This window comes from Triticum urartu, chromosome 5A, assembly GCF_056163025.1.
Source record: "Triticum urartu cultivar PI428250 chromosome 5A, HENAU_Tu73, whole genome shotgun sequence".
Lineage (NCBI taxonomy): Eukaryota > Viridiplantae > Streptophyta > Magnoliopsida > Poales > Poaceae > Triticum > Triticum urartu.
Window position 1 is genome coordinate 374,864,835 of NC_141877.1, and position 72,089 is coordinate 374,936,923.

The 72,089-nt window shown below is 46.0% G+C and overlaps 1 protein-coding gene and 1 long non-coding RNA gene across 2 annotated transcripts in view; both read right to left on the reverse strand.

Annotated features, from left to right (window-relative positions):
- Positions 1 to 44,957: 44,957 nt before the first annotated feature.
- On the reverse strand, positions 44,958 to 47,074 carry LOC147971444 (uncharacterized). The gene is made up of 3 exons (XR_015603314.1): positions 46,902 to 47,074; positions 45,502 to 45,598; positions 44,958 to 45,386 (listed from the first exon to the last, which is right to left on the reverse strand). It is a non-coding gene; the product is annotated as an uncharacterized LOC147971444 (long non-coding RNA).
- Positions 47,075 to 71,438: 24,364 nt separating this feature from the next.
- The window catches only part of LOC125556011 (uncharacterized), a 1,244-nt gene continuing 593 nt past the window's right edge, over positions 71,439 to 72,089 (reverse strand). The window contains exon 1 of the mRNA XM_048718814.2: positions 71,439 to 72,089. This exon is cut by the window's right edge and continues 593 nt beyond it. Coding sequence (XP_048574771.2) covers positions 71,786 to 72,089 — 304 coding nt within the window. The 3' untranslated portion in view covers positions 71,439 to 71,785.

Consider the following 72,089-nt stretch of genomic DNA (forward strand, 5'->3'; position numbering starts at 1 on the left):
ACGGAGGCTCCAACCTATATATACGTAGTGAGCAACCCTAGCAAGCAAGCAACCCCTATCTTCGTCAACTCGTACAAGACCGAGAAATTTGATTACTACAATGCCCTCTCCCTCGCGACTGAGCTCCGGTGCCTTAACTGCACCTACCTTTGGCTGCATGACAGGAGGGCCAACCACCTGTTGGGCCTACCTGTCATGGACGCAAAGGCAGGAGCAGTAAGTTGAAGCTTTCGCTATCCCTCCCGCACGAGGTGGACGGACATGCAGCAGTGTATTCGATACTGTAGAAGTAGGAGTAACATCATTATTGTTCGTATTCTCGAAGAGGCGAAGAGCCAAGCGCAACCCGAATGTGGCAGTTGCGAACGCTCGCGTGGTGCGGTTCCTTGGAGTACTAGCCAGGCTCTTGCATGAGAAAAAATTGCTATTGTTTATCAATTAAACTCCATTATCCATTGGTTGATACTCATTCTGCATAGATCCACGTGCTTAGCACCGTTTCCTCCCGGGGTCACCAATGTTTATTTGCTAATTAATAGCATTGCATGCAATGAACTAGCCATTGCAAGTCATTAAAAGCATGCACACCTCTCATCTCTTATTGGTTGATATGTCAAGAAACAAGAAACAAGGTAGAAGTTAATGCACCACGCCTAAGTGTTTTGGGACTATTTGGTTTTCGTAAGATGACTTACACACCTAGACGGAGGGAGTAGTATAGCCCTGTAAACCGGAAAGGAGTATTTGCCTTTCTAGAGATTTCAACAAGTGACTAGACTACACCGTGTGCAGTACTCCATCCCTTCCGGTTTATAGGGCTCAAATCTCAAATCTCATGAACCAAGGCATTTTGTGATTGGAGGAATGTATCTCATACTTTACAAAACTACCCTAATTAAACTCATGCATTAATTACGTAGTTCTCTCGTTTTCCTCTCCGCCTTGGTCGTGGTGCACAATATTGAGCACTCCTATAAGACTAGCCGCTCTATCTACATGCGGGACATTTCAAAGAATCCGGGCCCGCGTGCCATCCACCAAATCACAACGAGGTGCTACAGTCGAGACTCACCTGTAACCCCGGTGTGGCCGTCATGACCCGTCATATCACAAAACCCACACCTTTACCAGCAGTGGTAAGGTGGCCTCCAAGTTGGACTGGACGAAGCAACCATCATTTCACCGGAACACTCGTTCAAGCCATTTCTTCCATTTCTTGAAGAAAACCTCACTCCAGGCTACTCACTTCTGCCGTTTTTCTTCTGTACCGGCGAAGGAAAGGTGGGCGAATCAGTTATGCTGCTATATTTTCATTCCAAGAATCTTCTTTTTGCGAAGCACCGACCGATTCTCACATCCTATTCTTTTCCCGTTTTCATTGCGATTGTGGTTTCCTTTCGATTGCTTTTTGTTTGTCAGTTCATTGATGGCTCCTGGAGCACTAGGCAAAGAGTTGCCGGCGGACAACCCACTAGAGACAGCGATCTCCAGGAAGGGAGCACCGACCAACGAGTTGACCATGTTGGCGGGCCAACCCATGGAGACGAAGAACTCCAAGAAACAAGCATTGGCCAAAGAGTTGAGGACGTTGGCGGACGAACTCCTCAAAGGAAGTTGGAAGAACAGCAAGGGCCCCACCGTGCCTACCCTAGGAACTCTGATTGCGACGTATGTGAGGCTCAACACCGAGTTTGAGGAGATAGTCACCGTTGAGAAGCAGTATTCCCCTGGCAAGGTGATGGCCCCCATCGAGGACGAGGAGATGGCCCGCGGAGGGATGAGATCCCCCGGTGAGCTGCACAAGGTAAAAAATAATGGCTTATTACCATAGTTGTGGTTTTTGATTATTTGCAATGTGCTTGCTAATATGTTAGGGTTGTGCAGGTGCCCGTGGACATCCTTGATGATTCCGATGTCGTGGCCCGTCCTGTTGGCATCGCCCCGGAGATCAATTCCAATGTCGCTGTCCATCCTGTGGACATCGCCCCAGAGATCGATTCCGATGTCACGGTCAGTCCTACGGACATCGCCCTAGAAATCGATTCCCATGCCGCTGTCCGTGCTGTGGTCATTGCCCAAGAGATCGATGACAAGAAATAGTTGGTCGCGCTAATCCCTCAAGGTAGTTTGCATTTCCCTGTGTTTAATTACCAGAACGATGCGTGTTATCAAACCATCTTAGGGCTAGTGCACTACCTTGTGTGGGCGGATCTTGCTACTTTTGTTTGATAGTGAATCATGCGATGAATCATGCGAACCCTCTCTGAGTTATGGAAACAGATGTATCCTCACCAGCTTTTGATGTAATATATGGCATGATTAGATGTAAGTTTGAACTGTTTATCATATCAGCAGGGCTTGTTTGATGATTCTTGGTGTTAGTAGGCTAGCTACTGTGCGAGCTATAGTAGCTGCAAAACACTCACCGAAGAGAAACGTTGGGGCTGATGAGCTCGTGGTACGCTTATACTTATCCCTCGTCGATCGACCAATAGCCCTAGCTCCTAAAATTGTAGGTTTAGCGATCGATGACCTAGGCGGGCTAGTTTGGCCTAGTGGGTTTCAGTGATATGACGTGCACCACAAAATCATAGCAGTGCAGAGACGTACTCCCTCCGTTCCAAAATAGATGACCTAGGCGGGCTAGTTTGCCCTAGTGGGTTTCAGTGATATGACGTGGTACACTGCCGTCTAGTCTTTGCGTGTGGTAGCAGTATTGCGGGTACAGTAAGTTTTCTTGAGAAGTAGAATTCAACGAAGTCATGATGGTTCCTTCGTCCGAACAACTTATAATGGGAAAGGTTGGGCCTGCGATACGACCGGGGTAGACCAGGATAATTTTGTGCATGGAAGGTGGACCAGGATGGTCGACGTCCCACATGTCAGCGAATGAAAGTATTATTTCCGATATAGAGGACGAGCAACGAGTATTCATTGTTTATTTTTGATGAAAGCTATTGTCTCCACTATTACGACGGAGGAGTGTGAAACACGACAGCCCAGTGAACTTGGCATGTGCACCACTCCCTCCTTCCTCGTGTAATGCCCAGGTTACAGCTTTTTGTCACTTTCTCTCTATCTATTTCCTCTCAAATGTTTTTTACCTTTCTTTTTTAAGACACAATTGTTTTTATGCCTTTTTTAGAATTATTTTTTTATACCTAGGAGCACGTGTAGAGACGGGCTCTTGCAGAGCCCACTCCTTGACTTTGTCAATGCCTCTCTCTCCTCCACATAAGGAGTGCTACTTGCTATGCATGCATGCGGCGGGCAGCTGGCGTCTTGAGGGGCCAGGGCGGTGAGAGCGGGCTCCGAAAGCGGTCTGGACTCTAGCATAATTTTGGTTTTTATAGTATTTCTTTCTCCATTGACAGGTAGGCCCGCGTAGATAGATAAAGAACACGAGCTGATGAGGCGCATGCGGACTGTTTGACTAGTCAACCAGGCAAATACGGAGCTATACGCTGAGCTAGTGACCGTATAATCACCATATCTCATATACAATGATCAAAGTGAGCTATCAAGACAAGTTCGATGACCGCCAATGCATTTTACTCGGTAATAAATGACCAGGATTGAAGGGGAATCCAAATTTGCTTCATCTTCTATCCTTGAGCTCTTGACAAACCAATCCACTATACGGTTGTCCGGCCACTCCACCCCAGAGCTCTCACCAAGCGTCGTTAATGCCACCACGCCGCACACTAACCGGTAAGGCAGCGATGGCATCCCACCACACCGAGTTCCTCGCCGCCCACGACCGCACACAAAATGGTAGGGAAGCGATGGCATCCCGCCGTGCCGAGTTCATCGCCGCTCGTGACCTCACAACTATGTGGGAGGAATTTGAAGATGCCAAGGCTGAATGGGCGGTAGAGCAAGAGGCGGACAAAGCCGCACAGAGGGAGCAGAAAAGTTAGAAAGCACCCAAGAAAAGAGAGGCCCGCCGCCGCAAGAAAGAAAAGGACGCACGTGCTGCTGCGGAGAGGTCGGCGGAGATCCAAGCATGGTGGGGTGTCACCGACAAAGCCGGGAAGGAGAACGATGGCGTCTGGCCAGCATGTGAGCAGTAGTAGTACTAGTAGTTAGTGTGTGTGTGTGTGTGTCCGAGTACGAGCATGTACCAGTACTACTAGTTACTACTGTAGTTTTTAGAGCAAATTACCAGTACATTAGCCTAGACTAAATGGAAAAATTCCTATCCTAAGCATCAAATGGCATCTCTTTCTCTATAGGAATTGAGATGCATGTTATCTCACTTCCTATGATTTTCATATTCCTATCCTATGAACAAAAGGAGGCGTCTGTTGGAGTAACTACTGTAGCTAGCAGTCCTGCTGGTACAGTAGTTTTCTTCAAGAAGCGGAATTCAACGAAGTCGTGATGGTTCCTTTGTCCAAGCAACTTCAAAGTGGGAAGTGGGCCTGTGATTTGACGGCTCATTAGTCTTTGTTACTACGGCGTGACGACCTGGGTGACTCCCTTGGAGTTCTGCGTGCATGGCAAGTGGACCAGGATGGTCGATGTCCCACATGTTGGCGAACGGAAGTATTCTTTCCGATATCGAGGAGCAAGGAAACCGCGTGGTATAGTATCACTGCTGATTGGTTCGCAAAAAAATAGTATCACTGCCGATTTAGAATTATTTTTTATTTCTAATGAATGCTAGCGTTTCAACTCTTACGACGAAGGGTGCCAAACACGGCACGTGCTGGATGTCCGACACGTCAGCGAAAGGAGTGGGACATGAACAACGTGGTAGAGCCCAGTGTAAAAAAATAACGTGGTAGAGCGTCTCCACTTCTTCCACTTCTAGGTCGTAGACCACACGTAGTAGTACTTAGTGGTATGAACGATACAAAGTGCGACCTGGAGACAAAGACAGTCTAGTTGGAAGGTCTCGGGGCATACACGTAAACAAATATAAAAGTTAATATGTGCCTCCAACTAATATAGTAGTAGTACAGTACTTAGGCACGTACTCCATAACATCACCGTGCATTGCACGTACAACATTTAGTGGTAGTACGTAGTAAGAGACAAATGCCGCCCAAGAGTTCCCTTCTCGACCTACTTTTGGGTGTGTGGTAGAGTGTATGGAGGGTGCATGAGTCCACACTAGTTTAGCACAAATACACTAGAAGCATGCATGAAGAGAGCATGCATGAAGAGGGGTGTAGAGTTGAGCATGCATGAAGAGGGAACAACTATGCTGAGACGAGAACGCAACCAAACACACCCTATATGGCACGCATGTTCATACCATTTGTGCCTTTCTACTTCACTTACTGCGCTACATTACTCAGGTTCGTACGTCCACTCCTGGGTACATGTTCGTCTCGTAGTTCCAGTCCCACGTGTTCTTCATATAGATGGAACGATCCTTGCATAACACGTGCACCTTGATGCTAGATGTCTCGCGTGTTGGCAAAAGGATGAACAAAGCTCACGTAAAAAAATAGAGTGGAAGAACATAGATTCCGGACGACCGAGAAGGAGCAAGGAACCTCGTGGTGGAGCGTCTGCACTCATAATATTTAATATTATTCAGTGATATAAAATTAACCAATCATCTCCACAGTGGACTGGAAGAGTACGAAACACGGCAGCCCAGTGTAGTATCATACTAGTACATGGCTAACCCACGCTATCACCATATTTCTTGGCTTCCGTGCGACACCTATCTCTAGTAATCCAGCAGCCTGTATCGCTTCTCCCTCCTCGTCTCTATCAAAGTGTGGCGGGCTGGCGTTTCTGCTGTCTATTGAGGTCGGTTAACTATCACATGTTAGCGACATGCCAAGAGCATTCTAAAAAAATTCCTTTCACGTTCCGTTTTCAAAAAGAAAAAAATCCTTTCACGTACGAATTTGCCTGTATGCTTTGAGCAACTTGCATGTCCTATACTGCTCTTGTTTGATACTCTAACTTAGCTAGAGGTTAGACTAACTCATGACTAACCCTGAACTAACTGTAGCCAAAGAGGTGTTTGGGTGACAGGGTTAGATTGACAATAAATGCACTTCATGGAGAGAGAAAAGTGATTTTTCAGTGGTCCCAATGAGAACTATCTCCAGTTAGCACCTCTTGGGTGGGATAGTTTTTTTTGGTGGGTTCGGTGCAACTTGATCCAATTTAAACCCTCATGCTTGGATAGGTTAGGGCTATTTGAGCCCCAACTAGCTCAAACTAACTCTAACCCATGGATCCAAACAGGGCCTATGGCCAGCCTCGACGCGGAGCAGTCGCGTGCACCGGGAAGCGGCGCTCTCTCGGCTGTCGCGCCACTTCAAAGCCGGCGCCAGTGAGAGGTCGCCTCCGCTCTGGCGGGGTATTAATGCGGCACTGACTCTCCAGGGCGACGCTGGCCGTTTCATGCGGGAAGCGCGCGCTGGCAAGGGAGTATAGGTTTTGAACTATTTCAGGTGTAGTACTGGTAGTTTGCAAAACTACTCAATTATTGCACTCAGTTTCCTAAGAAATTGTGGTAAAAAACGTTACTCCACAGCCCGCTTCCCTTCTCCTTCCTCTTCCACCGCCCGCGCACGTCCGCGGGAAGCGACCGGTCAATCCTTATATAGGAGTGCTAGCATAAAAAGATGCATGCATGACCACTAAAATTTCCATATTAAAGCGTCGCTCCAGCGGGAGTATGGCATATGTTGTTACCTTCGGCCGGCCCATGGCTACCGGGCGACGACGACCAGAGAAGAGGCAGCGGGAGGGGAATGAATGCAGCTACTGTTTGGGTTTGCCTTCCGGCTTAAATAAATGCACAGCATCACGTGTACCTGCAGGTGCACAAATTGTAACATATGTGTCTGCTTAAGTGGGCGTCACGTAACTGGTGTGTGTGTGTGAGAGAGAGAGAGAGAGATTCTGAGAGACAGAGTGCGTGTGTGCGACTCTACTCTTCGGACATGTACTCAAACTTTTGCATCGGGATATAAGTATAATGGTATTTACTTTAGCTAGTGATTTACGTGGCCATGTTAACGTGGTTGTGTCAAAAAAATGTCACTTCCTGCTCGTGATTTGCGTTATATAATTACAAGCAAGATTCTCGTGCATTGCACGGAACATCAATATGCATTTTTTTACAGAACACCTATTGTGATTGACCCATGCAGGAGTAATCCCATGTGTAAAACCTAATGATATCTCAAGAATTTTATCAGAAAACTGGTATCTCGAGAATGTCATCGAAAAAATGAAAGATGAGAGATAAGGCGAGGAGGAGTGGAGCATGGAGGTGACTGGTGGTCGGAATGGGCGGAGGCATGGGGATGGACGGTGCCGGCAGGCGGCAGCGGCCACCATGCATGCTAGATTGTTCCAGAGAATTATTCCTTTTTTAATTGCTGAGCAATGAGGTTGCGGGAGATAATGACGTGGAGAGAGGTGCCACTATCTTTTTTAAAACTATCGTAGTTTGCTTTCTATCCTCAGATATAGATCATACGGTCTGTATTACAAGATGGCAGGCACACCATCACCACCAACTCGTTTTTTATAAGGGTACAGATGATAAGTTTGCTGACTACTAAAGTAAAGTGGAATTTGTCCATGTTATGCAAGTAAATAAAGGTGATTGTTTATCATACGGGTAAGGTTGGATGAAGGGTTGTAGGAACAAATGCTCCGCCTAGAGCATGTGTGTGTGAGATGGAGTCTTAGTGTGTGTGGGGTGTGTGTGTGTGAGAGAGATGGAGTCTTAGTTTGTGTGTGTGTGAGAGAGGGAGAGGGATGGAGTCTTAGTGTGTGTGTGGGGGGGTGCGTGCTTGCGTGTGTGTGTGTGTTTGTGTGTGTGTGACAGAGAGAGATGGAGTCTTAGTGTGTGTGTTGGGGGGTGCGTGCATGTGTGTGTGTGTCGCAGGGTTCTCTGTGGCGGATGTAATTTAAGTGTGCATGGATTTCATCATAGAGAGGTGATGTGTATGGCAGAGGCCACCAACGATGGGGTGCGAGAGAGAAAATGCCCGTAGAGAGGGAAGAGAAGGTGTGTGTGCGTGAGAGGAGTCGACTTCGAGAGAACGTGTTTGTTCGAGAGACACCGAAGAAGACTACTATATATCGATGGTGCATGTAGGCGGGAATTAAACTAAGGGATGGTCTTATTGGTTTCGGGGATATAGGGGAAGAGTGAGAGGCGCGGGGGGGGGGGGGGGGGGTAGCTAGAAGGAGATTGTTAAGTGTGAGTGTGTGTTTTACCCATCCAGGCGGAAGCTATGTGCACAAAAGAGGAGAACGATTCGATGTGGCGTTAGGATTGAGGGTAATTAACTACGTATGGAGACATAGAGACCTTGAACGTGCATGTGTGAGAGGTATACATGTATACGTGGGATGTCTGTGTGTGCACGCGCATGATCGAGATAAAAGAAAGAAGACATAAGTCATAAGATCAACGACATGGGAGAGACGGATCGGTATGACAATATGCATGCATGTGAGAATGCATGGAAGAAGTCCTGACAATTGAGCATGTGTTTTTGTCTTTAAGAGATAGTGGCGTGGGCTGGAGCATGCATCTATGGCGAGCAGAGGGAGTGAGGCGCAACGATTGTGCAAAAGAGACCAACCTATAAATGCATATGTATGGAGAGACATATATAGTGTGGGTGATAGGAAGCAAGACTCTGTGCGAGAAAGAAATGTTGACGGACAAACTACAGATAGATACAGAGATGGAGATGCTAGCTAGAGGGACATCCGCTAGTTTGGGTGTTGGAGATGACCGTCGGGTGGTTCAAAGGGTGAAGTTATATATGTGTGTGAGAGGGCACTTGACTGCATGTAGAGAGAAACATATGTAGTGTGCGTGATAGGAATCAAGAGTGAGGGCGAGAAAGAAGGTTGATGGAGAAACAGATAAATAGAAAGATAAAGATGCTAGCTAGTGTGCGTTAGAGATAGGAGTCGAGTGGATCAGAAGGCTGGGTTATGTGTGTGGGTGTGAGAGAGATAGAGAGAGGGTGCGTGTGAGTCACATACAAACAAATATCAGAGAGAAATGAGATCCAGAGAGACAGAGTTTTGTGTCTGCGAGAGAGAAAGATATTTCACAACGAGAGTGATAGCTAGAGAGACATACGAGGGAACGCAAGATATCTCTAGGGGGAGAGGGTGTGTGTGAGCGACATACAAGAGAACAATGGAGAAATATGAGACCCTGGGAGACAGAGTTTGTGTTTGTGTGTGAGAAAGAGATATTGAAGAGGAAGAGTCGTAGGTTCTCATATCTAAGGAGCGAAAGACATCTCTGTATGAGGGGTGTGCGAGTGGCACACATGGGAATAGTAGAGAGAAATGAGACCCCGGGAGACAAAGTTTTGTGGTTGTGTGAGAGAAAGAGATTCCACATGGAGAATCATAGTTAGAGACACATAGCAGGGAGCGAGATATACTTAGAGAGAGATAGAGTGATGAAGGTCGAGGGAGAGAGTACCGTCAGTGTGTTACGAAGATAAAAGATCATTGTCGACATACAGGTAGCACGAGAGATACCCGAGAGACGATGAACGCGTATAGGTCCAGAGAGATAGTCCTATATAAGCATGAGTGATAGCTATATGAGACGAATATATGGATTAAAGGGGATTCAAATATTTAAACTGGAGATCACGACATCGATAATATCATAACGCAAATTGGTGTATCAAACATGCATATTCATTTGAATTTGGGCACACGTGTAATGTTATATAGTTTATCAATATTGGTGATCCATAGATTCTTCACTTACAAACAATGCATGGTTTATATGCAATTAATGTCTAAACGGGATTACACTATATGTTGCGTGTGTGAAACACATTATACATGTTTGAGAAGTAAAAAAACCCCACATGAAACACACATTAATTGGAGACAGTTAGCGAGGAATGCATACATTGGATTTCAACATAAAGTGGTTTCAAATATTTGAAAATCCAAATTGATGGACACAACCTTATGAATCTGAGATCATGCCATTTGTAAACCATATTTATGTATAATGGTGTTGTGCTTTTGAAAGTATATATAAAAAAATGATGTATATAGAATGTAATTCCAATTGAAAATGGATCCTGCCCGAAAAAAATAGAATACAAACGGGATTCGAATTGAGTTGGCACGGCAAACGTGAACTCTGCAAAATTTGAACGAAGGGGGGAAAGTCGCAGTAACCGCCCGAAACCAAAATCTGCGAGATGGAAATCACTACAGCCTATCCCTGCCACACAAAGCCTATATGCTGGATTTCTATAGGTTTCGATAGGGGTAGGTTTGTAATTTCACCCAAACGTGACGTAACCGCCTCTCACCCGGATTCATACACGGTGGGCGCCAAAACATAGTGTGTCCTCAGCCAAAATCGACTCCCTCCCCAATTCATATTCATACACGGTGGGCGCCAAAACAAACTCTCGTCGGCAAATATTCGGTGTATGCGGGAGTACCGTCCTATCCCCAACCGACTAGTGTTGCTGTGATGTAGTAGAAATTTGAAACGGGGGCTAAGTTTGTAAATTTCCTCGCATTTGAGACAAGCGCGCCCTGAATACATGGTTCCCCCCATCCTCTCTACCTCCCTTTTCCCCATTCGTACTCCGTGGGCGCCAAAACACCCTCTCCACCCCACCCTCCTCCGTCCGCCGCCGTCCACCACCCCATCCACCACCGTCCTCCTCCACCATGCCGGAGCTGATACCCCAATGTCGCCGTCCATTACAAGAGATGGACCTCTCTCATCCACGGCTTCGGACCAGGGTCCTTGCATCCCGTCCTCTCGCTTCATCCCCGCCGTCGTCCACCTTGCCGGCGCCGCTCCTACGACCGTCTCGTCCACCGCGCCCCACAGCCACCGTCTATCCTCCTAGATCTGCTTCCATGCCACCGACAGCCATCGCTACCGCAGCACCGTCAAATTCTCAGCGGATGCGTACACGGCGCCGCACCAGAGACGGTACTCTTTCGTATCTGCTCAACTTATTTACCGCAGCAAGAAAATAGATCGCCACTGCTTTACTCTGATTTCTTGTCTTGGTTGCGAAGTTGCCTTTGTCCGGTTTGCACCTTCAGATCCGCCATGGCACGCTCAACACCATACTCGCAATGCTTATGGTTTTCCCATTTTATATTCCACACTAGTTAAATCACAGTAGACTAAATTTCAAAATTGGGTCAGTCGATTTTTCAAAGCTCGTCGGAGTTCGCCGGTGCTATTGAAGGGGCCCGGGTGGGGACGGTGGTTGTGGGGGGCGGTGGTGGGGCCTCGTCGAACGAAGAAAACTCGACACGGGTGGGGGCGGGGGTGGGGGTGGCGGAGGAACACAGGTGGTGGGGCCGGTGGTTCGGCCGGCGGCCCGTGCGGTGTTCTGTATGGGAAGTACAGTATGTTCCTTGTCAAGAAGGGGAGCAGGGACATCTGCAGTCAACAGCTGATAGAGCGGCAATACAACACCATAATTTCCAGCCAGTTCCACTTTCCCGATTTATATATCCTAGTTATGGTGTACCCCTGTTATGTACACTATAATCTGCCTAGTTGCTGTGTGCTCTTGTTATCATGGTTTGGCAATAAACTCTCTATACAGTATATTATGAACCTATCATCTGCCAGCTATCCTTACTTCTGGAGCCTATTTTTTTGTGTACTTGTGCCAGATTATATAAATGCACGCACCATATTACAGCACACATGAGCTCTCTCATCAGAATCCAGTGATAGCACACAATTGTTTACAGGGGCGCCCCTATATTAGAATATCATCTGCATTACAAAGATAATCTCACAACTATTTATGTTTTCATGGTTCTCAGATATTATACGCAATTACAGTGAATATCAGAATCCGCGCATCAGAATAATATTGTGGAACACTGCAATGACTTACAAAATTGGCAGCAAGGCATTGAGTGCCATTCTGGAAGTAATGAAACTCGTATGGTCCCCACCTGTTGATTCTTGTTCAGAATATCATCCTAATGACTATTCTAACCTCGAGGAGTCAAAGGCAGATGGCCTGTCCTGTTCACCCATCAAGGTGTCTGTTCTAATTTGGCAAGGTTTTATTGATTGCGCGTATCTTGCATATGTTGTCTTGCATTTCTTCTACTTTGTTGCACTGCCATCTGCTTAGTTTACTCATCATATATGTCGAGATGCCATGCCCATCCATTATCAATACATATTCCATCTATCATGATACCATGTTTTTCCACTCAAATGCTGTTCTTGTGCATCAGACATCAAAAAGGAAGAGGGTGATTGCCGAACCTGAAGGAGCACCAGCAAAGTCCTTGAAAAACATGGTGGTGCCGGAGAAATTAGACAGCACCCCACTTATATTGGCTGTACAACCAGTGACACAAAACGTAGGGCCGACTCCAGCAGACTGTACCCATACTTCACTGGCCACACCACTAGCCCCACCACACAGGACCTGCACTCTAGCAAAAGGTATACCGATTTCATTTGCCATAGAACCAGCTATACCACAGAAAAATCCCACTCCAGCAAAAATTACATCAAGTCCACCGGCCGAAGACCTATCCCAACTGTAGAGATGGCCAATTCCTGCAGAATGGAACCCCATTCCATTTATTCCCAATTTAAAAGACAATGCTTTCAATGTTGTTAGGGACTACATGCATATATTCCCATCATGGGAAGATTATTGTGAAGACAAACACCATTTTCACATCTTCCTATCCAACTTACGTGTAAGTGCTATTATTCATGGTTATTATTTTCATGTTTTCTGCTGATTGAACACATCAGTGATTTACATTACATTGTTGTAACTAGGCAGGATCAATCTGGATAGTCATGACGAGCAAAGCTTGCTTGTGCTTTTCAAGGAAGCATTGCAGCAGTATCGGTGTTACCTGAGGAAATCACACTTTGAAGGCAAGTCTATAAACGAATTTCCGGTGAAGTCTCCTGTGCTAAATTTAGAAGACATTGAATGAATAACCTTGTTATGCACTGGTCTCATTCCCAGGATGAGGTACTGTCTATGAAATCACATGACAATTTGAACTTCTACTTTTCCGCATGTGCCTTACGGATCTTTTTTGCAGGAAATATGCTCGAAGAAGAATTCTGGTTTGACAAGAACGACACGATATCACAAATATGCTGCCCGCTACTTTGCTCTTGTTAGTACCTGTTGTCCTGTATCACTATACTTGCATACATACCTGGTTCATTATTTGACAGCAATATGCATGATAGCTTGCTTATCAATTGTTCGCTCCAAATTATCTGATCTGTATGAATGGTTACATTAGTGTAGAATATATTCAATGCCAATGTTTTTTTAGCTCTGCATTGTTCTTGTAAGTACATGCTGTCCTTTATCAGTGTACTTATAATGACAGGTAGTTGTTCATGTACCATCACTCTGCAACTTATTTTCCTTTGCCCTCCATTTTCTACACATCAGATCTATATTTACTCTTACCATAAGGTTGGTACTGAAGAATTTTAGCTGTGCGTTGCTCTTGCCTGTACCTTTTGCCTGTATCGCTGCACTTACATTTATAGCTACTTGGTTATGTAGCATCACTCTTCATCTTATCTTAAATATTCTCCATTTTTCATATATTATCACATCTATATTTACTCTTAACAAAATGTAGAATAAAGGCAATGCTTTTGAAGAAGATACTGTGGTAAACTTCTTGAATTGCCCCCCCCCATCAGCATGGACAAGGCCTTTATAGAGCCTGTCTCCACCAATAATGTAAGTTTGTCCATCTCAAGCCTTCAAACTTTGTTGTATATATTTGGTTAGGCATGACTGCAATAGCTGTTTATTTTTGGTGTTTGCATCAAATTGCTTGTTTAAAGTTTTATATGTAGTTCATAAACAAAAGTTTGTCCTTTCTCAATTTAAGTTTTCAGTTGTACAACCAAGTTCCTTCTTCATACCATGTAAATTAAACTATACAGAGCAAGTGATCTTCTTTTGCACTGCATGTATGCTTCTGTTCTTCATCCGTAATCCAGTGGTGTGGTGAACCTACCCACTACAGCACAATGTCATATTCTGCAATGTCTTAACTATGAACAATGTCATATCATTCTACTATTATTTAAACCGTCTCTTTATTTGCCAATCTGAAATGGTATAAATTGACAGCACACTAACCATTGATACTTATGAGTTCTTGATCTGTAATCCAGTGGTGTCGTGAAGCTGCCAACTCCTTCACAATGTCACTTCATGCCATGTCTTGACCTGAACAATACCATATTGTGTTAATGCAAATTTAAAGTGTGTAACTTTATTCGTTAGTAAGAAATGTGATGAATTGTCAGCACTGATACTTTTATGTGCAAAACCTGTCATCTGTCTGCTTGTTTATCTTTCAGAGTGAGGAAGATATAAGTGTTGAACAAGTGCAGTCTCATCATCTTGCTCAGCTGCTTGCGCTGCAGCTCCCCAATAGGGCTAACCTTTCCTGAACTCTATTGAAGTGCTGTCAGTTTTGTATATTATTTTGTCGGCGTGTTTATTTGCACTGGTGGCGATCTTTGATGCCCAGTGTATGTAATCTGCTGTCTGCTTGTGCTTTATTATCATAGTGGTGAACTTTGATGCCCAGTGGATGTAATATGCCGTAATTCTTTATTGTATAGTCTAGGTTTTTTCTTATTCACGATGCTGCAGTTATTTTACTGTATATATATCCTGTCTTCGCAATAAACCGGCCAAACCGTAAAATTATGGTACATAATCGGGCTGTCATGCAATCACGATGTAGGTTGGGCCTGAAACGTGCCGAACAGCTCGCGGGCTGGCAGCAGCCCGAATGAACCCCGACCCATGATTGTGCGAATCAAATCACGGGCTTTTAACTGGCCAAAAAATTGTCTCGGTCCTTGTTTGGCCCAATCAGATATCGGCTGCGAGCAGGCCGGATGCAAACCGGGCCGTAGTTAGGCCCAACTATATGATGGGCTTTTAACAGGCTGAAATTAATATAGGGCCGAAATGTTAAACGGGCCCTTAACAGGGCAAAACTAATATTAGGCCGAATTACTAAGTGGGCCTTTAGCAAGTGGGCCCAAAAGCACAGTGTCCAGTTGACGGGCCGAATCTGATATGGGCCATAATTGAGCCCAAAGCCTCTTAAAGGGCCGGACCTGATCTGGGCCGTAATTTGGCCCAGAACGTGGTAGGCCTTTAACGGGCCGGATCTCATACGGGCCACTATTAGGCCTGGAGCGTGGCAGGCCAATAATGGACCGGATCAAATATGGGCCGGCATTTGGCCCAAAACATGGCAGGCAGTTAATGGGCCGGCCTACTAGGGTCCTCAAAATCTTGTGGGCCTATAGCTGGGCCGGCCCATTAATGTCGGGGAAATCTTGTGGGCCTTTAGCTGGGCCGGCCCATTATGATCCGCAAGAATCTTGTGGGCCTTTACCTGGGTCGGCCCATTACGGCACACAAAAATCTTGTGGGCCTTTACCTGGGCCGGCCCATTATGGCCTGCAAAATCTTGTGGGCCTTTAGCTGGGCCAGCCCATTATGGTCTGCAAAATCTCATGGGCCTTTAGCTGGGCCAGCCCATTATGGTCTGCAAAATCTCATGGGCCTTTAGCTGGGCCAGCCCATTATGGTCCGTAAAATCTTGTGGGCCTTTAGTTGGGCCGGCCCATTTAAACTTGTTGGGCCATGCCACGTGTCGACATATCATAGGCGCCTTCTATCCAGTGAGTTGATGACATCTGTCCCGACGAAGAGCCGAGACATGTTTCCTCTAGCCAATGATGATTTTACACATGGAAAATCCCCATTGGTCGGGGCTGTTAACAGGTTATCGGATCCAAAACCCGACCCGATAGCTTAACGGCGTTCCGTTACGGTGGATGCCACGTGTCGGTCACCCTTGACAAAAGCACTTCTGTGATGCACGATTTATTGTCATGGAATTGGACACTTCCGTGATGATAATTTTGGTAATGTCATGGAACACTTCTACGACAGCACAGGTATGACTATCTTGATTCTGTCATAAATTTGTCATGGATGTACATGCATGACAAAAAAGCGACCTACTGTGACAAACACGTATCATCACGGAAGCGTATTTTTTTTGTAGTGATTTCCATGCAACTTTCCACCGTTCCGTTTGTTATGACACGCTTCATCATTGTCATATTGCCACACATGATCATGTAGTTGACATCGTATTTGTGGCAACGCCACCGTTCATAATTTTTTTCATACATGTCACTCTTGATTCATTGCATATCCCGGTACACCGCCGGAGGCATCCACATAGAGTCATATTTTGTTCTAAGTATTGAGTTGTAATTCTTGAGTTGTAAGTAAAAAGAAGTGTGATGATCATCATTATTAGAGCATTGTCCCAGTGAGGAAAGGATGATGGAGACTATGATTCCCCCAAAAGTCGGGATGAGACTCCGGACGAAAAAAAGAGGCCATAAAAAAGAGAAGGCCCCCCAAAAACAAAAAAACAACAAAAAATGAGAGAAAAAGATAGAAGGGGCAATGCTACTATCCTTTTACCACACTTGTGCTTCAAAGTAGCACCATGATCTTCATGATAGAGAGTCTCCTATGTTGTCACTTTCATATACTAGTGGGAATCTTTCATTATAGAACTTGGCTTGTATATTCCAATGATGGGCTTCCTCAAATGCCCTAGGTCTTCGTGAGCAAGCGAGTTGGATGCACACCAACTTAGTTTCTTTGATGAGCGTTCATATATTTATAGCTCTAGTGCATCCGTTGCATGGCAATCCCTACTCCTTGCATTGACATCAATCGATGCGCATCTACATAGCCCGTTGATTAGCCGCGTCAATGTGAGACTTTCTCCCTTTTTGTCTTCTCACACAACCTCAATCATCATATTCTATTCCACCCATAGTGCTATGTCCATGGCTCGCGCTAATATATTGCATAAAAGTTGAAAGAGTTTGAAAACGCTAAGTATGAAACAATTGCTTGGCTTGTCATCGGGGTTATGCATGATGAGAGCATTTTTTGTGACGAAAATGAAGCATGGCCAAACTATATGACTTTGTAGGGATAAGTTTTCTTTGGCTATGATATTTTGATAAGACATAATTGCTTGATTAGCATACTTAGATTATTACTATTTTTATGTCAACAATAAACTTTTATCTTGAATCTTTCAGATCTAAACATTCATGCCACAATAGAGAAAAATACATTGAAGAATATTCTAGAAAGCATTCCACATCAAAAATTCTGTTTTTATCATTTACCTACTTGAGGACGAGTAGGAATTAAGCTTGGGGATGCTTGGTACGTCTCCAACATATCTATAATTTTTGATTGTTCCATGCTATTATATATTCTGTTTTGGATGTTTAATGGGCTTATTTATACACTTTTATATTATTTTTGGGACTAACCTATTAACCAGAGGCCCAGCCCAAATTGTTGTTTTTTTGCCTATTTCAGTGTTTTGCAGAAAAGGAATATCAAACAGAGTCCAAACGGAATGAAACCTTCAGGAGCGTGACTTTTGGAACAAACGTGATACAGAGGACTTGGAGTGGACGTCGAGCAACCAACAAGGAGGCCACGAGGCAGGGGGCGCGCCTACCCCCCTGGGCACGCCCTCCACCCTCATGGGCCCCTTGTGGCTCCACCGACCTACTTCTTCCTCCGATATATACCTACGTACCCTGAAAACATCCAGGAGCACCACGAAACCCTATTTCCACCGCCACAACCTTCTGTACCCAAGAGATCCCATCTTGGGGCCTTTTTCGGAGCTCCACCGGAGGGGGCATTGATCATGGAGGGCCTCTAAATCAACTCCATGGCCCCTTCGATGATGTGTGAGTAGTTTACCTCAGACCTTCGGGTCCATAGTTATTAGCTAGATGGCTTCTTCTCTCTCTTTGGATCTCAATATAAAGTTCTCCTCGATTCTCTTGGAGATCTATTCGATGTAATCTTCTTTTGTGGTGTGTTTGTCCCTCTACATCATGTCATCTTGCTTAAAGCATTACTCCATTCTTATGAACTTAATACTCTAGATGCATGCTGGATTGAGGTCGATGTGTGGAGTAATAGTAGTAGATGCAGGAAGGAGTCGGTCTACTTGTCACGGACGTGATGCCTATATACATGATCATACCTAGATATTATCATAACTATGCTCAATTCTATCAATTGCTCGACAGTAATTTGTTCACCCACCGTAATACTTATGCTATCTTGAGAGAAGCCACTAGTGAAACCTATGGCCCCCGGGTCTATTTTCCATCATACAAGTTTCCAATCTATTTTATTTTTCAATCTTTACTTTCAATTTATATCATAAAAATACCAAAAATATTTATCTTATTATTATTATCTCTATCAGATCTCACTCTTGCAAGTGGCCGTGAAGGGATTGACAACCCCTTTATCGCGTTGGTTGCGAGTTCTTATTTGCTTGTGTAGGTACGAGGTGACTCGCGTGTGGTCTCCTACTGGATTGATACCTTGGTTCTCAAAAACTGAGGGGAAATACTTACGCTGCTTTGCTGCATCATCCTTTCCTCTTCAAGGGAAAACCAATGCATGCTCAAGAGGTATCACGTTCTTTCGCATTAAGATTTTGTGCATCCAACCATAAAAGCACATGACAACCTCTGCTCCCCTCTACGAAGGGCCTATCTTTTATTATTGTCTATTACTTTATATAAGAGTCATGGTGATCTTCACCTTTCCTTTTTACATTTTATCCTTTGGCAAGCACAATGTGTTGGAAAGATCCAGATATATATAGCTAATTGGATGTGAGTTTTCATGAACTATTATTGTTGACATTACCCTTGAGGTAAAAGGTTGGGACGCAAAACTATAAGCCCCTATCTTTCTCTATGTCTGATTAAAACTTAATACCCATAAATATTGCGTGAGTGTCAGAAATTGTGAAAGACTAAATGATGGTTGAGCATGTGGACTTGCTGAAAAGCTCTTATATTGACTCTTTTCCTATGTTATGATAAATTGCAATTGCTTCAATGACTGAGATTATAGTTTGTTGGTTCTCAATTAAGTTTTTGATTCATACTTGAAATTGTGATCGAATTGTTACTTTAGCAAAAGAGATCATATGACAATATATATATATGTTGCTATTCTAATAATGATCATGATGCCCTCATGTCCGTATTTTATTTTATCGACACCTCTATCTCTAAACATGTGGACATAGTTTTCGATATCAGCTTTCGCTTGAGGAAAAGCAAGGTCTAAGCTTGGGGGAGTTGATACGTCCATTTTGCATCATTCTTCTATATCAATATTTATTGCACTATGGGCTGTTATTACACATTATGCCACAATACTTATGCCTATTCTCTATTATGTTACAAGGTTTACATGAAGAAGGGGAATGCCGGCAGCTAGAATTCTGGGCTGGAAAAGGAGAAAATATTAGAGACCTAGTCTGCACAACTCCAAAAGTCCTGAAACTTCTGGGAGCATGTTTCAGAATATATAAAAAATATTGGGCGAAAGAAGTACCAGAGGGGGGCCACCCACCGTCCATGAGGGTGGGGCGCGCCCTACCCCCCTAGGCGCGCCCCCTGGTGGCCCTTTGATGCCCATCTTTGGCTATATGGAGTCTTTCGTCAAGGGAAAACTCATAAGCAAGCTTTCGGGACGAAACTCTACCGCCACGAGGCGGAACCTTGGCGGAACCAATCTGGGCTTCGGCGGAGCTGTTCTGCCGGGGAAACTTCCCTCCGGGAGGGGAAAATCATCACCATCGTCATCACCAATGATCCTCTCATTGTGAGGGGGTCAATCTCCATCAACATCATCACCAGCACCATCTCATCTCAAACCCTAGTTCATCTCTTGTATCCAATCTATGTCCCAAAGCCTCAGATTGGTACCTGTGGGTTGCCAGTAGTGTTGATCACTCCTTGTAGTTGATGCTAGTTGGTTTATTTGGTGGAAGATCATATGTTTAGATCCATTATGCATATTAATACCCCTCTGATTATGAACATGAATATGATTTGTGAGTAGTTACGTTTGTTCCCGAGGACATGGGAGAAGTCTTGCTATAAGTAGTCATGTGAATTTGGTATTCCTTCGATATTTTGATGAGATGTATGTTGTCATCCCTCTAGTGGTGTCATGTGAACGTTGACTACATGACACTTCACCATTGTTTGGGCCTAGAGGGAGGCATTGGGAATTAATAAGTAGATGATGGGTTGCTAGAGTGACAGAAGCTTAAACCCTAGTTTATGCGTTGCTTCGTAAGGGGCTGATTTGGATCCATATGTTTCATGCTATGGTTAGGTTTACCTTAATACTTCTGTTGTAGTTGAGGATGCTTGCAATAGGGGTTAATCATAAGTGGGATGCTTGTCCAAGTAAGGACAGTACCCAAGCACCGGTCCACCCACATATCAAATTATCAAAGTACCAAACGCGAATCATATGAGCGTGATGAAAACTAGCTTGACGATGATTCCCATGTGTCCTCGGGAGCTCTTTCCTTTATATAAGAATTTGTCCACGCTTGTCCTTTTCTACAAAAAGGATTGGGCCATCTTTCTGCACCTTATTTACTTTTACTATTTGTTACCCGTTACAAATTACCTTATCACAAAACTATCTGTTACCGATAATTTCAGTGCTTGCAGAAAATACCTTGCTGAAAACCGCTTATCATTTCCTTCTTCTCCTCGTTGGGTTTGACACTCTTACTTATCGAAAAGGCTATGATAGATCCCCTACACTTCTGGGTCATCAATGTTCACCATTGAAAACTACTCCATCTCACATGATGATTGGACATGGTTTAGTTGATCTGGATCACGTGATCATTTAGATGACTAGAGGGATGTCTATCTAAGTGGGAGTTCTTAAGTAATTTGATTAATTGAACTTTAATTTATCATGAACTTAGTCCTGATAGTATTTGCATAACTATGTTGTAGATCAATAGCTCGTGATGTAGCTCCCCGTTTATTTTTGATATGTTCCTAGAGAAAAACTATGTTGAAAGATGATAGTAGCAATGATGCAGACTAGGTCCATGACCTGAGGATTATCCTCATTGCTGCACAGAAGAATTATGTCCTTGATGCACCGCTAGGTGACAGACCTATTGCAGGAGCAGATGCAGACGTTATGAATGTTTGACAAGCTCGGTATGATGACTACTTGATAGTTTAGTGCACCATGATTTACGGCTTAGAACCGGGACTTCAAAAATGTTTTGAACGCCACGGAGCATATATGATGTTCCAAGAGTTGAAATTGGTATCTCATACTCATGCCCGTATCAAGAGGTATGATACCTCTGACAGTACGTTGCCTATAAGATGGAGGAGAATAGCTCAACGAGTGAGCATGTGCTCAGAATGTCTAAGTACTACAATCAGTTGAATCAAGTGGGAGTTAATCTTCCCAATAAGATAGTGATTGACAGAATTCTCTAGCCACTATCACCAAGTTACTAGAACTTTGTGATGAACTCTAATATTCAAGGGATAACGGAAATGATTCCCAAAGCTCTTCGCAATGCTGAAATTGACGAAGGTAGAAATCAAGAAAAAGCATCAAGTGTTGATGGTTGACAAGACCACTAGTTTCAAGTAAAAGGGCAAGGGAAAGAAAGGGAACTTCAAGAAGTATGGCAAGCAAGTTGCCACTCCCATGAAGAAGCCCAAATCTAGACCCAAGCCTGAAACTGAGCGCTTCTACTGCAAAGGAAATGGTCAATGGAAGTGGAACTGCCCTAGATACTTGGCGAATAAGAAGGATGGCAAAGTGAACAAAAGTATATATTTGATATACATGTTATTGATGTGTACTTTACTAGTGTTTATCAAAAACCTCAGTATTTGATACTAGTTCAGTTACTAAGAGTAGTGACTCAAAACAAGAGTTGCAAAATAAACAGAGACTAGTTAAGGGCAAGGTGATGATGTGAGTTGGAAGTGATTCCAAGGTTGATAAGATCACCATCGGACACTCCCTTTACCTTCAGGATTAGTGTTGAACCTAAAATAAATGTTATTTGGTGTTTGCATAGAGCATAATATGATTGGATCATGTTTATTGCAATACGGTTATTCATTGAAGTCAAGGATAATTGTCATTCTTCTTACATGAATAAAACCTTCTGAGGTCATACACACAAGGTGAATGGTTTATTGAATTTCGATCATAGTAATACACATATTCATAATATTGAAGCCAAAAGATGCAAAGTTAATAATGATAGTGCAACTTATATGTGGCACTGCCGTTTAGGTCATATTGGTGTAAAGCGCATGAAGAAACTCCATGATGATGGGCTTTTCGAATCACTTGATTATGAATCATTTGATGCTTGTGAACCATGCCTCGTGGGAAAGATGACTAAAACTCCATTCTCTGGAACAATGGAGCAAGCAACTGACTTATTGGAAACAATACATACTGATGTATGCAATCCGATGAGTGTTGAGGCTCGCGGCGGGTATCGTTATTTTCTGATCTTCACATATGATTTGAGCAGATATGGGTATATCTACTTGATGAAACATAAGTCTAAAACATTTGAAATTTCAAAGAATTTCAGAGTGAAGTGGAAAATCATCGTAACAAGAAAATAAAGTTTCTATGATCTGATCGTGGAGGAGAATATCTAAGTTACGAGTTTGGTCTTCATTTGAAACAATGCGGAATAGTTTTGCAACTCACGCCACCTGGAACACCACAGCGTAATTGTGACACCCCGAGTCCGATGCACCAGGTGTCTTCCAGTTATTCGCTGTTGTTGTCTTGCCATTCGCTTGCGTGTTGCATCTTGCCATGTCATCATTGTTTGCATTGCATCGTGCCTATTGCCATTTTGCATTTCATCATATCACCATGTGTGTTGCATTCTTCATGATGTTGTATTGCTCTATTCTTGTACTTTATATCAACCCCTTCCCTTCTCTCTCAAATCTACCCATGTATCATCACCACCTTCTTCCTTCTTATTCCTTTCATTTTTGGATGTGCCATTTTCTATCGTCCATAAATGTTCATTCTTTTTCCTATAAACCATACACCTTTCCTTTAACCCCTCTGTCAAATTTCAGATCATTTGAAGTTGTTTTGGTTGGGTTAAAAAATGGTTCAAGTTTGAATTTTAATTCAAACATGAATTATTTTTTTGTCCTTAAAAATTCCCAAACCACTTTTATTAAATCGGGCATATTTCATGGTTTCCATAAATATTTCCCTCTCAGCTCACATCCATTCAAAACCCTCTGTACTTTATTTCTATTTCTGTTTATGCAATAAATAGAAAGGAGTAAAGGTAAATCAGAAAGGAGAGGAAGCCTAATCGGCTCCTTGGGAAGCCCAGTGAGGCCGGCCAATTTGCTCCAGGCCGGCCCAACCATCCCCTGGAGGCCATCCAACCTCCTCTAACCCTAGGCACCCGAACCCTCTCCCCGCTTGATCCTCCCCTTCCCCCTCTCGTACTCCTGCGCCGCCGCCACGCTCGCACGCACAGAGTCGTGCCTGATCCCCTCTCCCTCTCCTCGATTCCCTCCTCCCACACGCACGCACCAGAGAGAGGGATCCCGATCCCAATGGCCACGCTCCCCCGCGCCCGATTCCTCTGCCGGCGACCTCCTCCGCCTTGCCGCCTCTGCTTCTCCTTGCCGAGGACCCCTGCGCCTCGACCCGACCTCGCCTCCTCCGCACCGTTGCCTCGTAAGGACGCCGCGCCAGACCTCCCACGCCGCCTCTCCACTTGCTTCTCCTCGTCGCCGTATTCTGCATCCCGGCCGTCCCTCGCCGGAGCTTCTGCGAGCTGCCCAACGCCTCTTATCCGGTGATTCTCAGGAAGATATTAACGGAGCTTCAAGTTCACCATTCTTCGTTCTATTTCTTCTCCGGTGGTTTCAGCTCAAGCTTTGTCGATCATATCTTTTCCTCGTTTCAAATGCTTCTCATGCCGGTATACCTCTTAATCATTCACTTCTCGGTATTCATTTGTTCTAGAGTGCTCAAGATATCTCAGAAGGCTCGCTTTTTCATTCAAGATCCGTTCAACCTATTTCGAGGTTGTTATCTCATTCAAGCCATTTAATTCAACTGGCGCAATCTTCGTTTCAAGTAATCATTCAACGGTGTTTCTCTTGAGTAGGCCCTAACCCACAGGTCTTTCCCTAGGATCTTACCTGACTCTTCTAATTTTTTCAGAGTTATCCTCAAATTCATTTCAATGTTTGACGTAATAATGGTTTGTCATCAGTCAAATGTCTTTCTCCAAGATCTGTCAAATTCTTGTCATCGTTGGTTCAACCTTTTTAATTTTCATCCCGGAGTATCTCAACAATTCATGGTGGTCTTTTTCATCGTCATTCTCTGTATTTGAAGACCAAAGAAGAGTTTCTCTTCAATCTTATCCGTTCTCTCGAAGATTCGTGGTTCTAGCTTCATGATATCCTCTCATAATTGTATTCGATTGTGAGGATTCTTTTCACCCATCCGGAGCATTTCAGGAGTCTTTTTAGTTTGATTCTCCGAAGGCCATCAATTCAGGTTTATTCATTCTCAGCTTTCAACTATTGTTCTCCAAATCTTATCGGTGCATCATTCAAATATCCTCTAATCGGTTCATGATCTCTTCATTCTCATGTATCTAATTCCCTCAAGTATCATCGTTCATTTTCCAATTCTTCCCGGTAAATTGTGCCTCTGCTACTTTCATTTTCAATTCTTATGGCGGTTTGTTCAAGATTCTTCTTCCTTCGTTTTCATATCAATTTATTCGTTGTTTCAATCCTACTGGTGGTTCGTCGAAGACCTTCTCAAGTTTGCGCTATATCTTTCCTCAATCCTTTCCAATGAGAATGACTAGTATGCCAAATCCATGGTGTGTCATCAATTTAATTGATGAAGGATAAGCATAATGTAATTCTTATTCTTGTTTCATCGAGTATATTCAACTCGTTATTCCAGAGGTTCATCAAAATTCTCGGTTTCAATTGTTCATCTTTCTTTTCCCGGAGTTCCAAGATCTCTCAATTATATCACCACGAAGCTCCATCTAAATCATTGCAAGGCTTCACCTTGTGTTTTCAACTTCTCTTTTCTTTTTTTGATCATTTTTTGTTACCGGTGTTCTCATGAAGGCTAAACATGGTGGTTCTCCAAAGATTTAATTCATTCTCAAAGTGTTCTTCGAGATTTTCCTTGGAGGAGCTCAAGTATTCTTATTCTTGCATTCCAAAGGGCAATTCCTTCTACTTATCTTTTGAGATGGTGTTATGTCATATTTGACAATTTCCTTCATGTTTCATGATTCAAAAGTTGTCAGGAATGGGATAGTTAAACACATCAATTTCTTCGAGCATGAGCTCTTCTCAATCCATCAATCTCTTTGTTGGAGTGATATTGGGTTATATTTCACCTAAAGCTTTCCCTAAGGATTTTGCTATTTATGGTGCTCATAAATGACCCAGGTTCTTCATTTATCCTCCTGGTGGAATAAGTTTCTCGTCTCCTTGTTGATATCAATCCAATCTATTGTTTCCGTTAGTGGAAGAATTTCACCTCATAATTTTGAGAAGCTTTCCATAAGCCCACTACAAGCTGATTCGTTCATTGTTGGTTTCCAACAACTCCGTTATAACCTTCTTGGAAGGGTGTTTCCCAAGCTCATTTGTGGCAGAAGTTGTCATTTTCTTCTCAATTCTTTCCTTTCCAACGATCCAACTTCTATTCTTTTGTTCCGGAGGCATTGTGATGTTGCTTTATTCACCCATCATCCCATTTTTTGTCAAAGATCATGTTCTTTACTTTTTCTTATCCATTCAACCGGAGTGTCATGCCCTCTTTTCAAGTTCTTCCCATTTTGTCAAGTTTTGCCTCCCTTCTCAACCGGAGTGCTGTCTGAAATCTTTCTTACCCCTTGTGCCATTCTTTCAATAGTTCCGGAGGTAGTGTGTTGTTGATCTCAGCAAGTATCGTCTCATCTTGTCAAGTTCATGTTGAATTTTTTCCATTCAGTCGGACTGCTGCCCAAATTATATCATTCTTATTCCTTCTCTATCTGGTTTCAACCGGAGTGTTGTGGCTATCATTCTTCTTCTAACCGGAGTCTCATCCAAGTGCTTTCATTTTGCCAAGTTCATATTCTATGCCTTCCATTTCCAAGCGGAGTGTTGTCGTATTTGATCTTTATCGTTCCTTGTTCATCTCGTTTTAACCGGAGTGCTTGCATGTACTTGTCCATTGTAACCCTTTTCTTATGTCTTTCAACCTACAAGGTTCCCGTATTGTTCCTTGTTCCTCTTTTCTAACGGAGTGTTTTCAACTTTGTTCATCTCCGCTGTATTCTTTTCTCAATGTTGTTTAACCTCTCAAGGTTCATTGGTTTCACTCGTTTGTACAAGAAGCAACTTAGTTTTACCTCTTCTCTTCCTCTTCCGTTTTCCCTCTGGTGCCATCCTTAGATCTCGGGACGAGATCCTCTCGTAGTGGTGGAGTGTTGTGACGCCCCGAGTCCAATGCGCCAGGTGTCTTCCAGTTATTCGCTGTTGTTGCCTTGTCATTCGCTTGCGTGTTGCATCTTGCCATGTCATCATTGTTTGCATTGCATCGTGCCTCTTGCCATTTTGCATTTCATCATATCACCATGTGCATTGCATTCTTCATGATGTTGTCTTGCTCTATTCTTGTCGTTTATATCAACCCCTTCCCATCTCTCTCAAATCTACCCATGTATCATCACCGCCTTCTTCCTTCTTATTCCTTTCATTTTTGCAAGTGCCATTTTCCGTCGTCCATAAATCTTCATTCTTTTTCCTATAAACCATACACCTTTCCTTTAACCCCTCTGTCAAATTTCATATCATTTGAAGTTGTTTTGGTTGGGTTAAAAATGGTTCAAGTTTGAATTTTAATTCAAACTTGAATTATTTTTCTGTCCTTAAAAATTCCCAAACCACTTTTATTAAATCGGGCATATTTCATGGTTTCCATAAATATGTCCCTCCTGGCATCCTTTCCAAACCCTCTATACTTTATTTCTATTTCTATTTATGCAATAAATAGAAAAGAGTAAAGGTAAATCAAAAAGGGGAGGAAGCCCAGTCGGCTCCTTGGGAAGCCCAGTAAGGCCGGCCCATTTGCTCCAGGTCGGCCCAACCATCCCCTGGAGGCCATCCAACCTCCTCTAACCCTAGGCGCCCGAACCCTCTCCCCGCTTGATCCTCACCCTCTCCCTCTCGTACTCCTGCGCCGCCACCACGCTCGCACGCACAGAGTCGTGCCTGATCCCCTCGCCCTCTCCTCGATTCCCTCCTCCCGCAAGCACGCACCAGAGAGAGGGATCCCGATCCCAATGGCCATTCTCCCCCGCGCCCGATTCCTCTGTCGGCGACCTCCTCCGCCTTGCCGCCTCAGCTTCTCCTCGCCGAGGACCCCTGCGCCTTGACCCGACCTCGCCTCCTCCGCACCCTTGCCTCGCAAGGACGCCGCGCCGGACCTCCCGCGCCGCCTCTCCTCTTTCTTATCCTTGTTGCCATCTTCTGCACCCCGTCCTCCTCGTCATCGCTTCGCTCGTCCCCGACCACCGGTGCCCTCGCTGGAGCTTCTGCGAGCTGCCCCGCGCCCCTGCCGAACCCTCTCGGTGACCAACATCTCTTTCGGCGGCTCCGGCGCACCTGTGCCACCTTGCGAGGTATGGCCTCTTGGCTGCCTGCATGGACCTTCAGCTTCGACCCTGCCAAGGACGCCAGGGGCTCTCCGCCTCGCCCCGCTTGTCCGCTACCACCGGATGCTGTTGTCCCCAGCGCCTCCAGCCGCGCGCCCCTGCCTTCGTTGCCATTGACCCGAGCTCTGCTGTGACCTCAAGGCCAGGGGCGCCCTGCCTCCATGTCCACCGTGTGCTCCGTCGCCCACGGCCGAGCACCTCAAGCCCAAGCCCTTTTTTCCCATTGATGCGAACAGTTGCACGAACATGACCCAGATACGAAACGCAAGACGGTGCCTCCGTTGCACCCATCCCGAGCAGGAGTATTTTTGATTCGTCAAGTACGACTACATGGTGATGCGCTAAGTACCACTACCGCCGTCTTAGGAATCGCTAAGAATGACAAGTACCTTGACGCCTGATGCATAGAACAACTACCGTCGTCGATGACCCGGGTAGCATAAATGCCAAGTACCCCTTCGAGTTGACGAGACCGGCAAGTTCGAAGCCCCCAAGTACCTCTTCGAAACGACCGAGTACCACTACCGTCGACCCTCGAAGACCCCGTGGACGTCAAGTTCCGTGTCGTGACCCCGAACCTCTACGAAAACGTTGTACGACTACTTCCGTGGCCGAAGACCCGTATACAACTACCATCGCCGTGTACAACTACCTCCACTACGAACATCCCAAGAACGTCTACTTCCTCTACTTTGCACCGAACGAGAACCGTCCCGTTTGCACGCTTCAGAGGTATAACCCCGAGACGACCACCCGTGAACGAATGCATGTGTTGTATGAGATGCATGTTTGGATGTTGGATTCTCCCGTGAACGTTAGTTGTTTTCCCTCGCTTGGCACCGTCGTCGAACCGTGGGAACCCGGTATTCGGGACCACCCCACCATCCTTGCATGACACGCTCCCGTCACTTTTCCTTTTGCACCGGTATCTCCATGAGCTACCGGAACCAATATGTTGTCGTGGCATCATTTTCGGATTCGTTGTCGTGGCACCCCTTTCGTTTCCGCCACGATGACAAATGCTTCATAATATGCTCATGTCAACTTTTAATAAAAATTGCTTAAACTTGCACATGCCATCCGCATCATAATAACAACATCAAGAATGTTTAAATTTGTTGTTTGCATTAAATTGCTAAATGCATATGGGGATTTACCGGAATTGTTGTTTGATGTTTCCGGCCCCATTTAAATTTCTTAGATTGTGTAGTTTACTTTTGCTTCACCCCTTTCCAAGCTAACCAACATTTAATTTTGTTGAGTACTTAAACGGGAGAGAACTAAATAATTGTTGTGGTGTTTTGTCAATATGCAACTCATTGCATACTGAGCTCCACTTAACTTGTAGTTTTGTTTGTGCACTTTGCCTTGCCACATTAAACCGGACATGCATCATACTTGGTTGTGCATCATGCCATGTTTATGTGATGGTTGTTTACTATGTTGCTTGCTTCTTTCCGGGTTGCTTCTCTCGTTAGCTTCGGTTCCATTCCGGAGTTGTGAGGATGTGTTCGACTACGTCCGTTTGCCTTCTTCATGGACTCATTCTTCTTCCTTGCGGGATCTCAGGCAAGATGACCATACCCTCGAAATCACTTCTATCTTTGCTTGCTAGTTGTTCGCTCTATTGCTATGCCGCGATACCTACCACTTGCTATATCATGCCTCCCATATTACCATGTCAAGCCTCTAACCCTCCTTTCCTAGCAAACTGTTGTTTGGCTATGTCACTGCTTTGCTCAGCCCCTCTTATAGCGTTGCTAGTTTCAGGTGAAGATGAAGTTTGTTCCATGTTGGAACATGGATATGTTGGGATATCACAATATCTCTTATTTTAACTAATGCATCTATATACTTGGTAAAGGGTGGAAGGCTCGCCCTTATGCCTGGTGTTTTGTTCCACTCTTGCCGCCCTAGTTTCCATCATACCGGTGTTATATTCCTTGATTTTTGCGTTCCTTATGTGGTTGGGTGTTATGGGAACCCCTTGACAGTTCTCTTTGAATAAAACTCCTATAGCAAGGCTGAGGGGGTCCTGGATTAGGGGGTGCCCTGACAGCCGGACTATGTCCTTTGGCCGGACTATTGGACTATGAAGATACAAGATTGAAGACTTCGTCCCATGTCCGTATGGGACTCTCCTTGGCATGGAAGGCAAGCTTGGCAATACGGATATGTAGATCTCCTTCCTTGTAACCGACCCTGTGTAACCCTAGCCCCCTCCGGTGTCTATATAAACCGGAGGGTTTTAGTCCGTAGGACAACATACAATCATACCATAGGCTAGCTTCTAGGGTTTAGCCTCTCTATCTCGTGGTAGATCAACTCTTTTACTACTCATATTATCAAGAAGAATCAAGCAGGACGTAGCGTATTACCTCCATCAAGAGGGCCTGAACCTGGGTAAACATCGTGTCCCCTGCCTCCTGTTACCATCCGCCTAGAGGCACAGTTCGGGACCCCCTACCCGAGATCCGCCGGTTTTGACACCGACATTGGTGCTTTCATTCAAAGTTCCTCTGTGTCGTCATCGTTAGGCTTGATGGCTCCTTCAATCATCGATAGCGATGCAGTCCAGGGTGAGACTTTTCTCCCCGGACGGATCTTTGTATTCGGCGGCTTCGCACTGTGGGCCAACTCGCTTGGCCATCTGGAGCAGATCGAGAGCTACACCCCTGGCCATCAAGTCAGATTTGGAAACTTGAACTACACAACCGAAGTCCACGGAGACTTGATCTTTGATGGATTCGAGCCCTTGCCGAGTGCGTAGCATGGTCACGATGAGCATGATTTAGCTCTGCCATCGGACGGTGTTCGGGAGATTGCACCGGCGACCGCTCCGACCCTCAATTCGGAGCCAATTGCGCCCTCCGGGAACGGGTGGATAGACCCCGCCACGGAGGCCGCATTCCCATCGGCGATCGAGCCGAGTATCGACCTTACCCTTCACGAGAGCCGTGACGCCAAACTGCCGGATTCTTCCCCGGCCACAGACTCCGAACCGCCCGTGCATGTGCCTATCGAATCCGACTGAGCGCCGATCATGGAGTTCACCTCCGCATATATCTTTCAACACTCGCCCTTCAGCGACATACTGAACTCATTAAGGTCTCTCTCCCAGTCAGGAGAGTCCTGGCCGAACTATGTTCGGCAGGATTGGGATGCGGATGACGAAGAAATTCGCCGCCCACCCACCACCCCTTAGTAGCCACTGTCGACCAATTGACCGACATGCTCGACTTCGACTCCGAAGACATCGATGGTATGGACGACGATGCAGAAGACAAACAGGAACCACTGCCCACAGGGCACTGGACGCCCACTTCATCATATGATGTATACATGGTGGACACACCCATAGAAAATGACGACAAGGAAGGAAGGACGCAGTGAAGGGTTGTTCCCTCGAGAAGCAGTCAAAGCGGCGGCGTAAGCGCCGCTCCAAATCCCGCCTCGGCAGAAACAACGATCATATAGACCCAGCGATAGAGCAGGGTGAGCCAGCGGACGACAAACACGACATTGAACCATCGTCCGACCACGGCAACACGGAGAATCAAACCGAACAACCCGACTCCATCGAAGATAACAGTCCGGACGACATCACATCGGACAGGCACCCGGAGCAACAGAATAAACATAAAAGGCTTGTTGCCACTGCGAGGAGTCTGAAAAAGCGGAAGCAAAGGCTCAGGGCTGCACAAGACACACTCAGAATTAGATGGAGTGAAGTACTCAACAGTGCAGCAAAGTACGGCGGTAGTCACCACACAAAGAGCTACCCGAAGCGAAAGCTGCTACCTGAATTCGATGAGGAGGCCCTAGATCCCCCGCAATGAAAAAAAAAACAGCCATCCGGTCGGATAGACGACCTCGTGGCCAACATAGGGCGGCAAACGATGCCGCACACAAGCCAGTACGCGATCCACGTGAGGGCTCGCATCAAAAGGACGGCGCAACCAGATCCATCTACGGGCCACGCAAGCGCGCTCCAGCACGCAATGCAACACAACAAACATCCGAACACCACGGTACACCCAAATACAGGGGTGCCGCACACCCCCTATGTTTCACCGATGAGGTGTTGGACCATGAATTTCCAGAGGGATTCAAACCCGTAAACATAGAGGCGTACGACGGAACGACATACCCTGGGGTCTGGATTGAGGACTACATCCTCCATATCCACATGGCTCGAGGAGACGATCTCCATGCCATCAAGTACTTACTCCTCAAGCTCAAAGGGCCAGCTCGGCACTGGCTTAAAAGCCTCCCCGAATACTCCATTGGAAGCTGGGAAGAGCTCGAAGACGCTTTTCGGGCAAATTTTCAAGGGACCTATGTCCGACCACCGGATGTAGACGATTTAAGTCATATAACTCAACAGCCCGGAGAGTCAGCCCGAAAGCTTTGGAACAGGTCTCTCACTAAAAAGAACCAAATAGTCGACTGTCCGGACGCCGAAGCCTTAGCAGCTTTCAAGCACAGCGTTCGAGACGAATGGCTTGCCAGACACCTCGGCCAAGAAAAGCCGAGAACAATGGTAGAATTAACAAGCCTCATGACCTGCTTTTGCACGGGCGAGGACAGCTGGTTAGCCCGATGTAGCACCAGCGACCCAAGTACATCCGAAGTCAGGGACGGAAACGGGAAGCCATGACGTAGCAAAAACAAGTGCCGGAATAAAAGAAGACAGCCCAAAGAGCACGTCGGTAAACGCCGGATTCAGAAGCTCTTGGCCAGGTCAGCAAAAGTTGCCCTCCAAAGGCAACAGAGATGAACTGTCCAGCCTAAACAAGATTCTGGACAAAATATGTCAGATCCACAGCACCCCCGATAAACCTGCAAATCATACCCATAGAGAATGTTGGGTCTTCAAGCAGTCCGACAAGCTCAACGCCTAACACAAGGGGTAGGATACACCAAGCGAAGATGAGGACGAGCCTCGCAAGCAAAGCACTGGGGAACAGAAGAAATTTCCACCAGAAGTCAAAACAGTCAACGTGCTACACGTGATAAAGGGGAGAAACAAAGCGGCACTCCTGAAGACACATGCCCCAGGGCCTATCACCGCAGAGTTCGGCCACTGGTCGTCCCAACCGATCACCTTTGACCATCAGGATTACTCGGCAAGTATCCGGCATGCAGGATGGGCTGCCTTGGTGTTAGACCCGATAATTGACGGATACCACTTCACACGAGTCCTGATGGACGGCGGCAGTAGTTTAAACCTGATATATCAGGACACAGTCCGCAAAATAGGGATAGACCCAACAAAAATTATCCATAGCAATACTACCTTTAGAGGAGTAACGCCAGGCCCAGAAGCCCATTGCACGGGCTCCCTGCTACTAGAGGTTATATTCGGCTTTCCCGATAACTTCAGCAGCGAAAAGTTAACCTTCCACATTGCTCCATTCAAAAGTGGCTATCAAGCACTACTCGGATGTGAAGCTTTCGCTCGCTTTAACGCAATACCGCATTACGCTTCTCTCATGCTTAAGATGCCCGGTCCATGTGGCATCATTACAGTAAATGGAAATATTGAGTGCTCTGATACGTCCATTTTGCATCATGCTTTTATATTGATATTTATTGCATTATGGACTGTTATTTCACTTTATGTCACAATACTTATGGCTATTCTCTCTTATCTTACAAGGTTTACATAAAGAGGGAGAATGCCGGCAGCTGGAATTCTGGGCTGGAAAAGGAGCAAATATTAGAGGCCTATTCTGCGCAACTCCAAAAGTCCTGAAACTTCACGGGACATCTTAAAAGAAATAAAGAAAAATCCTCGCCAAAGATGAAGGCTAGGGGGCCCACACCCTTCTCACGAGGGTGGGGGGCGCGCCCCCCCTACGGCGCGCCCCCTACCTCGTGGGCCCCCTGGTGGCTCTCTGATACCCATCTTCCCCTATATGAGGTCTTTCGATGAGAAAAAAATAAGGAGGAACTTTCGGGATGAGACTCCGCTGCCACGAGGAGGAACCTTGGCGGATCCAATCTAGAGCTCCGGCGGAGCTGTTCTGCCGGGGATACTTCCCTCCCGGAGGGGGAAATCATCACCATCGTCATCACCAATGCTCCTCTCATCGGGAGAGGGCAATCTCCATCAACATCTTCACCAGCACCATCTCATCTCCAAACCCTAGTTCATCTCTTGTATCCAATTCTTGTCTCAAAGTCCGGGATTGGTGCTAGTAGGTTGCTAGTAGTGTTGATTACTCCTTGTAGTTGATGCTAGTTGGTTTAATTGGTGGAAGATCATATGTTCATATCCTATATGCATATTATTACCCCTCTGATTATGAACATGAATATGCTTTGTGAGTAATTACGTTCGTTCCTGAGGACAAGGGAGAAGTCTTGCTATGAGTAGTCATGTGAATTTGGTATTCGTTTGATATTTTGATAAGATGTATGTTGTCTAGCCTCTAGTGGTGTTATGTGAACGTCGACTACATAACACTTCACCATTATTTGGGCCTAGAGGAAGGCATTGGGAAGTAATAAGTAGATGATGGGTTGCTAGAGTGACAGAAGCTTAAACCCTAGTTTATGCGTTGCTTCGTAAGGGGCTGATTTGGATCCATATGTTTCAGGCTATGGTTAGGTTTACCTTAATACTTTTGTTGTAGTTGCGGATGCTTGCAATAGAGGTTAATCATAAGTGGGATGCTTGTTCAAGTAAGAACATCACCCAAGCACCGGTCCACCCACATATCAAATTATCAAAGTATCGAACGCGAATCATATGAACGTGATGAAAACTAGCTTGACGATATTCCCATGTGTCCTCGGGAGTGCTTTTCCTATTATAAGAGTTTGTTCCGGCTTGTCCTTTGCTACAAAAAAGATTGGGCCACCTTGCTTAACTTTATTTACTTTTGTTACTTGTTGCTCGTTACAATTTATCCTATCACAAAACTATCTGTTACCACTTATTTCAGTACTTGCAGAGAATACCTTGCTAAAAACCGCTTATCATTTCCTTCTGATCCTTGTTGGGTTCGACACTCTTACTTATCGAAAGGACTACGATAGATCCCCTATACTTGTGGGTCATCATGCTCCTTGCGCGCGGAAGACCATGCGGCCACCTTGGCAGCCGCACACTAGACGACCTCACCAACTAGAGCATCTGACAGGTCATTAAGACCACGGACACGGTTAGACGAGTCCGGTGTAGCTATATATAATTGATACAGATTTGATGGCTATACCCCTATAACAATACAAGGGGCTCAACGCGTGTAAACAAGTGACAATTAGGCTCAACTTTACTCATCTTGAACTGTACATGGTTTATTTAGTATAACCTACCTTTTTGCACGACAACTTCTCAACTAAGTTCCTCTCTTTTACAGATGACCATCGTGCTACACCCGTCCAGGATACGTCACAACAGAGACACAGGCACAGATGTGCAGCAGGGACCCGTTCCAAGGATTCTTTTTAGATTAAGACCCTGCGTAAACCTTTTTTACTGTCTCTTGTTGATACACATCCCCCGGATTCTCAGTACAATTGAGAAGGATGCTGACGTATTGGCATGTGGCCACGTCAGAATATTGCACGTACCTGGACACCAGGGGCTCATTACAAAGGGCACTGTTTAAGCCCGGTTTACATCATAAAGACCGAATACCTTAGGGAGTGTTCGGCGTCGCGAGTTTGGCCTTATATGCATCAGCTCTGAATCATGTCTTTGGTCAAATGTTGGGTTTGCCCGGCTCCTGTGTTTTGCTGCCTTATGTTCCGCTCTATCGGCTAAGGCGGCACCAGGAGAACTACTGCGATTGTGCCCTGGTTCATCCGGACGAGCACCTCAGTAGAGAAAGCCGAAAACTGACTGTCATGATATAGCGTGAGACTGGTCAACCACTCGATGACCTAGCGGAATCTTCGGGATTCCTCCGCCTTAACGAAGGGCCGTTTCCCGGCCAGGCATGTACGCGCCCCGAATTCGGATGAGCGCGGAGCCACCAGAGGCTATATAGTAGCCCCACTGTCAAACTCCTCTGGCTAAGTGAAAGTGTTAAAGCATTATAGTCCGATTGCCTAGTTCGCTGTGCTATCACCTCCTTAATGGACCAAGACGTTGGATCAAGTGTGAACATGCGTCTTCTGTGAACACCCCCGCATTATATGCATGGGGGCTGAAGCTGACGACTGCCATCTTTCAGGTTATATACATATATACATAAACGGCCGCACAGGAGGCATCATAGTACTTTCAGGCAAAAGTATAAATACAGCCTTGATAAACTCAATAAAACATTGTTTTTACAATGGGAATACATGTCACTTAAACATAATATTCTTCGAGCACTGAGCCTCTATCGAATGAGCGCCCTCAAGAACTTCTTCAAAGTAGTGCTCGGCAGTCACTCGGCCTATGGCCGAACCCTGTGTCGCAACAGTGGTGGCATCCATCTCCGCCCAGTATGTTTTGACACGGGCAAGGGCCATCCGTGAGCCTTCTATGCACGCCGACCTCTTTACAGCATCGATGCGTGGCACAGCACCAAGGAATTGTTGCACTAAGCTAAAGTAGCTATTCGGCCTTGGCCCTCCTGGCCACAGATGATCCACAACAGACCTCATGGCAAGTCCGGATAATCTATGGAGCTCGGCCCAACCGGTCAATCGCTCATTCAGCAACAGCGGACGGACTGGAGCGTGAAACTGTGGCCAGAACAACTTCTCCACTTTTGGACCTTTCTGATCCTTGAAGTACTCGGCCGCATCAGTAGCACTTGCAGCCAAATCCATGTACTCGTCCACAGAACTCCATAGCCGGTCCAGAGGAGCACATTTTGGATCTCCGAACTTAGTCTGCAACAAGAAGGGCTTCCCAGAAACGATATCCGCAGCTTGATTCAGCTCCTCCTTCGTCGCTCTAATTTTGGAGCGGGCTTCCTTGGCAGCCACCGGGCCTTTTCCAAGTCCGTCGCCTTCACCCGGTTTTCTTCTTCAAGAAGCTGGTAACGGTCAGCAGCATCTTTTAACTCTACAGCCATCTTGGCTATTTTTTCCTTGCTCTTGCAATGCGCGGCCTGTTCGGCCCTTAACTCCCCGGCCGCCTTTAAAGTGGCCGCATTGCTACTCCTTGCTTGCTCCTTGGCTCGGGCAAGCTCCGCCCGAAGGGTCTCCACGGTGGCAGCTCCATCTGCAGTCACAACATATTAAAGATACTGGCATCATGCTGCTCTTATTACATGACAATCACAAGAAAAATCACTTACCCTGTGCCTCATCAAGCCGCTTGTTGACAAGCACGATGTCGGCATCTACCGCATCTAGCTGACGCTTTAGTTCGGCAAACCCAACAGTCCGGCTAGCCACCGGAGCTTCAACCACCTACGCATACAGGCGGTCTGGTTATTACCTAGGACTATGATCCTCTGTTTGCCGCCGTTTTCGACGACAACCAGAGTCTAAGGGGCTACTATCTACACAGGGCACATCTAAAAATGTGCGGTACTGTCGAAAATGTACATCATTTCACGTACCTCAAAACCCGTCAGTAGACTCATAAATTCTTCATGCAACCCGCTTTCGGCGGACGAAATCCTTTCAATCACCGTACCCATCAACGGGCGGTGCTCTTCTGAGATAGCCGCTTGCTCCAGCAGATCCCTCAGTATGTCCGACCGCACACCAGACGGTGCCGGACTCTTTTGATTGCTCTCTTCGAGAGCCGGATACTGAGGACTTCGGGTGGCCATAGGATTACCTTCTGGCCTTACCAGATCAGGAGAAACCCTCCGCGATGACACCTCGGGGTCGCCCGCCGCGTGAGGCGGTGTGGCAGGGGGAGGCATTTCGCTCTACATCATCTCTGGAAGAAGATCCCCTGAAGACAAGCTCTGTTGTGAAGGGCTAAGATCCGAATTGCAAGATAAATGCTTCGGTTATTTTCCTCAAAAGTAAAGCGAGATATTTTCATTATTAAGTACCCTTTTACTTACAGCTCGATGGAGGGCTGATCCCCTTGAGGGCATAATGCGGCTGGGGTAGCCCCCGAGGTAGGACCCTCCGGCGAAGATTTCTTCCCCCGTTTAGAGACCATTGTCTCCGGGTCCTCGGAGGCCATCCTCTTCCTTCCCTGGGGGGAGGAAGTTTCAGTATGTTGGACAATGCTAACCTCCTCCGCGGAGGTGCCAGCCTCCTTGTTCCCCCCTTTATCTTCTCCCAAGGGCGCTTGATAAGGCGCGATCTCCAGCATCCTGGTTAGCACGAGATTTGGTGAGGTCTCAGGGAGGGGGCCGGACACCTGATCAACTTTGCCTTCGCTATCCAATCCTGGTCAAAAAGCGGCTTTTTTAGGGCGACGCTGCGATAAATAAACGGACAGTGTGTTCGGATGCGGGGCTACTTAGTTGGGTATCCAGGCGATTGCCGCTCAGACCTGCATCCTCAGTTATGTCCGGACACATTATTTGTGGTCCGAAGAACAATTTGTACATCTCTTCGTGCGTCATGCCGAGGAAATGTTGAATAGCTCGCGGTCCTTCCGGGTTGAATTCCCACATGCGAAGGGGCCGGCGTTTGCAAGGCTGGACTTGACGAACTAGCATAACTTGCACTACCATAACCAGACTGAAATCTCTCTCAAAGAGATCTTGGATACGGCTTTGCAGTATTGGCACGTCCTTGGCTGGACCCCAGCTCAGCCCCCTGCTGATCCATGACATCAGTTGTGGTGGAGGGCCTGAGCGAAAGGCGGGGGCAGCTACCCACTTGGCACTTCGGGGAGTTGTGATGTAAAACCACTCCCGCTGCCACAATCCGGACACCTTTGGGAAGCAACCCTCAGGCCATGGAGCTTCAACGATTTTGCTTATTAAAGCACCTCCGCACGCTGCGTGCTGCCCCTTGATCATCTTCGGCTTCACCTCGAAGGTCTTGAGCCACAGGCCGATGTGAGGGGTAATGCGGAGGAAGGCCTCACATACGACAATAAATGTCGAGATGTGAAGAAGGGAATCCGGGGCCAGATCGTGAAAATCTAGCCCATAATAGAACATAAGAACCCTAACAAAGGGATCCAGAGCGAGGCCTAGTCCTCGGAGGAAGTGGGAGACGAACACGACGCTCTCATTGGGTTCGGGAGTAGGGACGACCTGCCCTCGGGCAGGCAGCCGATGCGAAATTTCGGCGGTCAGATATCTGGCCTCTCTCAACTTCTTGATGTCCTCCTCTGTGATGGAGGAAGGAATCCACCAACCTTGAAGGTTGGATCCGGACATAGTTCAAGGTCCGAAGTGCCTAAACATGGGCTTTGGGTGTTGGAACTCGAGGCGGGAGGCGGATTCGATTAAGATCGGGAGGAAAAAGCCTTGTCCCCTTTATAAAGAGGGTGAATATCAAGCGTCCTCCTCGTGGCCGTTTGGGACTTGCCTAAAATCTAGGAGTCCTACCCATAGGCATGGTTGGGTTACCCATGTCTGTATTGATGGGAAGCCCGTGATAAAGGGGACATGATCTCTGCTTCGACAAGACGTGCCAAGGAAACCGCCTCGCATGAAAACTGATTCAAATAAAGACCTGGTTGTGGTGTGATGTCACGCTACGGGGTACGTCAGCAGATTAGATTTGTGGTAATATTATTCTCTCTACGGTGGTATGTGGAACTTGTTTTGCAGAGCCGGACACGATCCTCGTGTTCAAGATCTTCTATGAAGTATTCGGAGGAGGAACCCGCCTTGCAATGCCGAAGACAATCTATGTGCCGGACTCATCGTCATTGAAGCCTGGTTCAAGGGCTACTGAGGGAGTCCTGAATTAGGGGGTATCCGGACAGCCGGACTATATCCTTTGGCCGGACTGTTGGACTATGAAGATACAAGATTGAAGACTTCGTCCCGTGTCCGGATGGGACTCTCCCTGGCGTGGAAGGCAAGCTTGGCAATACAGATATGTAGATCTCCTTCCTTGTAACCGACTCTGTGTAACCCTAGCCCCCTCCGGTGTCTATATAAACCGAAGAGTTTTAGTCCGTAGGACAACATACAATCATACCATAGGCTAGCTTCTAGGGTTTAGCCTCTCTGATCTCGTGGTAGATCAACTCTTGTACTACTCATATTATCAAGAACAATCAAGCAGGACGTAGGGTATTACCTCCATCAAGAGGGTCCGAACCTGGGTAAACATCGTGTCCCTGCCTCCTGTTACCATCCGCCTAGACGCACAGTTCGGGACCCCCTACCCGAGATCCGCCGGTTTTGACACCGACAAAGGCCCAACCATGGTTTTAACATTTGCCACCTAAGCCTTTTTCCCTTGGGTTCTGCAGACTCAAGGGTCATCTTTATTTTAACCCCCGGGCTAGTGCTCCTCTGAGTGTTGGTCCAAACTGGGTGATGTCCAGCGCCCCCTGGGCAACCAGGGTCTTTGCCAACCCGATGTCTTGCCCATCCGGTGTGCCTTGAGAACGAGATACGTGCGACTCCTATCGGGATTTGTTGGCACATCGGGCGGCTTTGCTGGTCTTGTTTTACCATTGTTGAAATGTGTTGTAACCGGGATTCCGAGGCTGATCGGGTCTTCTCGGGAGAAGGAATATCCTTCGTTGACCGTGAGAGCTTGTGATGGGCTAAGTTGGGACACTCCTACAGGGTTTTGAACTTTCGAAATCCGCGCCTGCGGTTATGGGCAGATGGGAATTTGTTAATATCCGGTTGTAGAGAACTTGACACTTAACTTAATTAAAATGCATCAATCGCGTGTGTAGCTGTGATGGTCTCTTCCCAGCGGAGTCCCGGAAGTGAACATGGTTCTTGTGTTATGCTTGACCGTAAGTAGATTCAGGATCACTTCTTGATCACTTCTAGTTCACGACCGTTTGCGTTTCTTCTCTTCTCGCTCTTATTTGCGTATGTTAGCCACCATATATGATAATGCTTGCTGCAGCTCCACCTCACTACCCTTTCCTACCCTTAAGCTTAAATAGTCTTGATCGCGCAGGTGTGAGATTGCTGAGTCCTCGTGACTCACAGATACTTCCAAACAGTTGCAGGTGTCGATGATCCCAGTGCAGATGACGCAACCGAGCTCAAGTGGGAGCTTGATGAAGTTCTTGGCCGTTGTTTTGTTTCTTTTTCGGTTGATCAGTAGTGGTGCCCAGTTGGGATGACCGGGGATCTAGCATTTTGGGTTGTCTTCTTTTATTTTGGTTCCGTAGTCGGACCTTGATTGTATTCTGGATGACGTATGTTTAACTTTTATTTGTGTGAAGTGGCGATTGTAAGCCAACTCTTTATCCCTTTCTTATTCAGTACATGGGATTGTGTCAAGATTACCCCTCTTGCGACAAACCTACCATGCGGCTATGCCTCTAAGTCGTGCCCCGACACGTGGGAGATATAGTCGCATTGTGGGTGTCACGGTAATGGTGTGTCCGAACGTCATAACCGTACTTTATTAGATATGGTGCAATCTATGATGTCTCTTACCGATTTATCAACGTCGTTTTGGGGTTATGCATTAGAGACAGCTGCATTCACGTTAAATAGGGCACCATCTAAATCTGTTGAGATGACACCATATGAACTGTGGTTTAGCAACAAACCTAAACTGTCGTTTCTTAAAATTTGGGGCTATGATGCTTATGTGAAAAAGTTTCAACCTGATAAGCTCGAAACCAAATCGGAGAAATGCGCCTTCATAGGATACCCAAAGGAAACTGTTGGGTACACCTTCTATCACAGATCCGAAGGCAAGATATTCATTGCTAAGAATGGATCCTTTCTAGAGAAGAAGTTTCTCTCGAAAGAAGTGATTGGGAGGAATGTAAAACTTGATGAGGTAATTGTACCTTCTCCCGAATTGGAAAGTAGTTCATCACAGAAATTAGTTCTAGTGTTTCCTACACCAATTAGTGAGGAAGTTAATGATGATAATCATGAAATTTTAGATCAAGTTACTACCGAACCTCGTAGGTCAACCATAATATGTTCCGCACCAGAGTGGTACGGTAATCCTATTCTAGAGGTCATGTTACTTGACCATGACGAACCTACGAACTATGAGGAAGCGATGATGAGCCCAGATTCCGTGAAATGGCTAGAAGCCATGAAATCTGAGATGAGATCCATGTATTAGAACAAATTAGGACTTTGATTGACTTGCCAGTTGATCGGTGAGCCATTAAGAATAAATGGATTTTCAAGAGGAAGACGGACACTGATAGTAGTGTTACTAACTACAAAGCTCGAATTGTCGCAAAATGTTTTCGACAAGTTCAAGATGTTGACTATGATGAGATTTTCTCACTCGTAGCGATGCCTAAGTCTGACCGAATCATGTTAGTAATTGCCACATTTTATGAAATCTGGCAAATGGATGTCAAAACCGCATTCCTTAATGGATTTCTTAAAGAAGAGTTGTATATGATGCAACAAGAAGATTTTGTCAATCCTAAAGGTGCTAACAAAGTGTGCAAGCTCCAGCGATCCATCTATGGACTGGTGCAAGCATCTCGGAGTTGGAATATATACTTTGATAAAGTGATCAAAGCATATGGTTTTATACAGACTTGCGGTGAAGCCTGTATTTACAAGAAAATGAGTGGGAGCACTACAACATTTCTGATAAGTATATGTGAATGACATATTGTTGATCAGAAATAATGTAGAATTTTCTGAAAAGCATAAAGGAGTGTTTGAAAAGAGTTTTTCAAAGAAAGACCTCGATGAAGCTACTTACATCTTGGGCATCAAGATCTATAGAGATAGATCAAGACGCTTGATAAGTTTTTTCAATTAGTACATACCTTGACAAGTTTTTGAAGTAGTTAAAATAGAATAGTCGAACAAGGAGTTCTTGCCTGTGTTGCAAGGTGTGAAATTGAGTAAGACTCAAAGCCCGACCATGGCAGAAGAAAGAAAGAGAATGCAAGTCATTCCCTATGCCTCAGCCATAGGTTCTATAAAGTATGCCATGATGTGTACCAGATCTACTGCATACCCTACACTGAGTTTGGCAAGGGAGTACGATAGTGATCTAGGAGTAGATCACTGGACAGCGGTCAAAATTATCCTTAGTGGAATAAGGATATGTTTCTCGATTATGGAGGTGACAAAAGGTTCCTCGTAAAGGGTTACGTCGATGCAAGTTTTGACACTGACCCAGATAACTCTAAGTCTCAATCTGGATACATATTGAAAGTGGGAGCAATTAGCTAGAGTAGCTCCGTGCAGAGCATTGTTGACATAGAAATTTGCAAAATACATACGGATCTGAATATGGCAGACCCGTTGACTAAACTTCTCTCACAAGAAAAATATGGTCACACCTTAGTACTCTTTGGGTGTTAATCACATGGCGATGTGAACTAATATTACTGACTCTAGTAAACCCTTTGAGTGTTGGTCACATGGCGATGTGAACTATGGGTGTTAATCACATGGTGATGTGAACTATTGGTGTTAACTCACATGGCGATGTGAACTAGATTATTGACTCTAGTGCAAGTGGGAGACTGAAGGAAATATGCCCTAGAGGAAATAATAAAGTTATTATTTATTTCCTTATTTCATGATAAATGTTTATTATTCATGCTAGAATTGTATTAACCGGAAACTTAGTACATGTGTGGATACATAGACAAACAGAGTGTCACTAGTATGCCTCCACTCGACTAGCTCGTTGAATCGATGATGGTTATGTTTCCTAACCATAGACATGAGTTGTCATTTGGTTAACAAGATCACATCATTAGAGAATGATGTGATTGACTTGACCCATCCGTTATCTTAGCACGATGATCGTTTAGTTTGTTGCTATTGCTTTCTCCATAACTATACATGTTCCTATGACTATGAGATCATGCAACTCCCGAATACCGGAGGAACACTTTGTGTGCTACCAAATGTCACAACGTAAGTGGGTGATTATAAAGGTTCTCTACAGGTGTCTCCGATGGTGTTTGTTGAGTTGGCATGGATCAAGATTGGGATTTGTCACTCCGATTGTCGGAGAGGTATCTCTGGGCCCTCTCGGTAATGTACATCACTATAAGCCTTGCAAGCAATGTAGCTAATGAGTTAGTTACAGGATGTAGCATTACGGGAACGAGTAAAGATACTTGCCAGTAACGAGATTGAACTAGGTATTGAGATACCGACGATCGAATCTCGGGCAAGTAACATACCGATGACAAAGCGAACAACGTATATCGTTATGCGGTTTGACCGATAAAAATCTTCGTAGAATATGTAGGAACCAATATGAGCATCCAGTTTCCGCTATTGGTTATTGATCGGAGACATGTCTCGGTCATGTCTACATAGTTCTCGAACCCGTAGGGTCCGCACGCTTAACATTCGATGACGATCGATATTCCGAGTTTATGTGTTTTGATGTACCGAAGGTAGTTCGAAGTCCCGGATTTGATCACGGACATGACGAGGAGTCTCGAAATGGTCGAGACGAAAGATCGATATATTGGAAGCCTATGTTTGGACATCGGAATGGTTCTGGGTGAAATCGGGAGTATATCAGAGCACCAGGAGGTTACCGGAACCCCCCGGGAGGTATATGGGCCTTATTGGGCCTTAGTGGAAGAGAGGGAAAAGAAGAAAAGGAGGGGGCGCCCCCCCCAAGCCCAATCCGAATTGGGAGGGGAGCTGCCCCCCCTTTCCTTCCTTCTTCCTCTTGCTTCCTTCTCTCCTAGAACCAACAAAGGGAGGGGGAATCCTACTCCCGATGGGAGTAGGACTCCCTTGGGGCGCGCCTAGAGAGGCCGCACCCCTCCCCCTCCTCCACTCCTTTATATACGGGGGAGGGGGGCACCCCATGGCACACAAGTTGATCGTTGATCTTTAGCCATGTGCGGTGCCCCCTCCACCATAATCCACCTTGGTAATATCGTAGCGGTGCTTAGGCGAAGCCCTGTTCCGGTAGCAACATCATCACCGTCATCACGCCGTCGTGCTGGCGAAGCTCTCCCTCAAAGCTCTACTGGATCGTGAGTTCACGAGACGTCACCGAGCTGAATGTGTGCAGATCACGGAGGTGTCGTATCTTCGGTACTAGATCGGTCGATCGTGAAGACGTACGACTACATCAACTGCGTTGTCATAACGCTTCCACTTATGGTCTACGAGGGTACGTAGATGATACTCTCCCCTCTCGTTGCTATGCATCACCATTATCTTGCATGTGCGTAGGATTTTTTTTGAAATTACTGTGTTCCCCAATAGCAAAGACAGCTGATATCAAGTACATGAGCAGCTTCATCTTAAATCCTCGCCATGCGTTCTCATGCCCTCTAGAGAAGTTGTCAGCGCAATCGTATTAGGCATGGATGCCATCCCAGGAAACAAATGGGCGAACAAAGCTTCCTCAATCTCATTATCCACCTCATACGACACTCTAATTTCTCCACGGGGCACAGCCAAAGTGCATAACACAGATTCCTCATCCAAAGGCAGTCTTCCACGTCCCGGAATCACGAATTCCCTAGACGCAGGCTCATATATCTCATCGAGCCAGTCGCATACAGGATTTACTAGGTTCTTGCACCGAACATCCATCAGAGCCTGGATCCCCATCTCACTGGAAGCTCCCTTCTGCTCATCAGTAAATCCCTCGGTTAGTATAGTCAGGCGTTCTTGCGAAGCCCTGTTGCATTGACGTTTCTTCTTCTGCATAACACAAAAAGGATCATTTGTTGACATGTTCAATGTAGTGAAATTTTTAGTTCTAGCAAAAGAACGAAGACCCAATGTCAAATTAAAACATAGGGGGGGGGAGAGTGACCTCATCGCCATCTTTTATCAGACTGGTCACACGATTCTATGGCGGTAACTCCATGAAGTCATCATCATCATCTTGATGGTCACCGCAAGCCATTGTGCTACGGTAAGAATGAAAACACGTTGGGGAGAATTGCAAACACAGCCGAGGAATACGGAGAGAAATGCATGAAGTAACGATTCACTGGATATCATCGATGAACAAAAAATGAAAACTGCCATGGTTACCCCAAAGTTTAAGCATCTGAAAGGGTCAGTAATTGCCATGTGCTGAACATGCACAAAAAAGGCTGAAAAATAATCAAATGGATAAGCAATTGCAGAAACATGGCAACTAGACGTGTGTGTGCTTCTGAAGGAAGCAGTTGCCATCTACCAGAATCAACTTGCCATGTTGGCTACAATGAAAGTAGCAAATGAGGCAGAACAGAGGAACACCCAACTAGGATTATCCAACATGAAATGTGGCAACTAACACATTGGCTTCCTAAAAAGTACAGGTCACATCTAGTAGGATCAAGTTGCCATGTTAACAAAAAAAAATGTGGCAGCTAAGGCACTTCAAAAATAGGGGCGCACAACTTACACTATACAACATATAATGTGGCAACTCACACCCTGTCCTCGTAAAAAATGAGTTGCCATGTAATGCAATCAAATATGTTTAGATATCAACAATCAGCATGGCAAACGTAGTTGAGTGTATCGTATAGTCAAACTGCCATTACTCTGCATATGACATGGCAACTGGCAAAGGTGATTCACAAAATTAGTTGCCACTTAGAGGACATTTATAGGCAAACAAATGCAATGAAAATTGCCGTAACCACCATTATCACACACTTAAATATGCAACTACCTAGGTAAAGAAATTATACACAAGAATTACTCCCTGACTTAGATCTCATAGACTGACATTATCCTACAAATAACATGGCAACTGACATAGTTGATTCAGAAAATTAGTTGCCATCGGTGATGATAGTTATTGAAATTGCCATGTCTGCCATTATCCTGCATTTTGAAATGCACCTAACTAGATCTAGGGTTCATTCACAACTATCATACCCTGAATTCAACAACAAAAAACGCCCTAAAAACATGGAGTGATGCCCTTATCATTCGAGCCAAATCAGAACTAACCGCTACAAAAACTCTAGCGCAATCACAGGCAAAGCACACATGTGGTTGCCGACCGGGTGAGCCTCGCCGACATGATTGCCACCGCGACGGCGGCGAAACTGCACAATGCCTCCCTAAATGGCAAACAGGTAACTCCACCGCCGACGAGGACACCGGAACACCGCGAATCTGGTGGAATCTCGAGAAAACTCGAGGGAAAAGTGACCACGGAGGGAGGGGCAGAATTCACGGGGAGGAATGTGACCACAGAGGGAGTCTTACCTTCTCACTGCGGCTGCTCCAGCGAAGATGCTCCGGCCCGGTGAACCCCAGCAACGGCCGCGAATGCCGTCGACTCTTCCGCCGCCGCCGCCTCCTCCTCTCCTCTTCTCCTCCAATCGAATGCAACTGATGTGGATGGTGGGTTGGGGAGTAATGAAGGGGAGGGGGAGTAATGAAACCGCGATGGGAGCGAGTGGCGAATCGTGGGAGACGACAACCGTAGTCGTGTGTGGCGTGCGGGCGCGACGACAGTTCCACCGCACGCCCCGACTCACAACCGTTGTCGTCGTGCGGGCGAACTAACTACACACCACACACCGCGATTGTCCTACGTGACACACCAAATCCGCTTTCTGGTGTCAAGATTCGTGCAAAAATCAATCGACGGTGATGCAGGCGTGTGGGCGAGTTGGAGAAGTGACACACGTGTGGGCGTTGATGTTTCCGAAGATAAAATGGCTAGGCTGACGAGTGAACCCTTTGACCTCCTATACTATGCCCCTCGCACACATGATCCCAAGTAACGTAGGACTGCATTAACTAACAGATAGAAAACCAAGTATCCTATGTGAGAAGACGAACCTGAGGTCCAACATGTCGGTGTTCTTGTCACCCTCCTGGCTCCAAATCAGCCTCCGGATGGCAGCCTCCACCACACCCCTCTCGAGCACGCCACCGAGCGCAAGGCCGTCGCGCCACACGTGTTCCACGTACTTTACGTTGCTTGTGGAGCAGGCCACGGGCACGGGGGTGAGGTTGCCTCGGACACTTTCCGGTTGTGTCCTCTTGCTGCCTCGGAAACTTACCTGGGCGTTGTCATGCTAACAGGCTGATGTGTCTTTTTCTTTTGTTGTGAAAAACTACACACTCGGAAAGTAAAAGCATGATTTATTGTGAATAGTCAAGCTTTTAATGTCTCGACTTGTTTCAATTTTTTTTGCCACGACCAAGTTGCATGTATTCTCTGTTTTATTTTTATTTTTTATTTCCATATTTGTTTAAATTATGAACTATTTTAAATTCATGATTTTTTTATTTATCTTCTCTATTTCCTCCTTTCCATTTCTTATTTTTTCTTGTTTATTTGTTCGCTTTAAATGTCGTGAAAATCTTGATCGGGTTGTTTTGCCGCGTGCGACCCTTGTCGCGCCATATGTCTGGTGTCTACTTGTCAGCCTGCTCATGCGTGTGTCTTTTGTTTTGTCGTTTTCATGACACGATCTGAGGGTCCCATTTTGAATTGATTTTGCTAATTCTCATCTGGATAAGAGTTAACAATGCCTCGTCTAACTCGCATACTGTTAGATATAGGTGCTTTTTGAGTTGTGCTCGTTGTCATTGTGTTGTGTTTTTTGTTCGTCCTTCGTGAAGAGTGAGGCCTGATATGACTATTTTTAGGTGCCTGTTTCTATAATTTGTGCATTGAGTTTATTTTGTTGGTTGTAGTTTTTCGAACCTTTGGTCGACCGTGCCCTTTGGTCAAGTGGTGGACCACGGCAGACAAAGAGAGGAAGCGTCGGTCTACATTTCATTGACATGTGTCTTTTTATTCCCATCTTTTGTTTATTTTGGTGTGGCTGTGTAGTTCGCAGAGACCGTAACTAGATTTTTTTTCTTTCAGATTAGCAGCAAATCTCATCTAGATATATTTAGTGATGCCTCATTTAACTATAGCTGTCTGATTTGTTTGCTCTAATGTTCGTATAAACTCGATCATGCATGCCTATGTCAGCTTGTTCTTTTTTGCCGCGCGTCCTCATGTTCCCTTTATTCAATGTCGAACTTTTCTCGTGTTTATTTTCACATGGGCCCATATATGTTGTCATCTTGGGTATGTGGGCCCGTTTCCTTTTTGTTCATTTTTGTTGTGTGCTTTTTGTGTCCTGGTGGAGAATTTATAGAGTCTACCCTTGACTCACAAATGGGCTTGTAGTTGTCTCAGTTACAAGTCCACCATCACCTAGCAGTTGGGAATGTGTATTGTTTTTCATCCCAGTTGTATGTCCATGTTTGACTCACAATTGGGCTCGTAGTTTTGTTATTGTTCTAGTTGCAAGTTGACCCTTGCACGCAACTAGCCTCGTATTTTAATAGTTGTCCGAGTTGCAAGTCCACCCTCGACTAGCAATTGGGCTCGTAATTGTCCGAGTTGCAAGACCACCCTTGACTCGCAACTGAAGCCCGTGTTTTTGTTTTTCATCCCAGTTGCAAGTCCATCCTTGACTCACAATTGAGACCATAATTTGTTTCATCCCAGTTGTAAGTCGATCCTTGACTCGTAACTGGGCTCGTAGTTTAGTGGTTGTCCTAATTACAAGTCCATGTTCTAGTTGCAAGTCCATCCTTGACTCACAAATGGGCTCGTAGTTGTCCCAGTTGCAAGTACACCCTCGACTTGCAAATGGGCTTGTATTTCTCTTAGTTGCAAGTCCACCCTTGGGCATGTGTTTTGTTGTCATCCTAGTTGCAAGTCCACATTAACTCACAACTAAGATTGTAGTTTGTTTCTTGTTGAGAGTCCACCCTCGACTAGCAATTGGGCTCGTAATTGTTTGAATTGCAAGCCCACCCTCGACTCGCAACTGAAGCCTGTGTTTTTATTTTTCATCCTAGTTGCAAGTCCATCCTTGACTCACAATTGATACCATAATTTGTTTCATCCCAGTTGTAAGTCGATCCTTGACTCGTAACTGGGCTCGTAGTTTAGTGGTTGTCCTAATTACAAGTCCATGTTCTAGTTGCAAGTCCATCCTTGACTCACAAATGGGCTCGTAGTTGTCCCAGTTGCAAGTACACCCTCGACTTGCAAATGGGCTCGTATTTGTGTCAGTTGCAAGTCCACCCTTGGGCATGTGTTTTGTTGTCATCCCAGTTGCAAGTCCACATTGACTCACAACTAAGATTGTAGTTTGTTATTGTTCTTGTTGCAAGTCCACCCTCGACTTGCAAATGGTATCATAGTTTTGTGTAGTTATCCCAGCTACAAGTCCACCCTTGAGTGAAAATTAGGTCTGTAGTTTATTACTAGTTTCATGTCCACACTTGACTCGTAACTGAGCTCATAGTTTCGTACTTGTCCCAGTTGCAAGTCCACCCTTGACTCGCAACTGGAATCATAGTTTTGTTTTTGTCCCAATTGCAAGTCCACCATCTGACTCACAATTGAGCCCATAGTTTGTTTTCATCCCAGTTGCAAGTCGACCCTTGGCTCACAACTGGTATCATAGTTTTATGTAGTTATCTCAGCTACAAGTCCACCCTCGACTCACAACTAAGCCCACAATTTGTTTTTCATCTGGGTTACAAGTCCACCCTCAACTCGCAACTGGGATTATAGTTTTTTTCATCTTAGTTGCAAGTCCATCCTTGACTCGCTACTAGGCTCATAGTTGTCCCAGTTGCAAGTCCACCCTAGACTCGCAGCTGTCTCATAGTTTTGTTTAGTTATCCCAGTTGTAAGTTCACCCTCAACTCGCAACTGGGTCCGTAGTTTTGCTTTCATCCCAGTTGCAAGTTCACCCTTCATATGCAACTGGGGCCGACCAATCTTTTTGTCCAAGTTACAAGTGCACCCTCGATATGCAACTAGGGGAGGGAGCCATTTGTCTCAGTTGCAACTCCACCCTCGATGTGCAACTGAGGTCCTGACCCATTTTTGTTCGACTTGCAAGTCCATCCTCCACATGCAACTGCAACCATTTTTGTCCTACTTGCAAGTCCACCCTCGACACACAACTATGGTGGGGGCGACTCCTTTCCGTGTCACTTGCAGGTCCACCCTCGATATACAACTGGGTGGGCCGGAATTTTTTTTGTCCTAGTTGCAAATCCATCCTTGACACGCAACTAGAGGGAGGGCTTATTGTCCTAGATGTAACTCCGCCCTCGATAGCAACTGAGGACCCGACCCATTTTTTCCTAGTTGCAAGTCCATCCGCGACATGCAACTGGACCCGACCCCTTTTTGTCATAGTTGCAGGTCCACCCTCGACACGCAATTGGGGGTGGGGGCGAATCCCTTTTTGTCCTAGTTGCAAATCCACCCTCGATACACAACTGGGAGGGAGGCGGCCCATTTTGTCCCCAGTTACAACTTCACACTTGTCATGCAATTGGAGGGCCTGCCTTTTTGTCCTAGTTGCAAGTGCACCCCCGATACGTAACTAGGCCCAACTCATTTTATTCCCCGTCACAAGCCCACCATTGATATGCAACTTGGGGTGCGATCAATTTTGTTCCAGTTGAAACTTCACCCTCCCACATGCAACCTCCCTCCCCTTGCCTTTTTATTGTCCTGGTTGCAATTTCAGATTCGACATGCAACTGGGGGCCAACCCATTTTTGCCCTAGTTGCAAATCCAACTACACCCCAAAATGCAATTGGGCCCCACGTTTTTTTTGTCCCAATTGGAAGTCCACCTTCGATGGGCAGTTGGGGGCCTGGCCAATTTTGTCCTAGTTACAACTCTATCCTCGATACGCAACTAGGGTCTGATCCATTTTTGTCCTAGTTGCAAGTCCACCGTCAACACGCAACTGAGCCTAGCCCATTCTTTTTTATCTCAGTTGAAGTCCACCCTCGAGAAAAGCCTCCATTCCAGCAAGGAGACTGCAGTTAGAGGTTGGAGGAGGGTTATCAGCCAGTTACATCTCCATTTTTTAAACATATTCATGGTTTGTCATTTCATTTTTTTACAAGAAAACATGAACATTTTCTTAAAATGGTGAACGTTTTAAAAATCATGATATTTCACATTTCTGTTTTAAGTTCGTTTTAACAATCGTATACATGTTTAACACATTTAAAATACATGATTAATATTTTTTCAAATACAGTTTTAGATATACTCTTTCTAAATACATGTTGTACATTTTATGTATATATCTAGAATTTGTTTTATACATGTTGAACATTTTTCAAATGCGCGATTAACATTTGCCCTAATATATGTTTGAACATTTTTTTCATTATGTGTATAACATTCTTTTTTCAAATACACATTGACCATTTGTTTGGATGATACGAAACATTTTTTTACATTACGTGAACAATTATTAGATTACAAACATATTTTTAAATGGCACAAACATATTCTTTTGCAAATGCCACGTACATTATTTTGAGTGGTAGGAAATATTTTTTCTTAATTACATGACCATTTTTACACTGTATAACATTTTTTTAAAGAGTGGCACATACATTTTTTGAAACGCGAGCAGTTTTTAAATGTCACAAACTTTTTTCAGGAACATTATCAACATTTGTTTTAAATTATACTGAAAAAATTAACATTGCATTACATTTTCAAACTCAGAGTGGACATTTTTAAAACATGTGGACACTTTCTAAAAGTTACATGAACATATAAAAATGCAAGGTTTTCATGCATCTCTAAATCATACACAACTATATAGTTTATATGAGAAAAGAATATTCGTGGAAAGGAAAAGGATGTGCCATGAAACGGAAAGAAGAAAAGAAAAAAGAAAATGAATGGAGGATAACCTACGCGAAGGAATGAAGCGAGCGTACGTAAGGTGAACGAAGCTAGCGTACGTAACCTAGAACATTCGATGTTAGCCCCTAGACAAGCGTAAAAAGGAAAATAAAATAAAAACAAAAAAGAAAGAAAAATAATAATGACATCAACTTAGATATGACATAGTTATGTCACATCTAGATGAGCCCTAAACACACCCAAATATATACAATTATATCTTTCAATAGGCTGTTTTGTTCTAGGCATGCCAAAGAGGAACACGATAATTCGCGAAAAAGTCTCTCACCCTGCTGTATATATAAAACAATGACCACATAAAACTACCCAGATATAAAAACAACACCACACACACCCTAGGCTGGATACAAAGATGCCGAAGATCAGCTACACTGCAGACACCACAAGGAACACACATGATAAAGGCCATAAAGTGGAAATGATTGCAGGCCAAAGTTGTTGTCCTTTGCCACCGAGACTTGAATCTTTAACCATCGGAATATCCGGTACTCTCTCTACCAAACAGGTAAGATAGTCTTATCTTGGACTCTGTCCTTTCTCTAATGATTGACATGTTTAGAGCCTGGTAGTAACAAAGCACCACTTGGGGTAAACGGGGACACAACCAAACATCGATGAGCTGAGGCCTCCAAAGCGGTGCCTTCGAAAAGGGCACTACACCGGAGCACCGCCACCGCCCGATCCAAAGGATCGGGGTCTTCACCCGGATCGTCCCGTAGCATCAAGAACAGTCGTGACAGAGCCTTGAAAAAGGGTACAATGCCCACATGTGCCGCCGATGTCGGTCTAGCCAAAAGGCAAACAAAGTTCTCACCTCGGCTAGCACTATCCGCCACTAAAACAAGGTGTGCGCAGAGACAAGGCACGCGCCCACCACCGAACGCCGAACACCAGCTGCCATCCCTCCCTCATGGCCATGGCCTCCATCCAACACGCAAGCCGCGAGCCCCGTCCCAGGGCACCGCGGCTCCCATGCCGAGGCCGCCGCCCCGACATCCAAGACCGCCCCCATTCGACACCACGGTCCACAACCACCACCGGACCGATGAGGGGGCAGAAGGCCCCTACTTCCACCCCCAGAGCAAACCCCTTGACGAGATCGAGCACGAGCCGACCCAATCAAGGCAGGATACTGCATACTGGGGGACCAGAGCCACCGCCGCGCACGACGACAATGCCAGGAAGCACCCCTGCGACCACTAGCAAACCACCAACTAGTCACCGGTCGCCGAGTTATGACCCATGGCAACAGAGCGAGTGCGTCACACCACCACCTTGTGCCATCACCTCCACCAGCCAAGATAGTCGGTGGCGGCCACCCGCAGACCACGCTGCCCGGAGGGCTAGATATGGCCCAGCAACAACCACATCCCTCCCCTAGGGCGCCCACTGAACGTCGCCCACCACCCGCTGCCACGCCGTCGTCCCGTGGTGCTCCGGTGCACTGCCACGCTGTCGCGCCCGTTGTATAAAAAAGCATGACACCCCAAACCGTCAACCTCGGCCTGCCCTGATGTCGACACGCAAGGGGACGAGGTCTCCCTGCCAGCACCGACTAAGCTTTGCCTGGCCTTGCCCTCTGATGGCGGCGAGGGGGAGGAGGAAAATGAGGGGGGACCGTACCGGCGGCGGCTAGGATTCCTCCCGATCGCGCGCGGGGCGACTTGGGAGGGGAGGGGAGTATCGAATCTTTTTTATTTGGAACAGAAAAATGTCTAGAGGAACAAGATGATTATAGACATTTGTTCATTTGTGAGTTGGGATCTCTACCATTTAGTTACCTGGGCTTTCCAATTTATCATCATATATTAACCAACAAAGAATGAGTGCATTGAAGATCTATTTGAGAAAAAGCTTAGTTGTTGGAAGGGAAATCTTATGTCTTATGGGGGTCGACGGATTCTAATAAATTTCGTGCTTACAAGCATGTCGATGTTCCTATTATCCTTCTTTGAAGTACCCGTAGTGGTACGGAAAAAGTTGAACTTCTATCGATCATGTTTTTTTGGCAAAGTGATGAGAATAAATCAAAATACACACTACCTCCGTAAACTAATATAAGAGCGTTTAGATCACTAAAGTAGTAATCTAAAAGCTCTTATATTAGTTTACAGAGGGAGTACTAGCTAAGCGGGATATACTTTGTAGGCCGAAAGACTAATGGGGTTTAGGTATCGAAAACCTTGAAGTAAAAATAGGTGCTTGCTCAGTAAATGGTTATATATGCTGCCAGTAGAGGGGGATGACGTATGGATACAATTATTGTGTAACAAGTATTTATACTCCAAAACCCTGACGCATGTCATGGCGCATCCGATGAAGACAATGGTGACTTTCTTCAATAGAAATAAATTCATAGTAGGGAACGGAAAAACTAAAAGATTCTGGGAAGATAGCTGACTAGGGGAGACACTCTTAGCCTTGCAGTATCCAACACTATATAACACTGTACAATGTAAAGACGCTTCCATAAGTACAATACTAGGATTTGTCCCCTTAAATATTCAGTTCAGTGGGATAGATGGCTACATCTTGTGCATAGGTTGATGGAGGTCAACCTCTCTGATGAGCCAGATACATTGCACTGGAAGCTATCAGTGTCAGGCGTATTCTCGGTAAAATATATGTATGTGGATTTGATAAACACTGGTCCAATCCCATAGTCGCTTCATATTTGAAAATTTAAGGTGCCGCTAAAAATAAAGGTCTTTATGTGGTTTCTGCACAAGGAAGTGATCTTGACTAAGAACGACTTGGTAAAACGTAGATGAGAGGGTAGTAAACAATATTATTTCTGTGACCAGGACAAATCAATCCAACATCATTTTCTCAAATGCCCACTAGCCAAGTTATTGTGGCGTATAATACATGTGTCATTTAATGCATGTCTTCCTCACAGAATCTCTGGTTTATTCGGGACACGGTTAGATGAGATAGAGCCTAAGATAGTGGCACATATTCGAGTCAGAGTGTGTGCATTACTTTGGGTTATTTGAAACTATCGGAATGGCGTTATTTTTAACCTAAACAACATCACACATTTTTTGCAGGTCATCTTCCAGGCGTATGGATGGATCCGTAGGTGGTCGTTACTCAGTCGTACGGAAGTCAGGGAGCATATGGCCTATGGGTGCAACCGCTAGAAGAGAGTAGCACGGGATACATACAAACGATTTGCATGGTGGCCCAATAATATGATAGGTGTTTAGTCATATGGTCCTATTTTCACCGGTTATGGCACTTTACTCTTTTCGTTTGAGTTTTCTTAACTATGTACTTCAATGCTACTTTTTTTAATATAATGGTTGTGTGCATCACCTGATGCAGAGACCATGGGTAATCCTTCTTTTGAAAAAAGATCTTTTAGTGGACACAAATGTGTTGTAGTCCGGGTGGCGCGTGCGAGTAGGCCAGGAGAAGGATGTGTCACATATTTTTTGATTTCTTTCTCTTATCCTGACAGGTAGGACCCACTCCTCTGAACAAGAAAACCGCAAAAGTAAATACACTAGAGGCAAAACAACCAGAACAAAAACAAAAGCCTACGTGGCATGCCTAATAAGCATAAAATTGGGGAAAATACACAAGGGTGTAAAATATGGCTCAAAGGTGATAGATGGGGGTGTAAATTGAGAATTTTCCTCAAAATAGGATAAAATATGTGAAAAGTATGAATCAGGAGGGTAAAAAATAGAATTAACTCTTATTGTTTGGTCTATATTATCATTCTATATTTTTGTGCATCCCAACAATAACAACAATAACAACAACAACAACAACAACAAGGAACATGAAATGGGTAAGGACTTTTTGTCCTTAGTGCACACTTCAGACTTTTCATGTGTGGTACGGGCCCAAATGATTTTGAACAAAGCGAATAAAAAAATAGGACAACAATAACTAGCAGCAAGCCCAACATGCAGTTTGGCAGAGCTCAGCATCAAGTTCGGCCTGGAAAGTCCGGCGACAACGAGCCGGGGATAACAGACAGGTGGATGAGGGATCGTTATGTCTCAATTAGATGAGTTTTAGGCATTCCCCTCAATTATTTATAAGGAGGTCTTTATCCCTCATTCGCTCTCACCGATAAACAAAGAGATTCTGCAGCCTGATTTACAGGATTATACATTATAGGGATCATGTGTGCGAAGTTGCTGTGTGCATAGTAATTTCATGTGTGCGAAAGTTCTGACGAAAACGTGCTGAGCAAGTGTCAGATATATATTCTTCAAAAAACGGATATATATTCTTGAACGGAGGTATGTAACACATCAATGAAGTGTTGAGACAAATTAAGTGTAGAATATGTGAATTGCACAACGTATTGCTCTCATGCATAGGCACGTATATATGATGTACAACGGTGGGCCACGGACCTCAACTATACAAAGAACTAGGAGGCGGGCCCAATACACAGTATGCACATAACACATATACTCAACACCCCCCCCGCAGTCGAAGCGGCACCGCGGCTGACGCAAAGACTGGACCGGAACACCTCAAATGACGTTGTAGGAAAGTCCTTGGTCATAATATCGGCAAATTGTTGGGAAGTAGGGACGTGCATGACACGAATATGGCCAAGGGCCACCTGTTCCCGAAAAAAAATGAATATCCAACTCAATATGCTTGGTCCGTCGATGATGCACCGGGTTAGCGGAGAGTAGACTGCCGAGACGTTGTCGCAATAGACCACCGTGGCACGGTCAACAGGGCAAGAGAGATCCTGAAGCAGCTGGCGAAGCCACGAACACTCGGCGACGGTGTTGGCCACCGCACGATACTCAGGCTCAGCACTGGAACGAGAGACCGTAGGCTGCCGCTTGGACGACCACGAGATGAGTGAGGGTCCAAGATAGACACAATAGCCCGAAGTGGAGCGATGAGTGTCAGGGCAGCCCACCCAGTCTGCATCGGAGTAGTCAGTGAGGGCGGTGTCGGCGGAAGCGTGGAGCGTGATGCCAAGATCCATAGTGCCACAGATATAGCGGAGAATCCACTTGACGGCTGATACGTCTCCGTCGTATCTACTTTTCCAAACACTTTTGCCCTTGTTTTGGACTCTATCTTGTATGATTTGAATGGAACTAACCCGGACTGACGCTGTTTTCAGCAGTGTTGTTTTATGTGCAGAAAACAAATATTCTCGAAATGACCTGAAACTCCGCGGGAGGTCTTAGAAAAAACAATAAAAAATCCTCGCCAAATATGAAGACCAGGGGGCCCACACCCTTTCCATGAGGGTGGGGGCGCCCCCCAGGGCTCGCCCCTACCTCGTGGGCCCCCTATTGACCCTCCCACGCCAACTCCAACTCTATATATTTGCTTTCGGAGAGAATAAATCATAGAGAATAAATCATCGCGTTTTACGATACGGAGCCGCCGCCAAGCCCTAAAACCTCTCGGGAGGGCTGATCTGGAGTCCGTTCGGGGCTCCGGAGAGGGGGATTCGTCGCCGTCTTCATCATCAACCATCCTCCGTCACCAATTTCATGATGCTCACCGCCGTGCGTGAGTAATTGCATCGTAGGCTTGCTGGACGGTGATGGGTTGGATGAGATTTACCATTTAATCGAGTTAGTTTTGTTAGGGTTTGATCCCTAGTATCCATTATGTTCTGAGATTGATGTTGCTATAACTTTGCTATGCTTAATGCTTGTCACTAGGGCCCGAGTGCCATGATTTCAGATCTGAACCTATTATGTTTTCATCAATATATGAGAGTTCTAGATCCTATCTTGCAAGTCTATAGTCACCTACTGTGTGTTATGATCCGGCAACCCCGAAGTGACAATAATCGGGACCACTCCCGGTGATGACCATAGTTTGAGGACTTCATGTATTCACTATGTGCTAATGCTTTGTTCCGGTTCTCTATTAAAAGGAGGCCTTAATATCCCTTAGTTTCCAATAGGACCCCGCTGCCACGGGAGGGTAGGACAAAAGATGTCATGCAAGTTCTTTTCCATAAGCATGTATGACTATATACGGAATACATGCCTACATTACATTGACGAACTGGAGCTAGTTCTGTGTCACCCTATGTTATGACTGTTACATGATGAACCGCATCCGGCATAATTATCCATCACCGATCCGGTGCCTACGAGTTTTCCATATATTGGTTTACGCTTATTTACTTTTCCGTTGATACTGTTACAATCACTACAAAATACCAAAAACATTACTTTTGTTGTCTTTACTTTTGTTGCCGCTACCACCACTATCATATTACTTTGCTACTAAACACTTTGCTGAAGATACTAAGTTTCCAGGTGTGGTTGAATTGACAACTCAGCTGCTAATACTTGAGAATATTTTTTGGCTCCCCTTGTGTCGAATCAATAAATTTGGGTTGAATACTCTACCCTCGAAAGCTGTTGCAATCCCCTATACTTGTGGGTTATCAAGACAAATTTTTGGCGCCGTTGCCGGGGAGCATAGCTCTATTCTTTGAGTCACTTGGGATTTATATCTGCTGGACACTATGAAGAACTTGAGAGATCCAAAAACCAAGATCTATCCCTCAACTACGAGGGGAGGTAAGGAACTGCCATCTAGCTCCGCACTTGATTCACCTTCTGTTATGAGTAAGTTTGCGACACCTACATCTGCTTCTGCTATTCGTTCTGATATGTCGCATGTTATTGATGATGCCACTTCTGCTATGCATGATACTTATGATGAAACTGCTTCTATGCCTGATACTACTGTGCCACTTAGTGATTTTCTAGAAGAACAAATTGCTAGGGCTAGAGAAAAAGAAATTATTGAATCTGAATACGATGATGATAGTGATGATGAAAATATGCCTGTTATTCCCGAGGGTTATTTATTTGATCAAGATGCTTCTTTAGCTATTTTAGCTTGCAGAGATAGATATGAGCTTAAGAGGTTATTAATTAAATGGAACAAAGAATCACTTAGAGATAAAATGAAACCCGATCCTGCTTTTGCTACTTCACCTATATGTGTTCCTGATAAAGATTATGAATTCTCTGTTGATCCTGTTAATTACTTTGGTTGAATCTGATCCGTTTTATGGCTATGAATCTGAAACTGTTGTGGCACATCTTACTAAGTTAAATGATATAGCTGCCCTGTTCACTAATAATGAGAGATCACATTACCTCTATTTACTCAAAATATTTCCGTTCTCATTAAAGGGCGATGCTAAGATATGGTTTAATTCTCTTGGTCCTGGTTGTGTGCTTAGTCCCCAGGATATGATTTATTACTTCTCTACTAAATATTTCCTTGCTCATAAGAAACAAGCTGCTTTGAGGGAAATATACAACTTTGTGCAAATTAAAGAAGAGAGTCTCCCACAAGCTTGGGGGAGGCTTCTCAAGTTACTTAATGCTTTGCCTGATCATCCTCTTAAGAAACCTGAAATACTTGATATCTTTTATAATGGACTAACTGATGCTTCCAGAGATTACCTGGATAGTTGTGCTGGTTCTCTTTTCAGGGAAAGAACACCGAATGAAGCTGAAATTATATTGAATAATATGTTGACAAATGAAAATAATTGGGCACCTCCTGAGCCAACTCCTGCTCCAATTACTGAGCCTATTCCTAAACCAACTCCGAAGAAGAGAGGTGTTCTATTTCTCAGTCCCGAAGATATGCAAGAGGCAAAGAAATCTATGAAAGAAAAATGTATTAAAGCTGAAGACGTTAAGAATTTACCTCCTATTGAAGAAATACATGGTCTTAATTCATCGCCCGTTGAAGAAACTTATGATCTCAATCATTTATTTACTGAAGAACCTCCTGATCCCGATATCCCGACACAGGTAATAAAGGTAAATTCTCTCTATAGATATGATAAAGCTGAAGTCCCTCCTACTAAAATTGCTAGTCAATGCTTGGATGAGTTTGATAACTTTATGTATAAGCAAGATGACTTCGATGCTTATTTTGGTAGACAATTAAAAGAAAATGCTTATATGATTAGACGCTTGGGTGATTATATGGCTGATATTAAAGGTGAACTTAAACTTATTAGCAAACATGCTTCTATGGTCACCACCCAAGTAGAACAAGTACTTAAAGCTCAAAAAGAAGTGCTTAATGAAATGAATAGTAAGAAAAATGATTATGCTGTTAGAGTGGCTACTAGAACTGGTAGAATGACTCAGGAACCTTTGTATCCTGAAGGCCACCCTAAGAGAATCGAGCAAGATTCTCAAAGAAATAATATTGATGTTCCTAGTTCTTCTAAAAAGAAGAAGAAGAAAAATGATAGAACTGTGCAAACTTCTAGTGAACCTATTGCTGAATCACCTGATAATCCAAATGATATTTCTATGTCTGATGCTGAAACACAAACTGGTAATGAACATGAACCTAGTAAAAATATTAATGATGATGTTCATGATGATGCTCAACCTAGTAATGATAATGATGCAGAAATTGAACCTGTTGTTGATCTTGATAACCCACAATCAAAGAATCAACGTTATGATAAAAGAGACTTTGTTGCTAGGAAACATGGTAAATAAAGGGAACCTTGGGTTCAGAAACCATGCCTTTTCCTTGGAAACCATCCAAGAAAAAGGATGATTAGGATTTTGAGCGCTTTGCTGAAATGATTAGGCCTATCTTTTTGTGTATGAGATTAACTAATGTGCTCAAAACGAATCCTTATGCTAAATATATGAAAGATATCATTACTAATAAAAGGAAGATACCGGAAGCTGAGATTTCCACCATGCTTGCTAATTATACTTTTAAGGGTGGAATACCAAAGAAACTTGGAGACCCCGGAGTACCTACTATACCTTGCTCCATTAAAACAAATTATATTAAAACTACTTTATGTGATCTTGGAGCCGGTGTTAGTGTTATGCCTCTCTCTTTATATCGTAGACTTGACTTGAATAAGTTGACACCTACTGAAATATCTTTGCAAATGGCTGATAAATCAACTGCTATACCTGTCGGTATTTGTGAGGATGTGCCTGTTGTGGTTGCAAACGTTACTAGTTTAACGGACTTTGTTATACTTGATATTCCCGAGGATGATAGTATGTCTATTATTCTTGGAAGACCTTTTCTTAATACTGCAGGGGCTGTTATTGATTGCAACAAAGGCAATGTCACTTTTCATGTTAATGGTAATGAGCATACGGTACACTTTCCGAGGAAACAACCTCAAGTTCATAGTATCAACTCTATTGGAAAAATTCCATCGATTATATTTGGAGATTTCGAATTTCCTCTTCCTACTGTCAAAAAGAAATATGATATTCTTATTATTGGGGATGTGCATATCCCTGTTGAGGTAAATTAGTGTTATTGGAAATTTCTTTGGTTTCATGATTATCGGAATGAGTTTGTTAACAAGACTTGATCAACCTTGTTAGCGGATTCTTTTTGATGAGCATGAGATGGATGAAACTAGAAGCACAAACTTCTGTACCCTGTTTATATTTTCTGTTATTTATATTAAATAAAGTAAAAATAGTATTTTTCTATCTGTTTCCTGACTTATCCGTGCAATATAAAAATATCCCGAAAAATAAAAATCCTCAGAATGCCATGCCAATTTAATATGATTTTTTCGGGAATATTTGAGTATTAACTGTGCAAAAATTACCGTGGGAGGAGCTGCCACCTGGTCACGAGGATGGTGGGCGCGCCCCCTGCCCCGTGGGCCCACGGTGGCCCTCCTCCACTTATTCCAGCACCCATCTTCTTCCTCTATCCCACACAAACCCGAAAAACCAACTCAAGCACGAGTTCCAGCCACTTTTGCTGTGATTTTCGATCTCCTTGCTCAAAGCACCTCTCTTATATCACTTAATTTTTAATAAACGACGTGTTTTCTGTATTACTCTCCCTGCTCCTGCCTTCTTTGATTCACAGACAAAAGGAAGATATGTTATTACTAGAGAGGAGGCAGAAGAGTACGTGAGGAGAGCGGAGGCAGCCCGACTCCACGCTGCAGCTCAGCAGGCGATAACCGCTGCACATCAGTATGATCCCAACTATTCCTTCTCATTGCAGTACAACCCCAACAACTATTATTATGGATATCTGCCAGGCCAGTCGTGGCCATAGACCAACTTAGGCCAAAAGCCTAAGCTTGGGGGAGTATGTATTTCTCACCGACATTACATTTATGTTCACACACACTCATTGCTAGATGTCGGTGCTCATACTTTTTCACTGTAATATCCATGTTAGTTTATTTTCTTTTTCCTGCTTTCTTCTTGTGTGTTTGCATAACCTTAAGAAAAACCAAAAAATTAGTAGTAGTTTATTTTTCTGCTGTAGTAGTAATAATTAAAAAGAAAACCCAAAAATATTTCCCGTTCTTCTTTTCCTTGTTGGGAGCTTTCCCGTGTAAATAGTTTTATTTCTTTTTCTTTCTTGGGGGTCAGTAGGAGAAGACCATAATTAAATTGTTGAAGTGGCTCTTATATGCATTATTGGTTGATTTAACCAAGAGCCCATATTGCCTTGTCTTCTCCTATTTATTGAATGCTCGCAGATTCCAGCTTAGTCCAATGCACGTGCACTCTTATTATTATTCACACCGTTCGGTCGTGCAAGTGAAAGGCAATTATGATGATATATGATGGACTGACTGAGATGAGAAAAGTTGGTATGAACTCGACCTCTTTTGTTTTTGTAAATATGATGAGTCCGTCGTTCTTGATTCAGCTTATTATGAATAAACATGTTTGCAATGACAATTAGAGATCATAGTTGCTTGTGCCATGCTTGATTAGCTATGAGTTATAATGATTTACCTTGTAGGCCAACATGCTATTGAGATGATTATGATGTGGTATGATGGGGTGGTATCCTCCTTTGAATGATTTAAGTGACTTGACTTGGCACATGTTCACGCATGTAGTTGAAACAAAATCAACATAGCCTTCACGATATTTATGTTCATGGTGGATTATATCCTATTCATGCTTGCATCCAATGTTTATTAATTTTAATGCATGTACATGGCTGTTGTCGCTCTCTAGTTGGTCGCATCCCAGTCTTTTGCTAGCCTTCACCTGTACTAAGCGGGAATACTGCTTGTGCATCCAATCCCTTATACCCCAAAGTTATTCCAGATGAGTCCACCATACCTTCCTATATGCGGTATCTACCTGCCGTTCCAAGTAAATTTGTATGTGCCAAAGTCTAAACCATCAAATAAACATTCTGTTTTGTATGCTCGAATAGCTCAAGTATCAACAAAGGTTGTCCTTATCTTCCGTGTTAGGCGGGTTATTCTCAAGAGGAGTGGACTCCGCTCCTCACTCACGAGAAAATGGCTGGTCACCGGGATGCCCAGTCCCATGCTTTATGCAAACTAAATCAAAATTAATTGCAAACAAAACTCCCCCTGGGACTTGATGTATGTTGGAGGCACTCGTTGTTTCGAGCAAGCCATGGATTGATGCTTGTTGGTGGAGGGGGAGTATAAACTTTACCATTCTGTTTGGGAACCGCCTATAATGTGTTTAGCATGGAAGATATCGCCATCTCTTAGTTGTTACGTTGACAATGAAAGTATACCGCTCAAAATACAATTTATCTCTATTTCAAAACCGAGCTCTGGCACCTCTACAAATCCCTACTTCCCTCTGCAAAGGGCCTATCCATTTACTTTTATGCTGAGTCATCACCCTCTTATTAAAAAGCACCAGCTGGAGAGCACAACCGTCATTTGCATTCATCACTATTAATTTATGTTGGGTATGACTATGATTGGATCTCTTTTACCATGAATTACAATGTCTAGTCAGTCCTTGATCTTTAAAGGTGCTCTGCATTTATGTTTTGCGGTCTCAGAAAGGGCTAGCGAGATACCATCTTGTTATATCATATTATGATTGTTTTGAGAAAGTGTTGTCATCCGAGATTTATTATTATGACTTTCTAGTTGATTATGCTATTGATATGAGTAATGATGAGACCTGAGAATTATTGCAAATGTGGTTAGTTATGATTTATGTTGAAAACTTGAATGCTGGCTTGACATAGTTACAACAACAAGAGCAAACAGAGTTTGTAAAAGTTTTTCTTTCTTTTTTTCAGTTTGTCAACTGAATTGCTTGAGGACAAGCAAGGGTTTAAGCTTGGGGGAGTTGATACGTCTCCGTCGTATCTACTTTTCCAAACACTTATGCCCTTGTTTTGGATTCTATCTTGTATGATTTGAATGGAACTAACCCGGACTGACGCTGTTTTCAGCAGAATTACCATGATGTTGTTTTATGTGCAGAAAACAAATATTCTCGGAATGACCTGAAACTCCACGAGAGGTCATAGAAAAAACAATAAAAAATCCTTGCCAAATATGAAGACCAGGGGGCCCACATCCTTTCCACGAGGGTGGGGGGCACCCCCCCTAGGGCGCGCCCCCTACCTCATGGGCCCCCTGTTGACCCTCCGACGCCAACTCCAACTCTATATATTTGCTTTCGGAGAGAGAAAAATCAGAGAGAAGAAATCATCGCGTTTTACGATACGGAGCCGCCGCCAAGCCCTAAAACCTCTCGGGAGGGATGATCCGGAGTCCGTTCGGGGCTCCGGAGAGGGGGATTCATCGCCGTCATCATCATCAACCATCCTCCATCACCAATTTCATGATGCTCACCGCCGTGCGTGAGTAATTGCATCGTAGGCTTGCTGGACGGTGATGGGTTGGATGAGATTTATCATGTAATCGAGTTAGTTTTGTTAGGGTTTGATCCCTAGTATCCATTATGTTCTGAGATTGATGTTGCTATGACTTTGCTATGCTTAATGCTTGTCACTAGGGCCCGAGTGCCATGATTTCAGATCTGAACCTATTATGTTCTCATCAATATATGAGAGTTCTAGATCCTATCTTGCAAGTCTATAGTCACCTACTATGTGTTATGATCCGGCAACCCCGAAGTGACAACAATCTGGACCACTCCCGGTGATGACCATAGTTTGAGGAGTTCATGTATTCACTATGTGCTAATGCTTTGTTCCGGTTCTCTATTAAAAGGAGGCCTTAATATCCCTTAGTTTCCAATAGGATCCCGCTGCCACGGGAGGGTAGGACAAAAGATGCCATGCAAGTTCTTTTCCATAAGCACGTATGACTATATACGGAATACATGCCTACATTACATTGACGAACTGGAGCTAGTTCTGTGTCACCCTATGTTATGACTATTACATGATGAACCGCATCTGGCATAATTATCCATCACTAATCCGGTGCCTATGAGTTTTCCATATACTGGTTTACGCTTATTTACTTTTTCGTTGCTACTGTTACAATCACTACAAAATACCAAAAATATTACTTTTGTTGTCTTTACTTTTGTTGCCGCTACCACCACTCATATTACTTTGCTACTAAACACTTTGCTGCAGATACTAAGTTTCCAAGTGTGGTTGAATTGACAACTCAGCTGCTAATACTTGAGAATATTCTTTGGCTCCCCTTGTGTCGAATCAATAAATTTGGGTTGAATACTCTACCCTCGAAAGCTGTTGCGATCCCCTATACTTGTGGGTTATCAACGGCAGCCCAGTGAACGTCTCGAGGAGCATGCATATGAAGACACACCTACTGCACGGCATACTGGATCTGCGGTCGAGTCAAAGTGAGGTACTGGAGAGCACCGACAATAAACCGATAGAAAGGAGCATCCGAAGCAGGAGAACCATCCGTGGCAGAAAGCTTGGCCTTCATATCAACAGGAGTAGCGGCGGGCTTGCAGTTAAGCATGCCGGCGCGCTCGAGGAGCTCGTGAGCATACTTCCGCTGATGAAGGAAGAAGCCATCCGGACGGCGCACCACCTCGACACCGAGGAAGTAGTGGAAAGGACCCAAGTCCTTGATGGCGAACTCAGTGCGAAGACGAGCCGTGAGCTGACTAAGGAGACCAGTCGTACATGCCGTTAGGATGATGTCGTCGACATAGAGCAGCAAATAGGCCGTGTCAGAGCCCTAATAATAGGCGAAGAGCGAGACGTCCGAGCGGGTAGAGTGGAACCCAAGCTGGTGGAGAAACGCCGTGATGCGCTGGTACCAAGCGCGCGGAGCTTGCTTGAGTCCGTACAAGGACCGTGAAAGCAGGCACACGTGGTCAGGAAGCGCCGGGTCAACAAACCCGGTGGGCTGCTGGCAGAAGACCTGCTCCTCGAGGTGACCATGGAGGAAGGCGTTGGAGACGTCCATCTGGTGCACCGGCCAAGCATGGGAGACCGCGAGGTGGAGAACCGTGCGTATCGTGCCGGGCTTGACGACCGGAGTGAAGGTGTCGGTGAAGTCGATGCCAGCACGCTGTCGGAAGCCACGAACAACCCAACGCGCTTTGTAGCGATCAAGGGTACCATCAGGACGTAGCTTGTGTTTAAAGACCCACTTCCCGGTAATCACGTTGGCGTGCTGGGGACGGGGAACAAGCTGCCACATCCGGTTGCGCAACAGGGCATCAAACTCCTCTTGCATCGCAGCCATCCAGAGCGGGTCACGAAGAGCGGCTCGAACGGAGGACGGCAACGGCGACGGCTCAGAGGTGGACGCCGCATGGACGTAGTCATCCGAGGCGTAGCGCGAGCTCGGGCGAAAAACGCCCGTATGGGCGCGGGTGACCGGACCGGCCACAGGCGCCGAGAGGGCCGTGGGTGCCGCGGGGGCCGTGGGCACGGGGGGGCCACGGGCGCCAACGTCTGGGGCGCCGAGGGGGGTGCGGGCACCGGGGGTGCCGGGGGCGCCGAAAGAGCCGCGTGGCCGCGGGCACTGGGGGTGCCGGGGGCGCCACGGGCGCCGGAGGAGCCGTGGTGGCTGTGGGCGCCAGCGCCGCGGCTGTAGGAGGCTCCACATGCGGAGGGCGCGCCTCAAAGCCAGGGGCGGGCGAAGAGAGGCGCGCGAGCGCCCTGGGAAAGGCGTCGAGGAGCCCGCGTCACCAGTGGCTGGAGGAACAGCCGGGGGTACCTGGTGAAACGGAAACACATGCTCATCAAAGTAAACGTGCCGGGAAGTGACCACACGGTGGGAGACGGGATCGTAGCACCGATATCCCTTGGAGTTGGAGGGGTAGCCGATGACGATGCAAGCGACAGATCGAGGTGCAAGCTTGTGAGAAGCAGTGTCGGCAGTGCTGGGATAGCAAAGGCACCCAAAAATATGCAAGTCGTCATAAGACGGGGGCGTACCAAAGAGAAGATGGTGAGGTGCGTAGTTTCACCGTGGGCGGCGGGGTCTAATGTTAAGAAGAAGTGATGCAGTGGCAAGTGCGTCCGGCCAGAAACGAGGCGACACGTTGGAATGAAACAGGAGCGTGCGAACGCAGTCATTCAAAGTGCGAAGGACGCGTTCGGCTTGACCGTTCTTCTGTGAAGTGTACGGGCATGTGAGGCGGAAAACTGTGTCGTGACGCGACAAAAAGGTGCGGAAAGCGAGGTTGTCGAACTCTTTTCCATTGTCCGTCTGAAGTGCAAGGATGAGACGTCCAAACTGCGTGCGGACATAGGAGTAAAAGGCCGTCAAGATGGAGAGTGCGTCCGACTTTTTGCGCAAAGGAAAAGTCTACACGTAATGAGAATAATCATCAAGAATGACTAGATAATATAAATAGCCTGAATTACTAGGAACTGGAGAGGTTCACACATCTCTATGAATCAACTGAAAGGGAAAAGAAGCAATGGTGGTGGAATTATTAAACGGCAGGCGAACATGTTTGCCGACTCGACAGGCATGACAAGTGTGATCCTCAATCTTAGTAGAACTGAAACTGAAACTCTTGAGAATATGACGAAGTGTGACGGGATTGGAATGACCCAAGCGAGCATGCCAGAGACCGACGCCAATGGAGAGAGCGACCGGTGCGGCGGTGGTGGAAGAAGACGGATGTACCGGATAAAGCTCGTCGGAGCTGTCACATCGGTGGAGTACCATCCTGGTTCGAACGTCCTTGACACAAAACCCAATGCCGTCAAATTCAACAGTAACAGGATTTTCACGAGTGAAATGTTTAACAGAAACAAGGTTCTTAATAAGATCAGGAGACACAAATATGTTAGACAAAGATAAAGGTGTAGAAGTACAAGGAAAAGAAGCGTGTCCAATATGTGTGATAGTAAGTATGGAACCATCGCCGATAATGATGCGACGGTCGATGGAGACAGGAGTAAAAGAGGCAAGGTTACCAGGATGAGCAAACATGTGAGCCGTAACACCGGTATCCATGTACCAATCAGCACCGCCAGTGTAGTTGTTCGGCGTAGGAGCGGCATGCAGCACGGTGAGGAGCACCGGGTCCCAGGGCGCCGGCGGCAGGGCCGGCGAGGGGGACAGAGACACCATGGGGAAACCATAGCCGCTACTCAGCTGCGGCGGTGGTGGCTGCTGCCCAGCGGGCAAGTGCAGGCACGCTGATGACCCCCCCCCCCCCAATACCCGGGAGACTCGTACACGGGTGAATCCCCGTACGCAGGCGAAGCCCCGTATGTGGATGCGGACGGAGCCCCGTGAGTGAATGTAGGCAAAGCCCTGTATGCCCCGCACGACACCAAGGGGTCGACGGGTAGAGTCGGCGCCGGTAGCGGACTAACAACAGACTAGTCGGAGAGCTCCGGTGGTGGGGCGGCGACGAACACCAGCGAGGCCAGGGGCGGGGCGCCGTACACATGGAGGAAGCCGCAGCCCACGCGCCATGTATGTCGTACGCGCCATGCTCGCCTGCATATACGCCCGTGATGGATGGATTTTGCCACGCCCTTGCATGTTTTTTTTCGAGAGTACACCTAGGCGTACCATAACTTTATAGAAGGCAGAATTTAGTTACAAGAAAGCTACAACTTGATGCGAACAACGAGCGTAGCAAGAACACCACACCTGGCAAGACCACAGACAAACACCCCCGCTAGACAAGCTACAATGCAAAAAGCCTATCCTAAACTGATACATAGCACCGCGTCTCTACCGACGCCAGACACCTCCAAAGACCACACTTCCGCAAAACTTCTCTTGTCAACGCACCATCCACCCTTAGCGCCTAAGAGAAAGTGGCAGATGAATGGCAGGACTCGATCCAATCTGGGAAGACACAGTCTTGGACTCACCGACGACAAACGTACATAGCGCCACCGAGGATCAGAAAAGGATAGCGGCGAACACCGGAGGAGAGCAACGAGGAGCCAGTCATGTCTCCAAACACAATGCTCCCAACAGAGGAGCGGCGTCGAGGACGCCGCCATCGTGCCGATCCGAACATCGAATCTAGGCTTTCGCCCGGAGACATCCACCAACACCAAGAGCGCGAGGGATGAGGCAAACACGCACGACGATGCCTCCAAGGAGGGGAATGACATCCACGGGTGCCATCACCGCCGGCCCGGCAGAAGCCGTGCAAGATTTTCATCCGCGCGTCGCCCATCTCCACGCCTCCATGGGATTGGCAGTCCCTTCCAAGAAGCCTCACACCGCCGCCACCGCAACACTTGCCGATGTAGCTGCATAGCCGAGGACCGACGACCGACCACCCAGCAGGCAAACCGCGGCAACACCATCCACACCCAGCCTGCACAAGGGTCCGCAGCCAACCAGCACCTCCGGCCAGGTCCAGGACTGCCCGCGACGGCCGTCGCCCACTCCAAGGGACGGCCTTGCGACGATCAGACCCGCCTCTCCACGGAAAAATCCCAGGCCGGCACCACCAGGAAAGCACCACCGCTCGCCACGCCGCACAGGGATGACCGACCGCTCGCTTCTCGCAAGACTCCATCTTGGCCGAGCCATCGCAGCGCCGCCACCAACCTGCCCGTGGGAACCCAGCACCAACTCCCGCTGGCGCCGCCGCCACCAGAACGAGCCACCTCTCCGCTGCCAGACCCCGACAGGCCCTCCGCATCACCACCTCACCTGTCGTGCATCGGCCATAAGCCCTCACCTCCAGCCAGCGCAGATCTGGCCTAGCTCGAGTGCCGCCGCGGTGAGGAGCACCAAGCCGCCACCGGCCTGCGCACTCCGCTGTGACACGCCATCACCCGCCAGCTGTGCCGGGCCTCTCCCCCTCCAGCCAGAGCCCACCAAGGAGACACCTCGCGAGCCTCGTTGGATCGAACCCCGCACGACCAGACCAGCAGGAAGACCATCGCGCGCTCGACCCCGCCACCACCACGCGCCGGATCCGGGCTGAGCAGCCCCGGATCCACTCCCCGACGCCGCCAAAGTGGCCCACCGTACCGGATCTTGCAGCGCCGCCGAAAAGGTCCCCCGCTAGCTGACGAGCGCCGACGCAAAGGAGCCCTGCCGCCACCATCCCTGGGGCACGCACGGCTTCGCCGGCGTCCTCTCCGGCAACGGCGAAGCGGATGGGTGTGTGCGGGGGTGGGCCGGCGGCGGCGCGACGAGGCTGCCCCCGAGCCGCCAGAGGAGGCGACGCGGGGGAGGGGAAAGGGGGGCCTGCACCAGAGTTCTTGAGGGTACGTATTGGGAAGAAGAAATGTAAGTTGGGCTGACCCCTTGCATGTAAGGCGCCATGCATGTCTGCTTGTACGTCCGCGCCATGCATGCCTGCATGTACGCTGACCATGGATGGGTTTGGCCACGGCCGTGCATGTAAGGCGCCATGCATGCCTGCATGTACGCCCGTGATGGATGGCACGGCTGCGTGATGCTCAGCGGATACCGCCGCGTGCGTCGACGACGGCGGAACAGCAGCAGTCGACGACGGCGGAACAGCAGCAGTTGGATCGGCACCGGTCAGGGGAAACAACGGCCGAGAGGCCAGGAACGGAGAGGCCGCGGCGGCCGGGGGGGCGGATGCCATCGGGGACGATCGGGGCAGAGCAGACGCTGGTGCACGTACAAGCACGTATAAGCTGATGGATTTCCTGGATCGATTGCTCGGTTGTACAAGCACGTAGGTGTTGACGATCAGGCGCTAGCGGGCGTTGGCGCTCGCAGTGCAGGGCGGCGCTAGCGGGCGGTGTGCTGGCGCTGGCGGGATCGGTAGCGAGCGACGGGGCGCTGGCGATCGGGCGAGATCGAGCGAGGCAGCCGGCGCGGAAGGTGCGCGAGCGGCGGTGACTGGGGCGACGGCGGCGGCGCGGAGGAGACGCGCGGCGGCGACGGCGGCGGTGGCGGAAGTGAGGAAATTTAAAAAACTGATACCATGTAGAATATATGAATTGCACAACGTATTGCTCTCATGGATATGCACGTATATATGATGTATAATGGTGGGCCACGTATCTCAACTATATAAAGAATTAGGAGATGGACTCAATATGCAAAATGCATATAACGTATATACTCAACATTAAGTTCCATGCGACGATGGCGTGGCATGGTGCGAATAACAGATATGGTACACAGACAGACAGACACACTCTCGCGCAGACATGTTCCCGAACCTAATAGTATTCTTGATGGAGGCTTGCCGCTTGCGAATAAGATTCGATGCGGGGCTCCGTATCGCCGGGATGAGGGTGAGGCACCGGCGGGTATCGTGACCCATGAGCACGAGGAGCTATTGGTGTCGACGGAGGCGGCAGCGACACGGCCGGTGGCACGCCGGCGTCGACGTACGTCTTGGACTTTAGACGGGGAGGCCATGTTGTCCGTGAAGACGGTTGAGACGTGACAGTAACAGGCGGTGGCGCTAGCGGCGTTGGCGGCTCGTGTTTCTTGGATGGCAGGCGGGCAGGCAATGGCATT